Here is a 72,089-nt window from a genome sequence, read left to right on the forward strand (position 1 = left end):
AGCCTGGGGGCCAAGAGGGGCCCAGCTCTCCAGTGCAGAGGGCAAGTGGGTGCCAACCGAATGGGTTTCAGGCCCACTAAAGAGTAACTGAGAGGAAAGTGGGTTACAGGGGGAGATATGGTGAATAGAACTGTCTCAGCAATAAATGACTTCAACAACAACAAAAACTTCCAAAAAATGACATGTTTCAAGGTAAACTTGAGATTTACCTCTTGCTGTGGTCTGACAATTTAGAGGGCATTTTTTTTTTCAATATTATGTTTTCTGTTTCCTTTAGATCTAACAAAAACCAGAATTTCCATGAGCATTGACAAACGAAAACCACTGAGGGCTAAGGTAGGCTTGGCTGTACCTGATCTGAAGGCCCACCGGGCCCCACCCCAGGGAGAAATTATCCTGGCAAGAAGACGTCTGCTGGGTCTGGTGGGCCACACACCAAAACCAAGTAGGACTCGCTGATATATGTAAAAGAACCTCAGATTAGGGAAAATGAGTAGTCCTGAACTCAGAGTAGGAGGATAATGATTTTGATGCCCAAAAGCATCTGGGAATGTCAGGAAACCTGGAAAGGGGGAGGGTATTACTGCACTGATGGGTAGCGTTCAGGAAACTGAAACGCCCATCAGCAGATGTGTATAAAGAGAAGGCGTGGTGCATCTACAGAATGGAGTATCAGTCAGCCATACAAAAGAATAAATCAATGCCATTTGCAGCAACCAGGCGGGACACAGACATGAGAAAAGTCAGTGCGGTAAGTCAGGCAGAGAAAGACAGAGGTCACATGATACCATTTAGAGCTGGAGTCTCAAATGGTACAAACACACCCACTGACAAAAGAGAAGGGGACTGAAGCCTTAGAACACGAACTTAAGGGGATCAAAGAGGATGGTGTGAGGGGAAAGAGGGAAAACAAGGATGTCTTTATGCAGGTACACCCACAACAATATTGAAAATAGAGAATCATAAAAAGCCTACTCTTGAGGTGAGGCTACTCCATTTCACAGTCTGTAATAACTGATCTAGAAACAGAACTCAAAGGAGTACACATGTGTACATGTATATCTGCATCAAATTGCTGTACTGTTAAAATAAACACATCATATTCAACCCACTAGATGCCAACAAAGTATTGAAATGCAAGTAATGAGACCCTAGCCCTTGGATATTTGCCGGGGCGCAATAAACTGGAATCCATGACCCAGAAATACGATTTCCCTAACCTCTCTGTGTGTGCTCGCTTGCATCCGACTCTTTCGGACCCCATGGACTGCAGCCCTCCAGGCTCCTCTGTCCACCGGCATTCTCCAGGCAGGAATACTGGAGTGGGTTGCAGCTGCCCTACTTCCAGGGGATCTTCCCAACCCAGGGATCGAACCCAGGTCTCTAGAATTGCAGGCAGATTAATTACCGTCTGAGGCACCATGGAAACCCAGCCTAACCTCCGGTTTCCCATATAGACAAAGTGGGGCAGTAGGAAATGCTGCCACCTTGTGGAAATTTCCTATAACTACATCGTTAAAACACGACCTTAACGACACTTCTTATTCAAAAGGTCTGCGGGGCTGTAAAAATCACCTGTCCTCACGAAATGGGGCTTCCCTGGTGGCTGAGACGGTGAAGAATCTGACTGTAATGCATGAGACACCAGTTCGATCTCTGGGTTGCGAAGATCACCTGGAGAAGGGAATGGCAACTCCAGAATTCTTGCTTGGGAATCCCATGGACAGAGGAGTCTGGCGGGCTAACAAGGTCCCAAGCAATAGGACACAACTGAGCAACTTACACACACATACACACACACAAAAGAAATGTACTAGGGAAAGGGGTCAAGACAGAATTCAAATTAGGTCCGATTATCCAGGAGCTAATTAAAGAGGTAAATTGTATGGGTGAGCTTTCTTTCTTTTTTGAAACAAAAGCCCAGTAGAAGATGATCCATATCGTTATTAGAGAAATGCATGAAAATCCACAGAGTGTCAACTGGCCCCAGCCATTTTCACGAATAGCCATCGTGAAAAAAGTATAATATAAATAAATGCCATATATGGCTTGGGGAAAAGGCAACCCTCCCACTTCGTCAGTGGCACTGCAAAATGGCAACAGGCACTACGGAACACAGCATGGAAGTTCCTTGAAATATTACACAGAGTTACCCTTATGATCTTGCCATCCCACTCCTGATCATATATCCCCAGAAAATCATAACTGGTAAAGACATACACACCCCAACCTTCATTGCAGCGCTATTTACAAGAACAATGATATGAAAGCCACGACCATGTTCATTCACAGATGAATGGCAAAAGAAGATGTGGGGCATATATACAGTGGGACGTCAGTCAGTCATAGAAAAGATGGAAATAATGCCATTTGCAGCCACACAGAGAGAGCTAATCCCAGTAAAGTTCAGTGCAAAAGGTGAGACAGAGAAAAACAGATATCCTCTGATACCACTTATAGCTGGAGTCCAAAACAATACACATATACTCACTTACGAAAGAGAACAGGAATCATAGCCTTAGAAAACAAACTTAAGGTGACCTAAAGGGATGGTTGTGTGGGGGAAGAGGGATAAATAAGGATGTCCTTATGAAGGTATACCCACTACTATTCTGAAAATAGACAATAAGTAAAAAACCTACTCTTTAGCTGAGGCTACTCCGCTTCACACTCTGCAATAACTGATCTAGAAACAGAACCAGACCGAGTACACATGTGTACATATATACCTGAGTCAAGCTGCTGTACCGCTAAAATAAACACATCATATTAAAACCACTAGATGCCAATAAAATATTGAAATGCAAGTAATGAGACCCTGGCCCTTGGGTGTTTATTGGGGCATAATACACTAGAACTCACATCCAGGGAAAAAGACGTTCCCTGACCTCTGGCTTCCCAACTAGACAGAGGGGGCAGTAGGAAATGCTGCTGCCTTGTGGACACTTCCTATAACTATATCTTTAAAAAGGGACCTTCTGGGCACATAGTATTCCAAAGGCCTATGGGGCTCTAATGATCACCTGCCCTCATGAAATATACTGTGAAAGGTTGCTGAGAAAGAATTCAGAGTTGGACCTATTTTTCAGAAGTCAATTAAAGAGATAAATTGAATGGGCATTCCTTCTATCTTGCTTTCTTTCTTTTGCTCTCTTTTTTAATAAAATTTGTTGAAAAGATGATTCACATTGCTCGTTATTAGACAAATGCATCTCAAAACTCCATCAAGTGTCAAATGGTCCCAGTCACAATAGACAGAATGTGAAAGTATAATATAAGAAAATGCAGGACAAGGCTTGGGGATAAGGCGACCCTTCTACTTTGTCCTGTAAATTAGTAACAGGAACTACAGAACACATAATGGGGGGGTGTCCTTGAGATACTACACATAGAGTCAGTCTACCTATCATCTCGCAATCCCACTCCTGATCATATATCCTCAGAAAACCATAACTGACAAAGACAAATGCATCCCCACATTCATTGCAGTGCTATTTACAACAGCAACTACAGGAAAGCCGTGAATGTGCCCTATCACAGATGAATGGGAAGAGAAAATGCAGTGCCCATATAGAAAGGAATATCACTCCATCATACAAAAGAATGCTTCCCTGGTGGCTCAGACGGTAAAGTGTCTGCCTGCAATGCGGGAGACCCAGGTTCGATCCCCAGGTTGGGAAGATTCCGCTGGAGAAGGAAATGGCAACTCACTCCAGTATTCTTGCCTGGAAAATCCCATGGATGGAGGAGCCTGATAGGCTACAGTCCATGGGGTTGCAAAGAGTAGGACACGACTGAGCGAGCGAGTGCAGCAAGATAGAAAGACCTGCACCCAATAAAACTCCAAGTGGTAAATCAGAGAAAAATATTTATCATCTTATACCACTTGCAGCTAGAGTCTAAAATGATACGAATATACTCACTTACCAAGGAGAAGGGAAATCAAAACCTTAGAAAAGAAATTTAAGGTGACCAAAGGGTATGGCTGTGCAGGAGAGGGAGGATAAATAAGGAGGTCCATATGAAGGTACACCCACTATTATACTGAAAATAGGGAATCAGAAAAAACATACTCTTTAGCTGAGGCCACTCCACTTCACACTTTCTAATAATTGATCTGGAAACAGAACCCAAATGAGTATGCATATATATCTGAACCAAGTTGCTGTATGGCCAAAATAAATACATCATATTAAATTCACTAGATGCCAATAAAATCTTGAAATGCAAGTAATGAGACCCTACCCCTTGGGTGTTCATCTGAGAGCAATACAGTGGAATCCACAACCCAGAAACAAATTTTCCCTGACATCTGGTTTCCCAACTGTCTTCCCTGGTGGCTCAGGCGATAAAGGATCTGCCCACAATGCAGGAGACCCAGGTTCAATCTCTGGGTTGGGAAGATCCCCCGGAGAAGGAAATGACAACCTACTCCAGTGTTCTTGCCTGGAGAATCCCAAGGACGGAGGAGCCTGGCGGGCTACAGTCCATGGGGTCACAGAGTCGACATGACTGAGCCACTAACACCCTTTCCCAACTAGACAGAGTGGGGCTGTAGGAAATGCTGCTTCCTTGTGGACACTTCCTGTAACTACATTTTAAACCAGGACCTTCTGGGTGCTTGGTATTCAAAAAGCCTGTGGGGCTTTAAAAATCACCTGCCTTCCAGAAATATACTGCAGAAGGGTGCCATGAAAGATTCCAAAGTAGGGCGGATCTTCCAGAAGTCAATCAAAGATATAAATCGTGTGGGAGGTCTTTTTTTGTTCCTGCTTTATTTATTTATTTTTTAAACAAATGCTCAGGAGATGATCCTCATTGCTCATTATTAGAGAGATGCATATCAAAACTCCATCAAGTGTCTACCATATGTAAAATAGATAGCCAGTGGAAATTTGCTGCGTGACTCGGGGAACTTAAAGTGGGGCTCTGTAATAACCTAGAGGGGTGGGAATGGATGGAAGGCAGAAGGGAGGTTCCAGAAGGAGGGGACATATGTACACCTATGGTTAATTCATGTTGCTTATGGCAGAAATCAAACCAATGTTGTAAGGCTCTTATCCTTCATTAAAAACAAATAAATGAAAAAACAATCAAACAAACCCAAAATACCACAACTCCATCAAGTGTCAACTGGCCCCAGTCAGAAGAGCTATTGTGTAAAAGTATAATAAGAAAAAATGTAGGGCAAGGCTGGGGATAATGGAAGACTCCCACTCTGTACTGGAAATGAGTAACAGGCGCTAAGGAACACAGAAGGGAAGTTTCTTGAAATACTACACATAGAGTTACCTTGTGATCCCGCAGTCCCACTCCTGAGCATATATCCCCAGAAAACCACAACTGATAAAGACATATGCATCCCAACCTTCATTACAGCACTATTTACAAGAGCAATGATATGAAAGTCATGAATATGCCACTGAACAGATGAACGGAAAAGAGATGTGGTGCGTATGTAGAATGGAATATCACTCCACCAAAGAAAAGAATGAAATAATGCCATTTGCAGAAACACGGAGGGACCTAGACCCGATAAACGTCATTGCGGTAAATCACAGAACAACTTTTATCATATTATACTACTTATAGCTGGAGTCTAAAATGATGCAAATAAAATACACTCATTTACAAAAGGGAAGAGAAACCACAGCGTTTGAAAAGAAACTGAAGGTGACCAAATGGTATGATTGGGGCAGGGGAATAAATAATATAGTCTGTATGAAGGTGCATCCACTGCAATATTGAAAATGGAAAATCAGAAAAAACCTACTGTTTAGCTGAGGCTACTCCACTTCATACTCTTTAATAACTGATCTGCAAACAGAACCAAACCGAGTGCACATGTGTACATATATACCTGAATCATGCTGCTGTACCGCCACTTGATGCCTTTGAACTGTGGTGTTGGAGAAGCCTCTTGAGGGTCCCTTGGACTGCAAGGAGATCCAACCACTCCATCCTAAAGATCAGTCCTGGGTGTTCGTTGGAAGGACTGATGCTGAAGCTGAAACTCCAATACTTTGGCCACCTGATGCGAAGAACTGACTCATTTGAAAAGGCCCTGATGCTGGGAAAGATTGAAGGCAGGAGGAGAAGGGGACGACAGAGGATAAGATAGTTGGATAGCATCACCAATTCAATGGACATGAGTTTGAGTAAGCTCCAGGAGTTGGTGATGGACAAGGAAGCCTAGCGTGCTGCAGTCCATGGGGTCGCAGAGTCGGACATGACTGGGCGACTGAACTGAACTGAACCGCTAAAATAAACACATTTAACCCACGAGATGCCAATAAAATATTGAAATGCAGAGTAATGAGATCCTGGCCCTTGGGTGTTTATCGGGGCACAATACACTAGAATCCACAACCCAGGAACAAACTTTCCCTTAACCTCTAGTTTCCCATCTACACAGAGTGGGGCAGTAGGAAAAACTGCCATCTTGTGGACACTTCCTGTAATTACATCTTTAAAACGAACTTCTGGGCATTCAAAAGGCCTTGCAGGGCTCTATTTTAGAGTCTGCCCTCCAGAAATATACTGCAGAAGGGTACCATGAAAGAATTCAAAATAGGGAGGATTTTTCAGAAGTCAATTAAAAAGAGAAATTGTATGGGCGTTCCTTCTTTCTTTCTTCTATTTTTTTTTTGTTTCTTTAATAAACACTGATGAGAAGATGATTTATGACAGGAAAGCCATGAATGTTCCCATTCAGAGGTGAATTAATTTTTCAACTAGATAGAGTTCGCATAAAGAATATAATATCACTTCGTCATAGAAAAGAATGAAATAATGCCATGTGCAGGAACAAGGGGGCTTATGGGGCTCTGTAAATCACCTGCCCTCAAGAAATATACTGGGCAATGGTGATAATAAAAAATCCAAAGTAGGGCTGACCCTCCAGAAGTCAATTAGAGATGTACATTGTATGGACGGTCTTTCTTTTTTCTTTTCTTTCTTTTTCTTTTACAAAAACTCATGAGAATATGATTCTCATCACTCGTTATTAGTGGAATGCATATCAAACTTCATCAAGTATCAGCTGGCCCCAGACAGAATGCCTATCATGTAAAATATAATAAGAATGAATGTGGGATAAGGCTTGGGGATAAAAGGCAACACTTCCACTCTGTACTGAAATTGGTAACAGGCACTATGGGGCACAGAACGGAGGTACCTGGAGATACTACTCAGAGAGTACCCTGTGCTGTGCTGTGCTTAGTCGCTCAGTCATGTCCAATTCTCTGCAACCCTACAGACTATAGCCCACCAGGCTCCTCTGTCCATGGGATCCTTCAGGCAAGAACACTGGAGTGGGCTGCCATGCCCTCCTCCAGGGGATCTTCCCCACCCAGGGACTGAACCCAGGTCTCCTGCGTTGTGGGCGGATTCTTTACTGTCTAAGCCACTAGGGAAGCCCATAGAGTACCCTGATGCTGCTGCTGCTAAGTCACTTCAGTCGTGTCTGACTCTGTGTGACCCTATAGATGGCAGCCCAGCAGACTCCACCATCCCTGGGATTCTCCAGGCAAGAACACTGGAGTGGGTTGCCATTTCCTTCTCCAATGCATGAAAGTGAAAAGTGAAAACGAAGTCACTCAGTCGTGTCTGACTCTTAGCGACCCCATGGACTGCAGCCTACCAGGCTCCTCCATCCATGGGATGTTCCAGGCAAGAGTACTGGAGTGGGGTGCCATTGCCTTCTCTAATAGAGTACCCTATCATCCTGCAATTCCACTCCTGAGCAGATATCCCCAGAAAATCACAACTGGTAAAGACAGATGCACCCCTACATTCATTGCGGTGCTATTTACAACAGTAAGGACATGAAAACCATGAATATGCCCATCCATAGCAGAATGGAAAAAGAAGATGTGGTGCATCTATAGAATGGAATGTCATGCAGCCGTACAAAAGAATGAGATAATGGCATTTGCAGCAACATGGAAGGACCTAGACCTCATAAAATCAGTGAGGTGAGTCAGACAGAGAAGGACAGATATCACATGATACCATTTATAGCTGGAGTCTAAAACAATAGAAAAATGCTCATTTACAAAAGAGAAGGGGACTCACAGCCTCAGAAAACAAACTGAAGGTGATCAAAGGGGATGTTTTTTGTGGGGCAGGGGGATAAATCAGGAGGTGCATCCTGAAGGTGCATTCGCTATTATACTGAAAATAGAGAATCATAAAAAACCTACTCTTTAGCTAAGGCCACCCCACTTCACACTCTGTAATAACTGATATGGAAACAGAACCCAAAGGACTATACCTATGTACATATATACCTCAATCAAGATGCTGTGTGGATAAAATTAACTCATCATATTAAAACTACTATATGCCAATAAAATATTGAAATGCAAGTAATGAGACCCTGTCGCTTGGATGTTTGTCTTGGCATCAGTTCAGTTCACTCACTCAGTCGTGTCCGACTCTTTGCCACCCCATGAATCGCAGCACGCCAGGCCTCCCTGTCCATCACCAACTCCCGGAGTTTACTCAAACTCATGCCCACCGAGTTGGTGATGCCATCCAGTCATCTCATCCTCTGTCATCCCCTTCTCCTCCTGCCCCCAATCCCTCCCAGCATCAGGGTCTTTTCCAATGAGTCAACTCTTCACATGAGGTGGCCAAAGTATTAGAGTTTCAGCTTCAGCATGAATACCCAGGACTGACATCCTTTAGGATGGACTGGTTGGATCTCCTTGCAGTCCAAGGGACTCTCAAGAGTCTTCTCCAACACCACAGTTCAAAAACATCAATTCTTTGTCGCTCAGCTTTCTTCACAGTCCAACTCTCACATCCATACATGACCACTGGAAAAACCATAGCCTTGCCTAGATGGACCTTTGTTGGCAAAGTAATGTCTCTGCTTTTTAATATGCTATCTAGGTTGGTCATAACTTTCCTTCCAAGGAGTAAGCGTCTTTTAATTTCATGGCTGCAGTCACCATCTGCAGTGATTTTGGAGCCCCCAAAAATATAGTCTGACACTGTTTCCACTGTCTCCCTCATCTATTTCCCATGAGGTGATGGGACCAGATGCCATGATTTTAGTTTTCTGAATGTTAAGCTTTAAGCCAACTTTTTTCACTCTCCTCTTTCACTTTCATCAAGAGGCTTTTTAGTTCCTCTTCACGTTCTGCCATAAGGGTGGTGTCATCTGCATATCTGAGGTTATTGATATTTCTCCCGGCAATCTTGATTCCAGCTTGGCATAGTACACTAGAATTCACAAACCAGGAACATGACTTACCCTAACCTCTGGTTTCTCATCTAGACACAGTGGGGCAGTATGAAATGCTGCTGCCTTGTGGACACTTCCTGTAACTACATACTTCAAAAAAATGGGACCTTCTGGACTTGTTCAGTCACTCAGTCGTGTCTGACTCTTTGTGACTCCATGAACTGCAGCACGCCAGGCTTCCCTGTCCTTCATTATCTTCTAGAGCTTGCTCAAACTCACATCCATTGAGTCAGTGATACCATCCAACCATCTCATGCTCTGTCACCCCCTTCGCCTCCTGCCTCCAATCTTTCCCAGCATCAGGGACTTTTCTAATGGGTCAGTTCTTCACATCAGGTGGCCAAAGTATTGGAGCTTCAGCTTCAGCATCAGTCCTTCCAATGAATATTCAGGACTGATTTCCTTTAGGATTGACTGGTTTGATCTCCTTCTGGTACAAGGGACGCTCAAGAGTCTTCTCCAACACCACAGTTCAAAAGCATCAATTCTTCAGCACTCAGCTTTCTTTATGGCCCAACTTTCACATCCTTACATGACTGGAAAAACCATAGCTTTGACTAGATGGACCTTTGTCAGTGAAGTGATGTCTCTGCTTTTTAATATGCTGTCTGGGTTTGTCATAGCTTTTCTTCCAAGGAGCAAGAATCTTTCAATTTCATGGCTGCAGTCACCATCTTCAGTCACCGTTTTCAGTCACCAAGAAAATGAAGCCTGTCACTGTTTCCATTGTTTTCCCATCTATTTGCCTTGAAGGGATGGGACCAGATGCCATGATCTTCATTTTTTGAATGTTGAGTTTTAAGCCAGCTTTTTCACTCTCCTCTTTCACCTTCATCAAGAGGCTCTTTAGTTCCTCTTCACTTTCTGCCATAAGGATGGTATAATCTGCATATCTGAGGTTACTGATCTTTCTCTGGGCAATCTTGATTCACATGCTAGCAAGGTAATGCTCAAAATCCTCCAAGCTAGGCTTCAACAGTATGTGAACTGAGAACTTCCAGATGTACAAGCTGGATTTAGAAAAGGCAGAGGAACCAGAGATCAAATTGCCAACATCTGTTGGATCATAGAAAAATCAAGAGAATTCCAGAAAAGCATCTACTTCAGCATCATTGGCTATGCTAAAACCTTTGACTGTGTGGATCACAACAAACTGTGGAAAATTCTTAAAGAGATGGAATACCAGGCCACCTTACCTGCCTCCTGAGAAATTTGTATGCAGGTCAAGAAGCAACAGGTAGAACCGGACATGGAACAACAGACTGGCTCCAAATCGGGAAAGGAGTATGTCAAGGCTGTATATTGTCACCCTGCTTAGCAGGCACACACATGGGCCTCTAAAAATCACCTGCCCTCAAGAAATGCACTGGCGAAGGGTGTGGAAAAATAATTCAAAACAGGGCTGTCTTTCAGGACCAAGTTTAAGAGGCATATATTTGCAATGTTCTTTTTTCCTCTTAAAAACCCATGAAACATTGCAAGATGTCACTAATTTTTAGAGATATGTGTATCAAAGCTATATTGAGGTGTCACTTTGCACCAGTAGATTCGACACCATCAAAAAGTCTATAAAGAATTATTGCAGGAGGAAAAGGATTCCTCCTACTTCATTGTTGGGAATGCAATTTGTAACAGATACTGTGGAGAAGTGTTAGGAGGTTACTTAAAAAAACTACATATGGAGCTACCATATATTCGGTAGTTTCACCCTATTCATATATTCTGAGGAAACCATAAGTCAGTAAGACTCATGTACCCCAACATTCATTGCAGTGGAATTCACAATAGCCAAAATGGAAGCCACCAAAATGTACACCCACAGATGAATGGAAAAGAAGATGTGGTACATATACACAGTGGAATATTACAAAAGCCATAATAAAGAATGAAATAATGCCATTTGGTGCAACATGGATGTACCTGGGATGAGCCAGTCAATGAAGTCAGAGAGAGAAGACAAATATCATATGATTTCACATTTAGGTGGAGTCTAAAAATTGATAGTTGTAAGCTAATTTGCTAAATAGAAACAGACTCAGACTGAGAAAACAAAGGTATGGTTACTGAAGAGGGATGGTGGGTGGAAGGGATAAATTAGGGTGTTGGGATTATCATGTATACAGATACACACACATATATATATACTAATGCAAATAAAATAATCAACAAAGACTTACTGATTACTGATATATTTCACATATATATATTTGCATCACTCTGATGTACACCAGAAACTAATAAAATATTTATATCAACTGTATGCTTTATGCATATTTTTACAAAATTATTGTAAATCAGATTGTTCATTATGATTTCCCAAGAACATTTCAACCCTCAAAGAAGAAACTATAGGCTTTATTTTGTCATCTGTTATGATCTAACAGTCATTATTTCTGGGCCTGGGTTGTGACTCTTGCAAAAATCACCAGTTTACACTTAGAAGAAAATAGAAATAGAAACAGTATTTCATGTGGTCACAAACTAGACTTATACTTCAGCAGGGAAACACTCCACGTGTTGAAAAATAGCCATGTCCTAACCCTTTACTGGGTTAATTCATTGTTTCATTGATTCAATCACATGTTTATTGGCTGGGGACACTGCGGCCAGCTCTGCTGGGATAGAGGCATGCACAGAGTATGCAGGACTGTTGTCCTTCAGGAGTCTAAAGTAGCGCAGAGGAGACAGACTAGAAACGAACAAGGATGACCATGTGTATACAGCACAGGGATGGTGAGGTGGACCATGCCCTAGAATCGTGGGAGGGGTGTGTCACCAGACCTGGGGAGTTCTGGCTTCTCCGGGGTCACAAAGCTTAAAATCAAACCTTAGTGCCTGCAGAACGACTTGGCCAGGAGGATGTAATCTGTGATGGTTTCAGTTTTCTCTATGAAGTTGGAGGAGAGCCAACTGCAGAGAGCCAACACCGTGGTAGCAGGTTTGAGAAGAGTGGAGAATGTTCTACTCATCTGCCGTGTTGTTTAATTCTTTTAAAAATGGTATTGTGCTGAATATTTAAACATAATCATCTGGCTCAGTAATTTACACACACACACACACACACATGCACATCCATACTGAGATGTCTAGCTTCTACCCCTGGCCCTGTCCATCTCTTTCCCTCTACTCCATGATTATAATTTTTCTATACTAAGTATTTAAGTGTGAATACAAGCAAATTTAACTAAATGTTCTCTTCTGTTTTCCCTTTCTTAATTAAATGTAAGTGTGGTAGAGACAATGTTCTGTGGTCACCAAGTTCCCCCTTTTTCACGCTCTCTGATGAACACAGGAAGACTATATTTCCCAGCCTCCTTTGCTGCTAGGTTGAGGCCCTATGACTAAGTCTGGCCAATAGGAGGTGGGCAGAGGTTGATTACACCATCTCTGCACCCCCTACCCCCACCCCCACGACTCTTGAGCAGTGTTTGCACTCTCTCTCTTTGGCTATGACTTCAAAGGCTACAGATTTAAGATGGTGGCATATAGATCTCTGAGTCACCTGACTCACACTGAGTTGTGCCATGAGTAAGAAATAAATATGGATTATGTTAAGCTGCTGAGACATCATACAGTCAGTCCCCTACACATGAACCTTCAAGTTGTGAACTTTCATAGATGCTAACGTGTATCTCGTTCCAGCAAGGAATGAGAACCTGGGCCATCAACATTAGGTGTAAGTGACATTGCAGTTTGCCCTCCATCTCCTATTGCTGATGACCCTTCAACTCAACCATCTTCTACCTTCTTTCCCTCCTCTAGTTAGTAACTTCTTGCTTTTTTACTTGATGCAAGCTATTTTACTGTACTACTGTGCTTTTCAAGGTACTGTAATGTATGACTAAAATGTTTAATTTTTTGTGTGTTTTTTTTGGTATTATTTGTGCGAAAAGTATTATAAGCCCATTATAGTCGGCATATAGTAACTATGTGTTAGCTGGGTACCTAGGATACTTTGTTAGACGTATGAACACACTCTCAGAAAGGAACTTGTTCATATGTAGGGGACTTACTGTAGTTTGTTACTACACATAATGTGCCCACGAGAAGAAAGGAACTGAACAATACTAATCTGAACCTTCACTTTATTCTACTTAAAACAACATATCCTGAAGACCTTTCCATTTTCTTCATAGGTACACAATATTCCATTTTATGGCTCAACGGGTAAAGATTCTGCCTGCAATGCAGGAGACACAGGTTCAATCCCTGGGTGGGGAAGATCCACTGGAGCAGGAAATGGCAACTCATTCCAGTATTCTTTCCTGGGAAATTCCATGGACAGAGGAGCCTGGCAAGCTATAGTCCATAGGATTGCAAAGAATCAGGCATAACTGAGCTACTAAGCTAAGCAGGATTATTCCATTTTGTAGAGGCATCATAGGTTATTTAAGTAGTTCCTTTAAAATGGACATGGCTTATTTCTACTCTCTTGCCATTATGCACATGCATCTTTATGATAATATGGTAACTGGAGAATGTCTTAAGTGGTTGATGTGGAAAATGGAAAAAAGATTTGACAAGGGAAACACAATAGGGTTGCAGGTGAAGACCCAGTTGACTGGAGACATCATAAATAAGTTGTAGTGCAAACCTGAGACATTCTCTGCTATTTATCCAAAGCTGCTCAGGTGAAGAACCTCAGGTAAAGCTGGGGAAAGGCAGATAGGTGGACCCAGTGAGGGTGGGGTTATGGGAGGCTGAGTTGAGATCTGGTCAACAGGCAGGGGAAATGAAGACCTTGGTAGTAGAGTGGTTGACATGTTGCTCCAAGTTACCTGAGCTGAATAGGGAAGGAGGTGAACAAACAAAGAGGGGGTTGGTAGGGAGAAAGTGTAGGGGCCAATGGGCTAGAGTCTTGACAAAACTCATGAACCGAGAAGTATTGGGAGTGAATGAGAGAGAGTTGGAAGAAAGGAGTCCTTAATTCAAGTGCCAGATATTTGAGTTTGAGACGTCAGAGTTGATAGATGCTCTTCCGGGCAAAAGTCAGCTCTAGGAAGTGACCATATGGCCAGTATGGAATAGAAGAGAAACTCATCCTGGTGAAGAGAACAAGAAAATTAGAGGCAGGATTTTCTATGTGACATTCACTTGAATGTTAGACTTCTGTGAATCTGATAGGATTTGGCATGAAGAATAAGATTATGAGCCAGAAACAAAAATATTTAAAAGGCTTCAGGGATTTCTTAACTTGAATTCATGAATCCCTCAACAACCTAGGAATAGGCTTTAGGAAGTCATAGACACCAACCCTGAATTTACATATAAAATAGCACGTGGATATGTGTTTTCACATTCTCTTAGGAAAGGGCCCGTGACTTTTGTTAGTTTCTCAAAGGGTTCATGATATTCTAGGCCCACCTCTCAACCTTAATAACCATAGCCCTCAAACAGTGCTAACAGAACTTCCTGCTGTGATGACAAAAGGTCTATGCCTTGCTGTTAATATGTCAATAGGATAGCTGCTAGCCACATGTGGCTACTGAACATTGGGACATGGCTAATGTGACTGAGAACCTGTACTTTAAAGTTACATTCAATTAGCCACTGAACCGTTCAACTGTATATAAACAGCATATAGAAAAGTACTATGTTTTTTGGCTGTGCCTTGGCATTAAGAATCTTAGGTCCCCGACCAGGGATCGAACCCATGTCCCCTGCATTGGGAGTGTAGAGTCTTAGCCACTGGACACCAAGGAATTCCCAAGAACCACCTGTTTTGTGTGTTTCAGCAGTAAAGGCCAATTTTGTTTACCAGTGACATCTCTGTTTTGATATCTTGTATTTGATGTACTTTTTTCAATTGTACAGGACTTAGCTTCTGTGTTTTATGGACTCTCACATTGCTGGTTAATTTTCCCTACAATGTGTTATTTGTCCATTTGATGATACCTACCTATATAAAATACATTTTCCCCACTGTCTTGCTTCCTCTATCAGTTCCTTAGAAGTATATAGGGCTTCAAGTTACTTTGTAACCTCCTGAAGCCTAGAGTGCTCATAGGTCATCACGAATTAGTAGCTAGCAAATCTATCAGGTCCCAATTCTCTGAATGGTTTCTGTATTCTCTCCACATAGCAGCACATTTACTCTGTGTTGCCCTTTTCACTGACATATCGGAAATCATCAAGAGGGACTGGGATATAAAACCACAAGCCCTGCTCTTCAAAAGTCCTCAGTGCCCCATTTCCCTAAGTTCCTTCAAATGCCTCAGCCTGACCCACAGGATCCCTCATAGAGAGGCAGTTTTTGTTATTCCTTCTTGTAACTGAACATCAGGCTACAGCATGCTGGGATCAATGTGAAAGGCATTGATGCCTGTTTTCAACGCCCAACCATTATCAGAGGTTGAAAGGGTGGTTTTAGGACAGAAGTAGAAGTCAAGATTACAAGAGTTCAGATCTAACTCAGTTTTCTTTTGAAGAGGCATTATAGCGAACTTAGCTCACAAGCTTCAAATTCAGACAGACTTGGGATTAAGATCTGACTCCATAAGAGCTGTTGTTATTGGGATGGTCCTTAAGCTCTTTATGTTTTAGTTTCCTCACCTGTGAAACAGTAAGACAACAGAATCCACTTCCTGGCTTTGGGGGAGGCACTTAACACAGGGTGGGACTTCCCAGGTGGTGCTAGTGGTAAAGAACCCACCTGCCGTTGCAGGAAATGTAAGAGACATGGGTTCAATCCCTGGCTTGGGAAGATCCCCTGGAGAAGGAATGGCTACCCACTCCAGTATTCTTGCCTGAAGAATTGCATGGACAGAGGAGCCTGACAGGCTACAGTCCATGGAGTCACAGAGTCGGACACGACTGAAGTGACTGAGCACACACATGTACTTAACACAGGGGCTGGAAGAATTTTTTTGTAAAGAACCAGATAGTAAATATTTTAGGCATCTTGGGTCCTACAGCTATTGTCCTAAGAGTTGACAACTATTCAACTCTTGGAGCACAGCACAAAAGCCATAGACAATATGTGAGTGAATGGGGTTGGTTGTATTTCAATAAAACTTTATTTATAAAAACTAGCAATATGCCAGACTCAGTCCTTGGACTATAGGTTGCCAGACTCTGATGTAGCAGTTTGCTTGACTCACTGCCAACATCTAATAAAGGGGTTCCTCTGCCAGACACTGTTGTTTGTGTTTGTTGTTCTAGTTAATCCTCTGTGCAGTAGCTAGTAGCCCCATCTTACAGAGAAGAAAACTGAGGCTCAGGGAAGATAAACAATTTGCTAAGTTTCCAAGGTTGTGTAACCAAAGTCAAGTCAAACTCTGGCCTTCTGACTTTAAGTTGATTTTTTCTACCAACACATTGTGTTATCATTAAATATCTCCATTACTAGCAGTTTTAGAGGCAAAAACCTCAGATTTGCTGGAGCAAAAATTCTTGTTTGTACATGGATTTGCATGTAGAAAGTAAGGTTTGGATTATGCAAAGCAAGGATCACCAAAACCCCTAATGAGATTTGAGCTCTGGATTCTCAGTATTTTGAATAGTTTTATCCATGCCACCAAATGTAATATATCACAAAATATTTCCACTAAGAAGAGTGTGAAAAAATATTATCTGCAAAAGCAGTGATGAACAGGAAAGGCAGCCTTCCCTATTCATTACTTCTTGGGTAGGTGGCTTATCACCTGGAGGAGTCCAAAGCAACATAAAATTCCGAGCTGACAATGCACATTGTCATGGTTGTTCAGTTGCTCAGTTATGTCCGCCTCTTTGAGACCCAGTGGACTGTAGCTCACCACACTCCTCCGTCCATGGGATTTCCCAGCCAAGAATACTGGAGTGGGTTGCCATTTCCTCCTCCAGGGGATCTTCCTGACCCAGGGATCGAAACTGTGTTTCTTGAGACTCCTGCATTGGCAGGCATTTTCTTACAGATTCAAATGAGACAAGGGCCTGGCCATGGAAAAATTCAGGGAGATGATATTTGCCTAAAATGTTAGTAAATGTCAAACAGCTTATAAGGTGACTATCAGTTAACGACCATTGGAATAAATGATGCCATTAAAGCAAAAAAAGATCAGGAAAAACCCACCATCATCTCAAGAGTGATTATCCCTGGAATGTGGAATTACAGATTATATAAATGTTTTTCAATTTTTCTGTATTTCCCAATTTTTTGACAGTGAGCATGGGTTGGCTTTATGATTAGACGAAACCAGGAGTGTCACAAAAAATAATCACATAGAGTTTGCAAAAGCAAGGGAAATCATTTTATCCTAATGTTAGGATACAAAGCTACAGAGAGAAAAATATTTTCTCTGAAGAGGAATAGAATCTTCACAATGAAAAAACAGACTAGAAGAATATTAATAGAAGCATTAATAGAGTTATCAGTAGATGTATCATGAAAATGCAGATATTTTCCTTGTCTTTTCATTCTTTTGTAGGTTCCAGATCTTCTATAAGGAATATGTTATGTTTAAAATGTTATGCGTGCTCAGTCGCTCAGTTGTGTCTGACTCTTTGTGACCCCATGGATTGTAGCCCACCAGGCTCCACTGTCCATGGGAATTCTCCAGGCAAGAATACTGGAATGAGGTGCGATGCCCTCCTCCAGGTTGAATCTGGGATTCAACCCAGGTCTGTTGGTCTCCTGCATTGGCAGGCAGATTCTTTACAAAGAAATGTAATTTTGAAATGAAGTCAATGCTATTTACCACAGAAAAATAGAAACAAATAATTAATTACATGGTTGGTTTCAACTGGTTTACTTGTGCTCTATTCACTAAGCAACTTTTGTTTCAGCATGAAGCAGACCACTCCTCTGTGCAGGCAAGAACTGTCTCAGCAGCCCCTACCATGGTGTTGGAGATGGGCAGTGCTGTGCACATGTGTGTATGTGGATGTGAGTGTGTCCAGGCATGCCTGCACACGCGTGAGTGGCACTGGGGAAAGGAGACTTGCTCTTTGTTATGGAGTCAGTACTCCTATTTTCCAGGCCTCGGCTACAGTGTCCCGCTGCTCACCCGTGGGCCTGGCAGCGCTTTCCACATCCCCACCTGCCCTCCCTCATGGCGTTCCCACTCTGGTAATGAACACCCATCATTCTTTCTCTGAACCGAGACCAAACCTGCCACCTGCCCTGCATCGTAGTTGTGCTGTAGTCTCGGTCTCAAATCCTCCCTCAGCTGGCTTGCACAGTACCCGGGTTCACTCCTCTCCCTGGGGTTCTGGCTCAATCTGGCAAGGTGCCTCACCCCAGGATCTTGCCCAGTCCCCAGCTTGCTAGCTGGAGCCATCTTCCCTATTGCCTGACTTTACGGAAACGGCCTGATTTTACAGTAAAAGTCTCTACTGCCCCAGATTCCCAGTCACTCTGTTCCCACGGCTGGCAGGACAAAATGTCTTTTGCAGGGTCATTTGTGCCGACTGTCAGCTTGAATTGTGACTGTGGCTTGTCTCCCCCAAGCCTGGCTGAATCTTTGATGTTAACTGGCCTGTTCCCCAGTGTTGATCTATTCTAGGGGCTGGGTTCTGGGCCAAGGTTCCTTCCTCACAGCCGCCCTATTGCTATGCCAAAGCTGTATCAGGTCTAGACAGTCCAAACTGGGTTGGCCATACAAGGGCAGACACGAAGGGGAAGAGCAAAAGCACAAAGCCAAGTGATGGTGGCAAAACCAGCGGCTTCAACAGCCACAGCAGAAGTGATCTTAGGGCAGGTCTTCTCCCCGCTTGGCACCATAACATTGGGAGCTGGATCACTCTTTGTTGAGAGGGGGCTGTCTGGTGCATTGTAGGAGGTTTAGCAGCGTGCCTGGCCTATACCCATTAGATGCCAGGAGCAGCCCCCATCCCATTGTGACATTGTAACAAACAAAAATGATGTTTCCAGATAACACCAAATATCCCTGGAAGGCAAAACCATGCCCAGTGATAGACAGCAATTGATCTATATAGTTAAACATCCCCCAAATGGTTCTTCCCTTTGGCCTTTGTGGACATGGTTGCTTTTAATTGAGGCTTTTCAACCTCAACTGCTGCTGCTGCTGCTAAGTCGCTTCAGCACTATTGATATTTTGGAGCAACCCTGTTTATATGAATGCTGTTTGATTGGACTTGACAAAGTCCTAGGACAACCCGCCACACTTGTGGAACAACCTTCACAAACAATGGCATTTGGAATAGTCATCCTGGGAACTCCCTGGTGTTCTTGTGTTTAGGACTCTGCACTTCCACTGACAAGGGCGTGGGTTCAATCTCTGGTCGGGGAACTAAGATCCCACATGCCGGGCATTGCAGTCAAACAGGGAAAAAAAAAAAAAAAAAAGGAATAGTCATACCAATGCCAGTGACCACCTGTTCTGCTTGCGCTTGCAAAGAACCAGCTAAATTTTCACTGATGAGGTCAGGAGGTACCCAAGTTGCCTACTTGATCAGATACCCAAGTCACTAAAACTGGTGATAAGCTCCATGCCATCTTTGTACAAAGTTGTTCAAGGACATAACTGAGGAAAGAAGATAATTTAGAAATATCTTGGCCTTTAGAACCTCCCATGAGAAGAGATCAGCTGAACTTCAGGGCAGGAACTTTGTGATCACTATTTTTGGCTACCCAGAGGTTATTTTTAGCACAGGTTGTATCTCTAACCATGCCCTGGGTAGGTGTATTTTTCTTTACATATTTTAAATGTATGGATTTTCAATTTCATCTGAGTCATTTCCATCAGAGGTATGGTCAAGTATCCAAATTAGCCAAACAAAAGGCAATGCACAGAGGAAATCAGTAGTTCTCAATTCTGCTGTTCAGGAGAATCACTAGGGAAGCTTTTGAACAATTTCCAATCCTAAGACTCCAGCCCCCAGAGCAATTAAGTCAGGATCTCTGATTTAAGACTTTCCAGCAGGGTCAGGAACCTGCTGAGTAAATGAATGTAATTTGAAAAAGACCAGAGTGGAAGCTCAAAGAGAGAAAATGGGCAATGGCAAAAGCACGTGACCACATGCTGTTTCTATCATGCCCGCCCTGACTACAGTTCTGTTATTCTTATTTTTCTTTTTATTTTGTTAAACAGCTATGTTTTCCAATCTGAGCATCCCTTCTTACTTTGCTCACTTTTGAGCCTCCATATAAGTTAAATATACAAATTCCATTATAGAGAGAAAAGGGTAAAAAAAATGACAAAAGCTGAAATCTGGGTCTTTATGGAAAAGTGTTGTAATGGGAACAGCTGGTGTGCAGTTGTTATCAGCTACCACTTGAGAAACGCTTCAGCAACACTTAATTTTATTCCTCACTATAGGCACCAGCTTTCTTTTTGGAGTCTCTCCATTGCCATCACCAGGCAAAACTTCTGAGAAACGACTTGATATGGCTTGAGTGCAATGTTACTTAAGATTTGGCATCCTTAGTGTCCTTAATGGATTTTCTACACTGTCAGGAGTTTCGTGTAGGTCATCCATTTAATAAATTAAAAATAAACCAACTCATTGTAATTTGCAAAGTATACATAATATTTGATAATTGTAGATTCATATTAGTGAATCAGTATGTGGAGGGAAGACATTATCTGTAATCTATTATCATATTATATAGACATATATACAGACATTATCTGCAATCTAATATCACCAAGGAGGCAGAGACTGGCTAGTTGTTCACCAAACCACTTCCCTTCTCCTCCGGGCACACAACTAGACTACATTTCCCAGCCTCCCTTGCAGTTGGGTGGGGCCATGTAACTGATTGCTGCCAATGGAAAGTGAGGGCAAGTGTGGACTCTATCACTGTGCTACCTGCTCTTTGAAATTCTCTGCCTCACCCAATGAGCTTCTGGCGCTATAGATATCACTGAGAAATAAATGAGGGATTTCCTTAAACTAATACTCAATTTATTATGATATCATGATCTTTTTAAGGGGTATCAGCTATACTGTATTGAAAGTGCCAATATTTGGTTTGAAGTAGGTGTTATCTGCCTATCGTCAGATCTTTGTCCTCTTTCCCCTAAACCTGAGGTCTGAGCAGAGGGTCTCCAAGTCAAATGTTGATGCAAAAAGATTAACTCCAATTTCAGGTTTTCCTTATGGTTTATCAAGAAGTGGGTATTGAAACTTGAGGCATAAAATCTTTGGATCTGAACAACTGGAAGCTTGGAATTGCCTTTTCTTGAGATGGGGGAAGACTGCAGAAGAAGTAAGTTCTGTTTCACATATGAATGCAAACAAGACACCCCTCTCTAAGCCCTCCAGGAACTGCTTTTGGATCCACAGGGAAGGGAGGGTCTCATACTCATTTGTATGCAAATCTGAAAATGTTAAAGCATTTTTAGGTCAGAATATTAAATAGGTGATACTGTGTTGTTCTTCTTAGGGTAACCCATCTGGAGGCAGACAATGTACATCTGTCCTTTACTGGTGATGTAAGTTTATCTGCATAGCATTCCTTTGTGTGGATGCCCATAGTTTATTTGACATGTCTCCTATTCTTGGACAAATGCTGAATAACCTTGTGCACATGTATTTTCATATTGTTAGAAGTGTATTTCAGGGTAAATTCTGATAAGTGGCATTGGTGCATGAAAGGGTAAGCACGTATGCAGTTTTGTTAGATGTTGCCAAATCCCCCTCCATAGAGACCAAACAATTTTGCATTCCCTCCAGCAATCGGAGCGCCCACAAGTGACTAACAGATTGTGGTGTCAGCGTTTTGAATTGTTGCCACTCTGATGGGTAGGAGTGGGGTTTCAGGGAGTTTTCATTGTATTTCTTTTATTATGAGTGAAGCTGAGCATCTTGTCCTAAGTTTTAAGAGTCATTTTTACATCTCTTTCTGTAAGTTGGCTGTCCATGTCTTCTGCACATTTCCCTCCCCCCCATAGGATTATTGGTCTTTCTAAGTTCAATTATAAAAGTTCTTTGCATATTATACATTTTAGCTCCTTATCTGAAATATGGTACAAATACTTTTTCTCAGCTTGCCATTTGTCCTTTGACTTTACCTACATTGTTTTCTGCTGTGCAAAAAATTTTTTATTTTTATGTCAAATTTATCCATCTTTTATTGCATCAGCATTTTGAGGTGTAGTTAGAAAGCTATACCCTATGTCCTATACACTATACCCTATGTCCGAGGCAGTAGATGATATGTTAACAAGAAAATAACACTGAACAAAATCCAGTCCTTATACTGAAGAATATATCAGCTTTTTTGTCCTTGGTTCAAAGAGAATTTTTATATTCATAATATGAATATTAATAGATTGCATGTACTCTTGACCAAAACTCCAGAGATTATTTTTTTCTGAAGCATAAGCCAACACATCTTGTCAGCTGAATGGGAGGAAATATAGGATGGTAGTCACTATGATGGGCTCCGGAATTAAAATGCTCTTGGTTTCATTCCTCAACTTACTAGCTGTGCAAATGTGGACAAATCACTAAACCTCTCTGAATCTCAACTCCAGAATCTAAAATTAACACCTGCCTCATAGAGTTATTGTGGCAATTAAAGGAAATTATGTATGAAAAATGAAAAATGCTTAGCACTGTGCCTGATACATAAGAAAAGCCCAATTAAAGAAAGCTCCATTCCCCTTCAGTGATCCAACAATGGAATATTAATAGAATGCTACAGTGGACATCTATTATTTTGTCTACTCAGCTTCACTTCCTTCCTACTGTACATCTTGTCCCCCTTTCTTTGCTATTCCTCAATCTTGAGGAGAACCAGGTTTGAACAAGAAAAGGAGTAAAGGTTCAGAGAAGGAGGTTAATCATAAACCTGGCAGAGGTCCCCACAGGGTCCTGTTCGCTTTTACCAGCAGACAACAGCCACTCCATTTGTACTTCAAAATGCATTTCTCTCCTCAATGGTCAAAACAGATGTTGCAACGAATGATTTTAGTGCTTATCTAGATAGGAGAAAATGTAAGGATTTGGACTCATAAAATCTAAAAGTATCCATCTGAAGGCCTGTTCTGCCAGTTTTTTCCCAGAGCACAGATGCCTCATTCCTAATCTCCACTCTGAACTCCTTTCAGTGGGTACTGAAGCTTAGCAGCACCAGTGGCTCAAGATTTAATCCTCACAGAGGTAGATAGCAAGTGCCGATTTTTAGTTGGCAGGGCCTCTTTATGGTCATAAATTTGACCATGGTTTTGGGGGCATTTCATGACCATTTCATACCATAATGCTAGGAATGCTCATTCCCAGGTTGGCAAAGATTGCACTTTAAAGCCCACTCAATGTGCTATTACTGGACAAGTCCTTATTAACATTAGTCAAAAGTCTCAGGACCACCTATCTTGCTAGTTTCCTTTGGTCCAGGAAAATATTCCCTCTGTTGCTTCTTCCCATATCTAGAATTACACTCTTAAAATCATTGATCTCAAATGGAACTGCATATCACCATTTTATCAGAGGCTCAGTTACATATTTGTTAATGCAAGAAACAACAATTTTGTAAAACAGGTCATTAGTTGTTGCAAATATCTGCTAGTTTCAACCAGACTCAGGAGGGGAAATTTTAATTTCTTATTTCCTGCAGCCATTCACGGGTGGGCTGGGTCAGGATCTTCCCTGTGAGCTGAACAAAGGTATTTTCATTTAACATTCAAGAATGGGGGCAAGATTCCCTGAGATGGGCCATTATGTATACTTTAAGCTATAGGCAACATCCCTTTAGTGATCAATTTGTAGCAAATGCAACAGAATACAAAGGTTAAAGTAAAAGAAACAGATCTAATATGGAATCAGATTTGTTATTCCCTATTACAATACCCCACTGTCAATGTCCATCCAGTCTTGTGGGAAAGGGGTGACAATAGTTTTACTGAACAGGGGTGGTGAGGGGTGACTGTGGAAAGGAATTGATTAGTTGTGGGCAGGGACTATTCCTTAGAATCTTTTGTAAATAGCACAATTCTCCTTCCTTCTTTATTTACAGTTATTTTAACCTGATGAACCCCTTAGCCCTGGTGTTATGTCATTTGTAACTGGACTGAGGCTTTTGGCTCCAGTTTCCATGCTACTCTGTTGTGCTCAGTTGCTTAGTCGTGTCTGATTCTTTGCGACCAGTTCCTATATGTATCTATTAATTTCAACTTTCTGACTGTGTCATAACTATATTTAAGGGGAAAGGTTTCTTTACATCTGTGAAAACACGGATTAAAAGCTAGTGATATTTCAGGCAAAACCAAAAAATTTTTACTCAGTCCTATCCATTAATCCTTTTTACTAACAGTTTTATGAAATCTGAGTTTCCATTAGACTTCTAAAATATCTTACTTAGTTTAGCAGTATGATTTAAAAGTCATCAGACACTTGTTCTCAAAATGTCCTTTCTATGACTCTTCTTGAAGATGTGGCATTTCTGCAAAGCCTCAGCTTAACTGTCTATGAATGATAAAGTTCTTAGAAAGGCAAAGTTAAAAATCTGATCACAATGCTTCCTGACAAAGAAGCTTATCACCGCTGTTGTGATATTTGACATTTTAAGATAACAACAAAGATTATAACATTATAGTAGGACATATCCAAATTTCAGAAACTTCACATAATTTCTAGAATGCCTATATTAATATCATTTATGCATGATGTATAATCTGAAGAGGCTTATCACTCATTTGACAATGCTTTCCATGTAGTTTAACATACCAGCCAATCCTAGTTTTACCTATAGATATAGATGTATAGACATGTAGCATCCTCTCTTGCCAGTTACACTGTTTCTGGAGAGAGGAGCTAAGGAGTGAGATGGCTGCCCAGCCTGAGAGCTTCTCTGCAGCCCCATGGGCTGCTGGCAATGAACAGGACTGCCCAGGGGACGTGAGGGCCTTGATACCTCACTCTTTTCCAATCAGCATCTCAGTCATGTGTGATCTCCCTGTAATGCTGGGCTCTGCTCTGGCGCCCCGCAGGCCCCAGTGTTCACCGTTTCTTGGAAACCTGTTGGCAGGCAAGGAGATGTGGTCAGACACGCCAGGCGCCGGCAGCCTGAGGCTCCTGCGCCTTGGCCAATGTCTAGGAGAAGCCGGACACTGGGCATGAAGCTCCAGGAGCATTTGAGGGCAGGTTTGAGCTGCCTGCTGGCCCTGTCTGAGGCCAGGTGGCTGGCCACTGCCACTGCCATGCTGAGGTCCTGGGCCACGGTCTTTGGCTCTTGGGCCAGCTGCAGCGTCAAGGCCAAGCGTTCCCTCTCTGAACCTTCCAGAAGTGGGATGAGCACCACAGGGACACAGTCCACAACCACCACCTTCAGAGTCCCTGAAGAAATGCTCGCCTGCTGAATCACAGCACCTGGAAGGTCCTATAGCACCTTCGGCATTTGGAAGCTATCAAATGCAGGCACCACCTGGATCCTCCGGAGAGCTCCTGCCTGCTCTTCCTGATTCGGGTTTCCGGCCGGAAGTAGCTAGAGGAGGCGGGAGGCTGTGGGGCTGCCATTGGAATCGATGTATAGGATATTCTGTTGCAGGCCGTGGGCCACGTTTGCAGCCACCCAAAGACATACCTGGGTTTTACTGCTAGCCAGGCCTCCTGTGACTCCAGTCACTTCTCCATCATGGAGATAAGCATCAAGCAGTTTGTCCAGGCTTCCAATGCCAATGGACAGGATGGCAGTGGAGGCCTTCAGTTCCTTGTACAGATCAGCACCGTTGAAGGGGAAAGCGGAGAACTGAGCCGGCAGCACCCACCTCAGGGTGACGGAGACCTGTAAGATAAGCCACATTTCTGGGTACCTCCTCCAGGTCTGCAGAAACCACATTGACCACTGTCTTGATCCCACCACTCTGCAGGAGCTGGACCATGTCCTGGATGAGGCCCAGGCACAGTCTGGCCTGGAGTACACCCATGTTCCCTGGGGGTCCAGGGCTACTCCACTAAGGCACATCTGCCAGGCCCTCTCTAGATACTTCCCCACTCCCACCCCCACCCCTTGGTCCCTTTCTGGACCTGGTGTGGGAGGCAGGAGGCAGTGGTGGCATGCCTGGTGTGGACCCCATGGCGGCTCCTTAGTCAACTTCTTTTTGTTGTTGTTGTTGCACCATGTTCCTTGTGGAATTTTAGTTCCCGGACCAGGGATGGAATACGGGCCCTGGCAGTGAAGGTGCCTAACACTCAACTGCCAGGGAATTCCAAACTTTTAATAAGAAAATCCATTAGCTTGATTAAGTTTAATCTAATCTCAGCCCAACCATGCATAAAACTCCTTTTCTTTAACTCAAAACATTTATCCCACTTTCCCACTGTAGTAAAATGTTTCCTTTATTATTTTTAGTAGTTTTAATTACATATTTAAATTTGAATCCTCAAATCTTAAAAATCTTAATTTCTAGTGAAAATCAGGAGGCAAGTAATTGTTACCAAAATCTGGAGCAACTATTTTACATAATTTTCAGAGCATAAGTATTCCTATAGAGTTTACCTAAAAGCTCTTAACTCAGTTACATTTAATTCACTCAAAAATTTCATCATACCAAGTTATTTTTCTTGCTGACAGATATTCGCAGCAGATATAATAAGACTTTATTTAAATTCTATTAAACCTAGGTGTAGTAAAAGTATTATACTTATCTTGATGATTCTAAAGACATGCCGTTATTAATTAGATCAACAAACAAACTAACCTTAATGTCAGGTATTAATATAATATTTCCCTGTTCATGGGAACTTGAAATTCATTTTGTCTGGCTTCTTTTATATTTAATTTGTAAGCACCTACTATTAAGTCAATTAAATAGAGCTCTTTATAAATTTAATTTTGACAATACTTTCCAGAGGTACAGCTATCTCATATGTATATACATACGCAAGCATGTAAACAAGCAATAATAGAGCTCTCATAGCTTCTCTTTAAAAAACTCAGTTATGAATTGGGTATTACAGTATAAACTTGTGCTGTGTTAAGCCACTGTAGTCGTGTCTGACTCTTTGTGACCCTATGGACTGTGGCCCGCCAGGCTCCTCTGTCCATGGGATTTTCCAGGCAAGAATACTGGAATGGGTTGCCATTTCCTCCTCCAGGGGATTTTACCAACTCAGGGATTTAACCAAGGTCTCTTAGTTCTCCTGCATTGGCAGGTGGAAGCCCCACCAATATAAACTTACTAGCTTACAAAGAACAGTAGGAATTCATTAAAGTTGCTTGCTCAGATGACTAAGGTTTATTATTTATTCTTGATGAACCCTTAGGAAGCTTATGAACTAAAGTTTGGCAGAGGGAGCATTCCCAGTAGTTATGAGGTTTTTGTTGTTGTTGTTGTTGTTTTAAATGTTATTCCTGCATCCTTTTTTTCCCCTTTAGTTCCATGTAACACTGATTAGATAAAACTAATTAGATAAGCTCCAGAGAGCCCAGGTAGATCATTTGCATCTCAAAGGCACAAGAGGAGAAATGCAAATTCATCCTCTAACTGCTTATACAAAACCCAGCCATCTTGGGCTATTTTCAGGGAACTTTTTTTCCAGTTACCAAATATCCGCTTCTGTTTAAACAAACAAATAGCAGTAATCATCTGCTCACATTTGCATGTCCCACTTTCATCAAAACCAGGAAGAGAGAAAGGGATTTGGACTTAAGTATGAGATACTCATTCATGTACATAGACACTCCCCTAAGATAAAAGTAATTGCAAAAGGTCCTATAATATGAGCTTCTCTGATAGCTCAGTTGGTAAAGAATCTGCCTGCAATGCTGGAGACCCTGGTTTGATTCCTGGTTCAGGAAGATCCACTGGAGAAGGGATAGGCTACCCACTCCAATATTCTTGGGCTTTCCTTGTGGCTCAGCTGGTAAAGAATCTGCCTGCAATGCATGAGACCTGAGTTTAATCCCTGGCTTGGGAAGATCCCCTGGAGAAGGGAAAGGCTACCCACTCCAGTATTTTGGCCTGGAGAATTCCACAAACTGTAGAGTCCATGGGGTCTCAAAGAGTCAGACAAGACTGAACAACTTTCACTTTCACTATGATATAATAGCTGAGCCATTAGCTCTTAAGATCTTAGGGAATCCTGAGGCATTTTCTTTCATTAATGAGAGCATCTCTTAGTTTTGCCAAAATACCTCAAGGGACTATAAGATGGAACAGAGCTCTGATCATCCATACTTAATTATTCATGGCTGGTGTTATCAAATATCAAGTAAACAATTCAAATCAGTCTCTCAGGGTCACAGTTCCCTAGTCTCAAAAAGGAAGATTCCCAACCAATGCCCCATCGGTCCAAAAGGGGAGAATCCCAACCAATGACCCACAAAGAGGAAGCTGAATGAATATGTCTGTGTACGCATTATACCTGTGATGTGATGTGTACCTGTGTATACATGATACCTCTTAAAAGTATTATCAAAATTGAATCTATAAAGAGCACAATTTAAAAGCAAGGGCTTACAAATTAAAAATTAAAAAAACTGACCAAAATGACTTTCAGGTTCACATGAAGTAGGAAATATTTAATATTAAGTTGTTATCTAGTATTAAAGTTTGTTAATCTAACTAATTAGACATATGTTTAGTCATCAACATTAAGCTTAATACTTTACTGTACTTAGATCTAATAAAAGTCAAATAAGGCCTTATTGTATCTGTTGCAAGGAAAAACATTTGATATGATGAAACTTTAAAGTAAATGGAAATAAGATAAGTGCTTTTTGGGTTGGGACTTTCCTGGTGGTCCAGCAGTTGATACTTGGCCTTCTAATGCAGGGGGTGCAGGTTCAATTCCTGGTCAGTAAGCTAAGATCCCCCATGCCTTTGGTCAAAAAAAATCAAAACATAAGACAGTAGAAATATGTAACAAATGCAATGAAGACTTTAAAAAAATTGTCCAAAACCAAAGGAAAAAAAAAAGAGCTTTTGTGTAAACTCTTTAAAATTAACTATGTTTTAGAAATGTCTACCCAAAATGATCTCTCTAGGTAATTCAGTAACTCGGACTTCTAGAGTTGTACTACTTTAAGTTATGGAAATTTGCTGAATATCTAGATCATTAAAAAAAAAAAGATACTGAGATAGAAATTAATAAACAGAAACTAAAGGTAATTTAATTGGGCTGGAAGAAGCACAGGCTGAATCAAGATTGCTGGGAGAAATATCAATAACCTCAGATATGCAGATGACACCACCCTTATGGAAGAAAGTGAAGAGGAACTAAGAAGTCTCTTGATGAAAGTGAAAGCAGAGAGAGAAAAATGTGGCTTAAAGCTCAACATTCAACAAACTAAGATCATGGCATCTGGTCCCATCACTTCATGGGAAATAGATGGGGAAAGAGTGGAAGCAGTGTCAGACTTTATTTTCTGGGCTCCAAAATCACTGCAGATGGTGATTGCAGCCGTGAAATTAAAAGACGCTTGGAAGGAGATTTATGACCAACCTAGACAGCATATTAAAAAGCAGAGACCTTACTTTGCCAACAAAGGTCGGTCTAGTCAAGGCTATGGTTGTTCCAGTGGTCATGTATGGATGTGAGAGTTGGACTGTGAAGAAAGCTGAGCATCGGAGAATTGATGCTTTTGAACTGTGGTGTTGGAGAAGACCCATGAGAGTCCCTTGGACTGCAAGGAGATCCAACCAGTCCATCCTAAAGGAGATCAGTCCTGGGTGTTCATTGGAAGGAGTGATGCTAAAGCTGAAACTCCAGTACTTTGGCCACCTCATGCAAAGAGTTGACTCATTGGAAAAGACCCTGATGCTGGGAGGGATTGGGGGCAGGAGGAGAAGGGGACGACAGAGGATGAGATGGCTGGATGGCATCACCGACTCAATGGGCATGGGTTTGAGTAAACTCCGGGAGTTTGTGATGGACAGGGAGGCCTGGCGTGCTGTGATTCATGGGGTCGCAAAGAGTCAGACATGACTGAGCGACTGAACTGAACTGAACTGAAAGGTATTTAGGACTATTAATGAATATGTCTAGAGGTGCCACTGAGACGTTCTCTATAAGAAAACAAATGTTTTTAGAAATTATCACTGATGTTTATGTTCACCAGTCTACAAAATGCTAATGTAAAAGACAGTTCCTAATTGCTTACTTCTTAGCTTTCACTAGAAATTAATGTTTTTAAGAATTGAGTATTCTAATTTAAACATGCAATTAAAGCTAAAAGGAGCAAATGGAAACATCTCAGTATACAGTAGGAAAGTAGAATGTGTGTTTTCAGTAAAGAAGGTATGAGGAATGAAATTACATTTTACTGAGAAAAAAATGTATTCGTGGTCATTATTTATTAAATTTAAAGTTAATTAAGTAAATTCATTGTTACGTGAGTGAGTACAAGACTGGAATTTGAACGAAATTTCTTTTTTCTTAGAATATCAGAAACTTAATCTTTTTATTTAGTTATTTATCTATTTCTTTTTGGCTGCGCTGGGTCCTTGTTGCTGCGTGCAGACTTGCTCTAGTTGTGGTTAGTGGGGACTACTCTCTAGTTGTAGTTTGTGGGCTCCTCATTGAGGTGATTTTTCTTGTTGTAGAGCACGGGCTCTAGGGTAGGTGGGCTTCAGTAATTGCAATGCATGGGTTCAGGAGTTGTGGCATGCGGGCCCAGCTGCATGTGAGATCTCCCGGGACCAGGAATGCAACCTGTGTCCCCTGAATTGGCAGGCAAATTTTTAGCCACTGGCCCATTGGCAAAGTCCCTGAACGAAGTTTCTTAGAATGCTTCTTTTTGATAACAGATTGTGTGTTTGTGTCCTTAAGTAAACTGTATTTTTTACAAAAAAATCTTTTTCTGATTTTAGTTAAATGACTATGTATTGTTTCACAGTGACCTATGATCCTGCTGTGATTTGAAACCTTTTTAATATTTTTAACCAACTTACCAAATATTAAAATCTAACTAAAACTCTTTTAGCCTCCAGCTGACTCTGGGATGCTTCAAAGGAGCATCTCTGAGACATCTCAGAGAGGAATGTTAAACGAAGTTTATATGGTATGTTAAATTACTTCAAAAATATTGTCAAGTGATTGGAGATGAATCTTAGGTTATAGTGTATGGATAATATCATTAATACAGATATTCCAAAATTTATATGGATTCCTAAAATCTGATATGCCCTGATATAATGTTATCACTTATAATTCTAGTTAGTATCTTAAAATGTTATATTACAGAAATACCCAAGTTTCTTGCTAATTGCATTGTACTCAGATTTGCAACCATGCTATTTTAAGTTTTGTCTTTTATAGAAAATAACCATTTTTTGCACTGATGTTTTTTCAAGAAGACTCATAAAATGGGCTTTTAAAAAAAAACAAACAAATATGTTTTTAAATCCAGATCAACAGGAATTACATAAGACCAAATTAACTGATGAATATGATTTATGTTATGACTTTTGGGGAAATTATAGTAGCTTTTTGTTTTCCAGAAAAACTTTCCTCTTATACTATGACCTATGACAAGTTGATAAAATATACCTTTGTAAACAAAGATGAAACATTTATCTTTTTGTCAATCTGATCTGTCCAGAATTTGGCTTCTCCAGTTGGTCTCCTGTGGACTTGATGGTTTATTATAACTGGATTATAACTGGTTATACTAATCATTGTTTTAATTTGTTCTTTGTTTCCAAATTGTTTGATTTGTATCTGCCTGCTACACTATGACTCTGTCAATATTATTAGCTACATTATTTTATAAGATTATTTGTCTCTTACAGTACCCAGTGTATAACCAGGCCTCCAAGAATATTGATGATGACTAAACATCTTGATCATCGAAAAAGCAAGAGAGTTCCAGAAAAACATCTATTTCTGCTTTATTGACTATGCCAAAGCCTTCGACCGTGTGGATCACAATAAACTGTGGAAAATTCTGAAAGAGGTGGGAATACCAGACCACCTGACCTGCCTCTTGAGAAACCTATATGCAGATCAGGAAGCAACAGTTAGAACTGGACATGGAACAACACACTGGTTCCAAATAGGAAAAGGAGTATGTCAAGGCTGTATATTGTCACCCTGCTTATTTAACTTCTGTGCAGAGTACATCATGAGAAACGCTGGGCTGGAAGAAGCACAAGCTGGAATCAAGATTGCCGGGAGAAATATCAATAACCTCAGATATGCAGATGACACCACCCTTATGGCAGAAAATGAAGAGGAACTAAAAAGTCTCTTGATGAAAGTGAAAGAGGAGAGTGACAAAGTTGGCTTAAAGCTCAACATTCAGAAAACTAAGATCATGGCATCTGGTCCCATCACTTCATGGGAAATAGATGGGGAAACAGTGGCTTACTTTACTTTTCTGGGCTCCAAAATCACTGCAGATGGTGACAGCAGCCATGAAATTAAAAGACGCTTATGCCTTGGAAGGAAAGTTATGACCAACCTAGATAGCATATTAAAAGGAGAGACATTACTTTGCCAACAAAGGTCCATCTAGTCAAGGCTATGTTTTTTCCAGTAGTCACGTATGAGAGTTGAACTATAAAGAAAGCTGAGCATAGCAGGAGGAGAAGGGGACGACAGAGGATGAGATGGCTGGATGGCATCACCGACTAGACGGACATAAGTTTGAGTAAAGTCTAGGAGTTTGTGATGGACAGGGAGGCCTGGTGTGCTGCGATTCATGGGGTTGCAAAGAGTCGGACACGACTGAGCGACTGAACTGAACTGAAACATCTTGAGGAAATAAATCACATGTATGACTTTTATAGAATAATTGTAGTAGTATGATTTGAGGTATGGGAAGAAGCAACAAGGGAAAACATTGCCTGGATCATAATAGACTAGTAAGACATAGGATCCAGAGAATCTTAATTATCAACAGGGCCTAATCCAGAAATTAGCAACTGGAGTGGCCTATCAATAAGAATTTTCACCTGATTTGGAATGAGCCTCCCAGTGTTGTGAGACCAAAATTGGTCATGAAATATCTCCCAAATATTGGTTGAATTTGGGACCAAGAGGAGGAACAGAAATGGAATACTACCTGCCATATCAGTAAACAAAGGATGTCACAGTCATCAGGGAATGCAGCCACCAGCCACCCTCAGCTAGCGAGCCCTGAGGGAACTCAGCAAGGAAAAGAGCACCTGCTATCTAGCAGCCATTAGATTGTAGTCACTCCTCATGGTGAGCCCCAAGGGAACTCACGCTATGAAAACACAGGATGGTGGCTCCATATACGTGAGGTGCATATCAAAGGGAGGATTTCAGCAAAGCCAGGCTCTTACATATTCCCATATAGAGAAAAGAACTATATTCCTTAACACGAGATATCTAGTTTTCCTTTATTAACAATAATCTTTTGTTCCTAACTATCTGCTATTCTTTGCAAAACTCATATAAATCCTGGCTCCACCCCTGCCCCCCACCTTTGTGGAGCAGTTCTCTCAAGGCTACATGAGATTCTGCCTCCTGGGCTTAAAGTCCTAAAAATTTCCACTGAATAAAACATAAACTGTCAACCTTTATGTTGTGAACATATTTTTAGTCAACAATCTTAATACCCCATCCACCCTGGCCTCACAGTTCACCTCAACTAAGGAAAGGGCCATTAGAAAATTTCCTTGGGACTTTCCAAATAGGGCTTAAGAGAAGGCAATCTCTCTCCCTTGGAAGGTGGAACTGCGGAAGTGTGAACCCAAGACTGGCCAGCAACCATGGCTTCTGTCTCATGGAAAAAGTCAATCTAAAGAAAAAAGAGAATGAAATCAACATCAACAAAAGATGGAGAAAATTTTTATGAAATTTGGATCCTTGGTTCCTGTCCTTTCTTAGATCTAGCCATGCCTCAGACCTTAACACTGATTAACAAGAGTCAATAAATTCTCCTTTTGCCAAGTTGGATTCTATTTCTTAGGTTCAAAAGATACATATGTTTCAATCAGAAATATTTAGAAAAATCTAAGGTAGACACTCCAACTATGACACTTTGAAAGGTGGATTAATTCAGCTAAAAAAGAGGCTAAGTAGTAAGGTAACTTATCAAGGAAAGGTGTGACATTTGTGGAAGATGGTGATGAAAGACTGATCTCCACCCACTCCCCACTTTTCTCTCCCTTTGTCCCTCCCATTAGAAGACCATTTGTGGAACTGCATTTCTCCAAGAAGTAAAAGAAACTTGTATAGTGATATACAGTTTCTTGCAGCTGTCAACTAAAAAATATTCACAACCTAAAGATGGAGAGTTACATTTTATTCAGTGGGAATTTTTAGGACTTCAAGCTTGGGAGGCAGCATCTCAAGTTACCCTGAGAGAACTACTCCAAAGAGATGAAGGAGGGAGTCAGGATATACAGGAATTTTGCCACAAAGGGCAGATAGTCTGAATGTTAAGAGGTTATTGCTAATTAAAGAAAACCAGATAGCTCAAGGAATTTAGTGCTTGTCTGTGTATAGGAAGTGCAGGAGTCTGGGCTTACTGAAATCCTTCCTTTGATATGCATCTCAGCTATCTGGGGCCAGCATCCTGTGTTTTCATATCCTGCATTCCCTCAGGGCTCACAATAGGGAGTGGCTGCAGTCTGAAGGATGCTGGATGGCAGGTATTCTTTTCTTCCTGAGTTCCCTCAGTGCTCCGCGGCTCACCAGGGAGGTGGCGGCTACAAACACTGAGGACTGTGACATCCTTTGTTTATTCATGTGGCAGGAAATATTCCATTTCCCAAAGCCTTCTAAAATATAGGAGGAAAAAAACAACTTTGAATGTAAAAACTAGGAAGAGAGCAAATACTGAAGCATTAACATCAATGTTGTTTATGGCCATTCATGTGCAGACATTTCCATCTGTAAAACATTGTAACCATGATTAAGCTCCCCTTGTAAACTGCATATAGATTAATTCAAAGGTGAATATCTGGGTCAATAATTTTATATATCAGTTAATATTCATAGGAAATACATTGAGTTATATAACTAATTTTTCATCTAAGTTGGGCGATTTTATTTAGTATTTTAAATTCTTGTCTTTATACAATGTTTGTGAGGCAAGCCATTGGCTTCCCTGTTGGCTCAGATGGTAAAGAATCCACCTGCAATGCAGGAGACACAGAAGACCTGGGTTCAATCCCTGCGTTGGGAAGATCCCCTGGAGAAGGAAATGGCAACCTACTCCAGTATTCTTGCCTAGAGAATCTCATGGACAGAGTCTGGTAGGCCACAGTCCATGGGGTCACAAAAGAGTTAGACACGACCAAGTGAGTAACTTTTCAAGCTATTGAGTTTCATCTCCCTATGTGAAAACTGTGTGTGTGTGTGTTTTTCCCCCCTTCCTAGAGAGACAAACAGAGGGATCTAACAACAAGTCGAAATTGGTTTACTGGGAAAGGATGGGAAAATACAGATGCTGGCCAGTGTGTTGCCACCCAAGAAGAGCCCTGCTCCAAGAAGTACCTTTATTTCCAAGCAAACTGTATGATCTTTTTTATATATTGCTGGATTTCATTTGCTAATATTTTGTCAAGATTTTTTCATCTATTTTCATCAAAGATATTGGCCTATAATTTTCTTTTTTGGTGGTTGTCTTTGTTTGGTTTGGGTATCAGGGGGAGGACGGATTCTTTCTATATGACTGGTTCCAAATCCTGAAAGGTGAAATTTCAGTGGCTCAGTGCATCTGTTCCCAGCAGTCCTATTCTAAGGTTCTGGCCAGCCTCTGAATTGACTCATTCCTAGGCCCATCTGTGAGCAGAAAATAGCCTAATTCAGCTTCCTGGATTGAAGAAGAGACATGAAAGGGGATGCTTTCCAGGAGAAGAGAGCAGTGGGCATTAGCAGGTAACACGTCTGGGGCAGATTTGTGACAGTGTTCAGTTCAGTTCAGTTGCTCAGTTGTGTCTGACTCTTTGCGACCCCATGAACCGCAGCACACCAGGCCTCCCTGTCCATCACCAACTCCCAGAGTCCACTCAAACCCATGTCCATTGAGTCAGTGATGCCATCCAACCATCTCATCCTCTGTTGTCCCCTTCTCCTCCTGCCCTCAATCTTTCCCAGCATCAGGGTCTTTTCCAATGAGTCAGCTCTTTGCATCAGGTGGCCAAAGTATTGGAGTTTCAGCTTCAGCATCAGTCCTTCCAATGAACACCCAGGACTGATCTCCTTTAGGATGGACTGGTTGGATCTCCTTGCAGTCCAAGGGACTGCCTCCTCCCAAGGCATGATCTCCTCTCAGCGCCTGGCAACATGGGATTTTCATGGCTGCCTGTGCTATCCCTCGTCTGTCTCACCCAACACAGGACACAGCCTGGTTAAAACAGCTGAAACCCCAAGATGGCTTCCTTTTTTAATACGCAGACTGTTTCTTCAATCTGTTTCACAGGGAGCTTGAAAAAAAAAAAATCACAGGTGACAGCAGAGGGCACTCTTTCCTATGTTATGTCACTCACCACCTCTGAGAAGGAATTGTGAACTTGTGTTTGTTTTTCTCGGTTCCTGAGGTTGACAATGGGCACACATTCCAGCCTGAGCTAACACACCCATTACTGTTTTGTTGGCTCCTTCCCTTTCTCTACTGCCCCTTTTGTTCTCAGCTGGATGATCTCATATTTGGAAAAACACAGAGCAGAAAGTCATGGTGGCTGGCAGCAGCCTTGCTGGAGGAATACCTGAACAGAGGAAGATATATGTTTTCTGTAGAGTTTCCTGTGCTCAGAAGGAGCGAGAAGTCCTACTTCTCTACAGAGGCCAAACTGTGTGGTTGAGATCTGTGTTGGGTGTGCCCCCCATCACCCTAAGGGAACGCAGACAGGAAGCTGTGAAATCCGGAACATTCCTGCCCTTAGCCTCCACTCCCCATCTGTTCCTGCTGTCTCTATGCCACAATAAATGTCACACAGCACATGTTGGGGTCAGCATGAGGGACACTTGAGAAGAAGCAACTTGAGAATGGTGGGTGCATGTAACTCACAAACTCTCCCCCAATAGAAAAGCTGTCCCTGCAGCAGCTGGGAAATGCAGAGAGCATTATGGCCAGAAGGAAAATGGGAGAAATCACTGCAGAAAATGGAAGATTTGACATATTTTCCTAGGAGGCCTTCACAGGACAAAGACATGGGTAGGAAAATATTTGTTCCTTGGGTCAGGCAGTTTTCTATATTTATTCTAGATAAAATGCCCACTTCCTTTATTGGATTCTTTTTATTTTTGTGCTATTGTCATTTGATCTGGACTTCTCAGTCTGCCCTCTTCCCCCTACAAAGAGGACTATAGGATTCCCAAATAAGGCAACAGGTTCCTGCCTGTCACTGCATGTGATCATGGCTGGGCTATGTGTCAGGGAACCAGGGAAACAGCAAAACCACAACCTTTTTTGGAAGGCCTCCTGCCTTTCTGCATGCAGAAATGTGAGAACTGCTTCAGTGACTCATCCCCTCAAAGTTGAGAGGAGGGTGAATTTTACCTTACATGTCTTTCAACTTACAGGTTTAGCGGCGAAAGTTGCCAATCAGAGCAGGGTGTGTATTTACCACCATTCATTTAGCATGCTTCCTGTAATCTGGGGAGACAACACATGAGAAATGTCCCCCGTCAGCATTCTCTCCCACTGGACTGCCTGGTACTCTCTTTCTTATCATGACATCATCTGCTAACCAAAGATGATGTGCCTGGGCAGTGGAAACGTCCTAACTGAGAGTCATCATCTATGCGATCTCCTATTACAAATTGTTTTCCTAAAAACGCTAGTAGCCCTTTCTAAAAACACTAGGGCTTCTTAAAACTCTTGCCCTAAACTTGTTCAGATGCTGATGGCAGTGGAAGGAATTGTGGGCCAGCGCAGTTGACCTGGGCTTCCCTTGTGGCTCAGCTGGTAAAGAAGCCGCCTGCAATGCGGGAGGCCTGGTTTTGATCCCTGGGTTGGGAAGATCCCCTGGAGAAGGGAAAGGCTTCCCATTCCAGTATTCTGGCCTGGAGAATTCCATGAACTGTATAGTCCATGGGGTTGCAAAGAGTTGGACACAACTGAACGACTTCCACTCACAATTGACCGAGGGTGCACGTATGTACTATAGACCTTATAAGGTACAAGCAGACTGATGCAACATATAAAGGAAAATCCTGTAACATGTTTGGTGGTTTTTGGAGACAACAGTTAAGATGAATTCTAGGCATGCCCCAAATTTCTTCAACTCTTTCTAAAACCTTATTTTAAACTTTGCTCCAAGGACCAGTTACTCATAGGGCACTACTCCTTTTCGCCTTCTTTCTCTCCAGCAATTTTTTCTTCTGATTATAATTGGTTTAAAGAGAAGATCAGATTTATATTTCTTTGGTTCCATTCAGTGTCCAGCAGCTACAGATTATGAGTCCCCAATTAACAAGTGTTGAAAGAACACAATTAAACTGATAAGAACAGATACTACACTTGATCTTAGCCAAAAGGCCGAGAAGCGATGAAAGAACATAATTAGAAGAACTACTCCTCACTCTTTGCTCTGGGCAAAGGGAAAAATGAATCTCTATATTTTTTCCTTTGCTTTACAGAAACTAGAAGGGGGCGGGAGCCTTGCCTAAGAATTTGTTCCAGTCCCAGGTAAAGAGAAGTATGTGATTCAAGTCCTGAGCCAAGCCTTTGTATAGCCAAAGGTAAAAATGAAGGATAAATGGCATTGCTGTTTGGAGTGGTGTGATCACAGGCTTTGTTTCCTAGGTACTGAGATGTTCCTGGGCTTCCCAGGTGGTGCAAGTGGTAAAGAACCCACCTGCCAATGCAGGAGACATAAGAGACGTGGGTTCAATCCCTGGGTCAGGAAGATCCCCTGAAGGAGGGCATGGCAACCCACTCCGATCTTCTTGCCTGAAGAATCCAATGGACAGAGGAGCCTGGTGGGTTACAGTCCATAGAGCTAGACACAACTGAGCAACTTAGCAAGCAAGTGGTAAGTGACATATATATAAATGCTTCACCTCCTGCATTTTCCTCAGCCCTGTGACCGGGACCCGGCACATTCCCCCACCTTCTCAGCCCAAGCCTAAGGCTGTGGCCAGAAGAAGTAGGAGCTGTCTGTGTTCTGCGCTCCCACCTTGCCACCCTCCGGTGTCCCGTTGAAACAACAGTGCACATAGTCATGGGCTTCCCAGGCTAGCCAAGAGAGGCTGTTTCCTAAAGTTTCCCAGACACTGAGAAACGAATTCTTCTCTTTTAGCTTAAGCATCTGAGCTTGGCACTAGGATGACTAGACACTGGAGAGGTAGGCTCAGAGCCTATCACCCATGAATCACTGTTCCAATGAAACTGTGCTTTTAGAATTCTTAAAATATTAACACAATGTTTTGGAACACAATCTCTTTGTGAGCTGGCTGTGGCCTTGGTTCGGCCTGTGCTCTGGGGTATGTGTGTCCAGAATGTCGTCTTTATTATTACAGTAGCCCTTTGGTTGTCTGTATCTGCATAAATGGGGCACAGTGAAGAATAGGGTGCTTTCGAATTTGAAGCATCGGTTCCAAGATTTTCTGGCAGAGGAGAACACCTGTTCCCTGTCACTGATTCAGGGGAGCGATCTTGTCATCCCAACCTGCTTAATGTTCTTGGCGTATTCTGGACAGAAGGCCAAGCTTCTCATTAATCTGGGTCATGCTGTTGCTGGGCAGCGGTGATGTACTGTGGATGTGTGTGTTCTTGCCTAGGCAAAAGGACAGGTGCGACTGAACTGCTGGGTTGATTTATTTGGCTCTTTCTTAGTGTTGTCAAGAGGGCAGAGCCTATAGAGAACTGACATAACTTCAAGTGGCAGACTGAAGGTGAACAAAGTACAAAAAGCACACAAATTACATGACGGATGCTGTAAAGTCAAATGAATAGGACGATTATATAAGAAATGGGGCCAAAGTAAACTCATGAATTCTTAGCCTACTTCTCACTTGCAGTGTCCTGGAAGTTCAAATATGTCAACAAAGGAAAGCACAAACCACGCCGCAATCGGATTCAGTCGCAGAGCTACAGACCAAATGAGGGAGTCCAACTGCCCAGGAAATCTGTTTCCCTCCCTGCTCCTGTTCATTTCAATAAAATTCTTAGTCACTCTTGTGAGATAATTTTAAAAATAGGAGATCTGCAAGGCACTGGCAGGCTACTTGTTGACAAGCTAAAACTGTTAGACACTGATTGTTCCAATGAGGGGGAGAAAACCAACAGAAGTTTCTAGCCTGCGTGGCAAGAGCAACCTTTTGGGCATATATTCCTCTTCCTATCATCATTTTCTTGCTCACCAATTCCAAGATTTGATGGGTAAGATTCATTTTTAGGCCACGAAGGAGTCTTCTGGTGTGTTCCAAAAGTTCTGGAACAGGGGTTGACAAACTTTTTCAGTAAGTATTTGAGGTTTTGTGGGCATGCAGTCTTCCTCCCAACTACTCAGCTGTATATAACATAGACACAGACAATACATAAACAAATCGGCATGTCTAGGTTCCATCAAACTTTACTTACATAAACAAGTAGTGGGCTGGATTTAGTCTGCTTAAAGTTTGCCCACTCCTTCTATACATCTTGAACTGAATGATGGTTTCATAATTGCAGTCAGTCCTTCCTATCTGCAGGGTCCACATCCATGAATCCAATCTACTGCCTAATGAAAATACTTTTTAAAAATTCCAGAAAGTTCCAAAAAGCAAAGCTTGAATTTGCTGAGTGATGGCAACAATTTACATGACATTTGCCTTGTATTTATAACCATTTACACTGTATTACGTATAAGTATTCTAGAGATGATTTAAAGTATATGGGACTGTACAGAAGTTATGTGCAAATATTTTATTTAAAGGACTGGGACTTGAGCAACAATAGGTTTTTGTATTGGCATGGGGTCCTGGAACCAGCCCCTCATGGATACCATGGGGCCATTGCATATACTTATGAAAAATTCCACCAAGCCATGGTACATTTAAGATTTTGTGCATTTATGTAAATGTTATGACTCCATTTTTTTTAAAGAAATGAGATAAAACTTTTCTTTTTTAATAGGCACAGTGTCAAAGATCATCTGGTGAATTCTTCTTAGACTGGTGTCTGGGAATTCCCTGGTGATCCAGTGGTTAGGACTCCATGGAGCACTGATGAAGGCCCGGGCTCAATCCCTGGTATGGGAATTAAAATCCCATGAGAGCTGCAGTGTGGTCAACCACCCCCCCCAAAAAAAAAACAACAACTGGTACCTGCCACAGATAGGACATTGATTCAGCAACTTGTAACAGGAAGCCACACTGCAGCGGCTGTTGTTCTGCAGTTGCTCAGTTGTGTTGGACTCTTTGCGACCCCACAGACTGCAGCATGCCAGGCTTCCCTATCCTTCACTATCTCCTAGAGTTTGCTCAAACTCATATCCATTGAGTCAGTGATGCCATCCAACCATCTCATCCTCTGTTGTCCCCTTCTCCTCCTACCTTCAATCTTTCCCAGCATCAGGGTCTTTTCAAATGAGTTGGCTCTTCGCATCAGGTGGTCAAAGGATTGGAGCTTCAGCATCAGTCCTTCCAATGAATATTAAGGGTTGATTTCCTTTAGGATTGACTGGTTTGATCTCCTTACCGTACAAGGGACTCTCAAGAGTCTTCAATACCATGGGTCAAAAGCATTAATTCTTCAGTGTTCAGCCTTCTTTATGGTCCAACTCACATCTGTACATGACTACTGGAAATGTAGTACCCAACAGATGGACCTCTGTTGGCAAAGTGATGTCTCTGCTTTTTAATATGCTGTCTAGGTTTGTCTAACAGTGGTTGAGAAGCTTGATTTCTCTCTCTCCCAGCAGCTCTGCACCTTAGGGATCCAGCCTCCTTCTCCCATGGCCCTGTGACTTTAGTTTGTCACCTGTGCCTACATGGAAAAGGGAGGGTGGGGTGTGGCCTTTCTCTTTTAAGGTACATCATTTCTTCTCTCATCCCACTAGCCAGAATTTAGCCACTTGGCCATATCTAGCTGTGAAGAAATCTGGATTTTTAGTCTTTATTCTGGGTAGCCATGAAACAAAGACTGGGCATTTTGTTGTTCTAGAAGAAGGGCAGAACAGGGATGTCAACCAGCAATCTGACCTTCGTCTGCCAGGGAATATGGTGCCTATCTCCCCCATGACTTTCACAAGGCAGTTATCTGGGTGTCCATCACATGTACCAATGACAAATTAGGGCTTATATGAAAATGGCCATTTTGCAGATTCTAAGTCAGAGGCACTAGAGAAGATAAACAGTGCTATGCTTATATTTATCCCACCACTTGTAATTATATTTTCATGTAATTACAATATCATTAAACTTTGACATCCTTCATAATGAAACAGAGCCTGTTCTCTTGGGGGGTGGCAAGATTTTTAAACAGGTTGGATAACTATCAGTGTGTGGGTGGTCACTCACTATAATGAATCTTGAAGTCACGTTAGCGATGATAGCATCTTACTCCAATCCGCAGCCTAGCACTGGCTTCTTCATGATCCCGAGAAACTCACTGCTCTGCAGAGAGGCGGTCAGGAACCTGAGAGGTGCAGGTGGTGAGGACTTTGAACAGAACACATCTGCTCTGCAGCCTGGAGGCCGGGCTTGACGGGAGCCTGTAGGGGAGGGCATGATCCCTGGGCTGCTGGGCGGGGACCTGGGCTCCAGGCCTCATGTGTTGATAATTACAGCGAGTCTCAGGTCCTCATCTATTATATGCTGAGTATTCCCACATTCTTACAGTTAAGAGCTGAAGTTATTTTTGGATCTCTCGCCATGAAGTCTTGCAAGCCACTCTAACTCCACTTGTCAAAACAGAATTTACTATGCACCTTCCAAATCAGCTCTGGTCTAGTGCCCATTCCATCTCATTATTCTGAAATGCATGCAGTTAGTGTTTGAAATGTCTCTGGGTCTGGCTTTAGCTGTTGCCTCTGGCTGGAAATTCTTTTCTTCCTTATTTTCGGGGTCAACAGGTCTTTCTTCCAAACAGGGATCCCCTCCACTATGAAGTCTTCCCTGATACCCTTTCTTCCTCTCAATTGGCTAAGGGCCCCTTCTCTCTGCTGCCACGCTCTCTTGGACACACTGTGTTGGCCTCATGGTTCCACTCTGTCTCCTCCTCTTGGGGAGTAACTTGAATGATCTCTTTCTGAATTTCTACTGTACCTCCAGTGCCGGGCACCGTGCCTGCCACGTGGAAGGTGACGAGGCACGTTGGTGGCTCTTGAGTAATCTTTCGACATGAGGAGACTTGGTGACTTTCCAGTGAAGCTTCCAATCATAAAATGTTAGGACTCATATTGCCCAGTGTTGGGCATTGTGTGTGAAATATTATTCTGTCAGCTAAAAAAACAATGCACAACCTAAAAGTGGAGAGTTACGCTTCATCTGGCGAACAAAACTGAGGATTCAAGCCCAGAAGACAGTGTCTCAGCCAGCTCTGAGGGACTGCTCTGAAGAGGTAAGGGAGGAGTCAGGATACATAGGAGTTTTGCAACAAAGACCAGGTAGTCGGAACACCAAAAGATTACTGTTAATTAAAGAAAACCAGATATCTCAGGTTAATGAATTCAACGCTTTTCTATGTCTGAGAAGATGCAAGAGTCTGGGCTCACTGAAATCATTCCTTTGATGTGCACCTCAGGCCCAGTATCCTGTTTTTCTCCATTCTGCATCCGCTCTCGGTGGACACCTGGGGGTGGCTATGGTGGCTGAGGGCTTGATGGCTGCAACTTCCTTTGTTTACTGATATATTTCAGGTGACATAGTTCAGCCACGGTTGTAAGCGCAGTGTTGAGAGAAGTTGGGATCATTATGTCTCCGGCCTCTTGTTTGTGGAAAAGCTGAGGTCTCCCTGGACTCCCTGATTCACAGAGGAGCAGGCTCCAGCAGGTAATTAGGACAACAGGTTTACAGATCCTGTGTCGGATGCACATTGCCAAGCTGTCTTACAGATACTGTAACAGACACCAGAGAGAGAAAGCTGACTGCATGATGAGCAGACTGCAGCCACACCATAAACTCTTCCATCCGGAGCAGCACTGAGTCCATGGCAGTTTCCAAGAACTGGCCTTAAAAGAGAATGGGATTAACGTGACTGCTTATGACAATTACATCTTTGTGGGCATCAAGATCACTGTAGTTTGTTCTGCCCATCTCTGTAAACAGGCAAGTACAACTGTCCGCAAAGAGATGCTATAGACCCACGCCAACAGCTTCCACTCTGTGAAGACAGCGCCCTGTCAGCACGAAGTTACAGATCTTCATCCACGATCACACAGAAATGGAGCGATGTTCTGACAAGTGGGGATTTATAAGCAGCTTTCAGCAGGAAAAAGCTCTTTGTAGGAAAGTGCTCTCTGCAGGAGGCCCCTTTGTCTTGTCACTAATGTTAAACCCGGCACCTCCACGCTCTAGCACATCCTTCAAATCTCTTGATCACACAACACCTGGCCTAACTAGTTGGTTCTTTTCTCTAGATCAAAGAAGCAGAAATGAAGGATGTCATTAACAAATGACCAGATCTCTTCCTTGGCTTCCGTTCCTTCAGTCACCTGGAAGAACAACAACCTGCATAAACAAGAGAGCCTCTAGGGAAAAATCACAAGAAGTCAATGAGCCTTCATGAAGTGGGGGGAGGTGATGATTCTGACCCCCCCATCTCAATCATTAACTGGGATGACGTCTCTTTTTCCTTTTAAAAACTTTCATGGCTAAGCAGAATCTTCGGGGGTGGTTTTGGGGGGACACTGAGTCTACCATCTCTGCAGATTGCCAGCATTCTGCTTAAAAGCAACTTTCCTTCCTACCAACATTTGTCTCTCTGTCTGTAGTATCGATTTCCAAGTAGCGAGTGCCTGGACCTGATTCAGTAACAATCTGCTCTTTGACTTGTGTGACAGACTGAAATGAAGTGAGAGGGACGGTTTCTGCTAGTGGGCTTTGGGCAAAGTACTTGACCTCTTTGAGCTGTGGCATCTTTACATGCAAAATGTAAGTAATTATATCCATGACAGAGTCTGTGGGAAGTAAATGACACTGTTTAAAAGCATGGAGAGGGAGCATAGTATAGTGGTTAAAGCAAACACTTGGGAGTCAGATGGAGTTCAAATCCCAGCCTTGATACTTGAAAGCTGTGTGACTTAAGGTAAGTTGCTAAACCTCTCTGTGCATCACATTCCTTCTCTGTGAAGTGACCATAGTAATAGCATTATCCTTATAGGCGTGTTGAGATGCTGAGGTGAGTTCTTGTATGTCAAGCACTGTCCTACACTGCCTGGCACAGAATATGTGCTTTATGAGAGTTGCTCTTATTATTTGTTCTCACAATACTTAATGCAGAGCTTGTTCGTAGCTGGAATTTAGTAAATGTTGGTTTTTTTTTCTCCTGCCCAGGTGCCCTAAGGAGCTGACAGTGCCCCCTTTCCCTTCTTCTAGCACTCTTACCCTTCCTCCCAATCCTATCACAGTCTGTTCGTTATACTCAGTAAAAATCCCAAAGGAAAGACTTCTTTTGGAAAAATAAGGTGAGTTAGAAATGACCTCTGATTTCTGGGCTCTATACTGTTACATCACTTCATGGCAAATAGATGGGGAAACAGTGGAAACAGTGGCTGACTTTATCTTTCTGGGCTCCAAAATCACTGCAGATGGTGATTGCAGCCATGAAATTAAAAGATGCTTACTCCTTGGAAGGAAAGTTATGACCAACCTAGACAGCATATTAAAGAGCAGAGACATCACTTTGTCAGCAAAGGTCCATCTAGTCAAGGCTATGGTTTTTCCAGTGGTCATGTATGGATGTGAGAGTTGGACTATAAAGAAAGCTGAGTGCCAAAGAATTGATGCTTTTAAACTGTGGTGTTGGAGAAGACTCTTGAGAGTCCCTTGGACTGCAAGGAGATCCAACCAGTCCATCCTAAAGGAGATCAGTCCTGGGTGTTCATTGGAATGACTGATGCTGAAGCTGAAACTCCAATACTTTGGCCACCTGATGCAAAGAGCTGACTCATTGGAAAAGACCCTGATGCTGGGAAAGATTGAGGGCAGGAGGAGAAGGGGACAACAGAGGATGAGATGGTTGGATGGCATCACTGACTCAATGGACATGGGTTTGAGTGGACTCTGGGAGTTGGTGATGGACAGGGAGGCCTGGTGTGCTGCGGTTCATGGGGTCGCAAAGAGTCAGACACAACTGAGCAACTGAACTGAACTGAACACTGTCACAAATCTGCCCCAGACGTGTTACCTGCTAATGCCCACTGCTCTCTTCTCCTGGAAAGCATCCCCTTTCATGTCTCTTCTTCAATCTAGGAAGCTGAATTAGGCTATTTTCTGCTCACAGATGGGCCTAGGAATGAGTCAATTCAGAGGCTGGCCAGAATCCTAGAATAGGACTGCTGGGAACAGATGCACTGAGCCACTGAAATTTCACCTTTCAGGATTTGGAACCAGTCATATAGAAAGAATCTGTCCTCCCCCTGATACCCAAACCAAACAAAGACAGCCACCAAAAAAGAAAATTATAGGCCAATATCTTTGATGAAAATAGATGAAAAAATCTTGACAAAATATTAGCAAATGAAATCCAGCAATATATAAAAAAGATCATACACCATGACCAAGTACGATTCATCCCAAGTTCACAAGAATGGTTCAATACACAAATCAATGTAATATATCACACAAAGAAAAGAGATAAAAAAAGAAAAAAACAAGAATCTGCTAGTTTGAAGTGTAGAAAGACAGCTGAGGCAATCTGTGGAGACTAGCTGGGTTGTGTTAGTGGTGGAGGACTTGAATGAAGACCCCAGGGCTGCGACAGCAACCTGCAGGCTCTGAGACACAGAAGTATTGGCACCTGTGACCCTCTATCTTCCTTACCTGTGCCAGGTATGTTCCAATATACAACCTCTCTTATTTTAGTAGACTGAAGGAGCAAAACACTTCTTGTAGCCAAAAGACTTGACATAAAAGAATATGAGGAGTCATGTAAAAGACTCTATGTAAAAGTTTCTTGCAGCCAAAAGACTCCATGTAAAATAAATTTGAGGGTTTCAAAGCAAACCTGCTGAGACATGACCTGAGGGGATTTAGTCCTGGGGGAAAGAGATGAAGGCTCTGCGCAGTACTCTGATTCCTTCTAAGCAGCCTTTAAGATACCAACTTGTAAAGTCAGGTTTTTCCAAAAGAGATAATCAGCAATCTCCCAGGCCATAACATTGAGATGGTGACTGTGAAGGAACAATCCTGTAGTTGGCTCAGGCTGTATCTGTGCCCAGATGCTGCTAATGAATAACAGGAATATTGAAGACAGTATCTTTCCTTTATTCAACGTTGTGGGGACTAATGACCTCTTTTCCTGGGTGATGGAGTCCCTTTGATTTATGGTCCTGATTCATGGAAGAGTAGTAAGGAGACTCCCCCTCCATTAAAATGGAAGGGTCTTATGGTTTCTTGGGCTTCCCTGGTGGCTCAGCTGGTAAAGAATCCTCCTGCAATGCAGGAGACCTGGGTTTGATCCCTGGGTTGGGAAGATCCCCTGGAGAAGGGAAAGGCTACCCACTCCAGTATTCTGGCCTGGAGAATTCCATGGACTGTATAGTCCATGGGGTCATAAAGAGTTAGACACGACTGAGTGACTTTCACTTTATGGTTTCTTGGAAGCGTTAGGGTCTAGTTGGGTTTGGGATCTCAGCTCTATTACTCATGGCTGGGCATGTTACTTATTTGTGTAAACCTTGGTATCCTCATCTGTCAACTGGTGATAGAAAGATCTTCCATTCAAGGTTCTTGTGAAAATTAAATGAGAATTATTTTAAAGTAAAGTGCTTAGTAAATCACGGGTAGTGTAATAAGGTTGTCTAAGGTCCAGGAGGCCATATAAGGGAGAAGACAGTTTCATAGTGGAATAATTAAACAGCCCTGGGTTGGACTAGTACAGATCTTGCCGTTATAAGCATAAAAGTGTTAATATAAGATGTGTTTACAAGGTTAACCTGACATTGCTCCTTTGGAATAAACAGATGTTATGATTATACAGTTGGTGAAGAAATAAAAGCACAGAAATAATCATCGCAGATCTGGCACCAGAATTTTAAGAACTGGGTGTGTTTCCCTGTCTCTGTTCTACTGCATCCCTGCTAATGTGACAGTGACATTTCACCTATTTTTGTTTCACAGCACTAGCCCTTGTGTCTTCAGAGTTGACTGAGCATCTCTGAACCTTTGGGTTGGTTAGGCACCAGAGCTGACTCTACCTAAGTTGGCCCACAACCTGTTGAAGGCCCGACCCTGACTTTCAGAATCATCCTATCAATGGCAGATGGCATCATGGACAGATGGGCAGAGGACACATGCACATCCATTTAGGCATTGACCCTCCTCATGTGTCCAGCCAAGAAGAAACTGAGAAGCCTGCCTGGGTGATCTGAACAGTTGTCTGTAACAAATTGGATGGAGATGGGGTTTCTGACAACTGGGAATAAATCCAGCAGCTGACTCAGATGGAAAGGCTGCCAAGTGTGTAATGGTCAGTCATCATTCTTGTCTTCCTGTACAGCCTTAAAAAGATGAATTGCTCCAGGCTGTCTGACTGTCCTGCGAGGTGTCCACTTGGGTGATGTCCCGGTGTCCCATTCTGTTCTGCACTCTCAGATTCCCTCACTGACTCTGCAACAAATGTGAGCTCTTTCTCTGGGCCCAATTGCATCAGAAGGAAGAAGAAGAGAGGGAGGAAGAAAAGCCTGCATCTTAGCGTATTCCGTGTTCTTTTTCAAAGAACAGGAGAATATGGGTGTATTTCTGGCTTTAGATCTGTCTTATCAATTACCAATGAAACTTTACATAAGTAAATTCTTTGATTCTTTTCCAAGCTCACTCAAGGGACCCTGGTGGGATTCAGTTCCTCATAGGTTGCTGGACTGAGGGCCTCAGTTCCTCACTGGCTATTGGCTGGAGTCCTCCTTTAGTTCTTGGCCATGTCATACTCTCTACAGAGCAGCTGACAATATGGCGACAAGCTTCCAACAGTGAGCCAGTGAAAGAGGAAGAGCGGGAAGTAAAAAGGAAGCCACAGTCTCATTTGCAACCTAATCTTGAAAGTGCCATCTCCTCACTTCTGCTGTATCCTCTCCATTAGAAGATACGTAGTTAGAAGTCCTTAGGTCCAACTCACGAGAGGGGATTACACAAGGGAGGTCATCCTGCAGGCTGTGGACCACTGACGGGAGTGATTGTTTTTTTAATACTTAATTTTTTTTAGACCAGTTTTACTTTCATGGCAAAATTAAAAGGAAGGTAGAGGGATTTTCCATATGCTCCCTGCTCCATATTGGTTTTTAAAAAAATTTTTTTTTAAAATTGCTTTCTTTCTTTCTTTCCTTCATCACAAATTGTTTTCAATGAGGGCTCTGTAGCCCATGTAACCCTGTCCCTGACTTCCTTTAGGGCCTCTAACAATTCTGACATTTAAATTTAGGAAGGCCAATTGTTCACTGTGTTAAACTGTTCAGTTATTGCCCAGTTGGTTTTGAACCATCTAATCTTAAGGTTAAGCCCTTATACTATCTGACTCAAATATTCACTAAAATAATTTAATAATAAGGCATCTGCCTTTATACTACATGACTCAAATATTCACCAAAATAACTTAGTATTACAGCCCAGGAGATAACATATTTCCCAAGTGTTGAAGAGAGCAAAAATACCCCCAAATTACTAAATTCAGAAAAGTTAAGGACAGTAAGGGGTGATCATTATGCTATTATTTAAAGAAACAATCTGAGAAAGCTTAAATAGAGGGTGAAAACTCTATTTTGTAATCCCCAAAGTTGTGATTCTCCTGTTAAATTGTTATATCATATAGAATTTCAGGTCAATTTCAGCCTGAAGTCCAAGTGGCAGCTTCCCAATCTGATCCATTTAAGGTTGATGTTCTCTACTTGAAGTGGAGGACCTTAGTCCAAGGTTACGTGTCATCTGGGTAATGGTACCTGAATCCTGCATGTCAAGGTTTATTTTGATCAAAGTTCTTTCAGCCCTTCCCCCAACCAATACTCAGCTTTGTGCTACGTGCGAATTTTGTAAACAAGTATGACACGGTGATCCTGGTTAGGAGTGGATTTTATTTAAAGCTTTGGGAGAAACTTGAAGAACAGATTCTGGAAAAATAGATGGCCTAACACTGGGGATTGGAATTTTGGTTCCTAAAAGGTAGACATATGGACTTACACTTGAGACAATTTGTCCCTTTGCTTTTAGAAAAATATTACCATGGGCCTTCTAAGCAAGTGGTATCTACTGTTATCGGGGAAGGCTAGAACATGATCCAGAAACTAGATTTTCCCGGGAATCCCAGGACTCCTGTTTGATTGTGTATACTGCATTCATTTTGGTTATATAAACTGTGTGCATCTTTCAGCTGGGCTAGTTCTCTGACGACGTCACAGTTTCTGGGGAATAAGCTGTGAGTTTTCTCAGTAAATTTAACCGTAAGTTAGTGTTTGTTTGGGAGGAGTCTTGCGTGTTCTCCATCTAGTAGCTGTTTATAGGAGACCCAAGGTTGAGAACTTGAGAACCGAGGGAAGAGCCTGCAGGCACGAGTTCCAGCTCAGCTTGGACCACTGCCTTGCAGACCTGCTCTAGTGGAGGACACGAAAGCACCCCACACACTCACTTGATACCACTATCCTGTCACAATCATTCCTGGCCCACCTGACTGAACTGCTGTCTTAAACGCCCCTCAACTTGGGATATGTATAATTAGACTATTTTCTTCTGACGATATTGAGGGCCCACATTTCTATGGAGTGGATGGTCTCAGAGTATTTCATCATAGATAGAGTTTAATTTTAGAACAGAAAATAAGGATTGGGGAAGGAGACCTTGAACTTGGGTGATGGAAAATATTCCCACTGACTGTCTCAGTCCCTATCTGGGTAAGCAGTTCTCTATATTCCTCTTTGTCACCTGCTCCCTGAGGCAGGGATCGTGTCTGCTTTGCTTATCACTGTATCTCCATACTATAAGCAATTTATTGCTATAAGCAATAAATACATACTTGCTGAATGAATGAGTGAAAGAATGAGTAAAAGCTAAAGCTGTTGACCAGAGTATGGCTAAAGATACCATCCTAAAGTAATTATATTTTAAGTTATAAGATTTCTTCCTCATTCTCATTATTCTCATTCTCAAGGTTTTAAAGGAAAAACAAAAACAAATGGATCTACTTGTTCCCCAGCTTTTAAGGAACAACCATTTGGGGGTCCTATTTATAGTGTGTTCTCTGTAGCTGGGTGGAAATGAGTCGGTTTTACTTCTCAGTACATGGGGACAAGCTTTGAAAAGAGGATATCACAATTCAGTAAAACAAAAAAAGAAAGCAAGTTTAGTCTTCAAATAATCTTCTATCCTTCATCATAACAAAGAGTTTATATTTAATGCTGGATCCCGAAACAAAAGTTTGTGCAGGGGTCAACTGTCCCCCACCCAAGTTGGTTTCCTTCCAGAAGCGGGCAGACTGTCAGACCCCTGGAGGGGAGATGGACCCCTGCAGGAGGGGCTTTGAGGACAGCTATTCTTCCGGAAAGTACACCATGTCTGTTTCTGGTTTGGCTTTTCAGTTTCCTGGACTCATTCTTTTGAGCAGAGGGAGCAAAGCCTAGTTAAATAGTACAGCTCAATCAAACCCCAGTGCTGAATCCCCATTTCAAATGGTTTCAATGCACTGAACTCTCCCAGCTCTCAGAACTTTCCCTTGGTTCCCTGTGGAGGGTGGGTCTTTGAGTCCTGAGAGACTTCTCACATTCTGCTGTTCAACAGCTGTTTCCAGAGGCCTGTTATCCTCACACCCACACAAGACTGGAAATAGCAGCGTGTCCCTCCCCGAACAGTCTGTGCTTTCAAAGGCACTGTTTGCTCAGTCCTGCCTTTCCGTTTCTTTCATTTTCCTTTTTGGTAAACAAGGAATCAGGCTATTCTGCTTACGTGGTTATAAGTTATTTTCAAAACGCTTTGACCAGGGTAAGGAATGGAATATATAAATGCAATGGATGTAAATTAGGGAACCAACCAACTTGTGATGCTTGCTTTTATAGAAAGTGTTGGCTCTTTGGGCATAAAGGATACTGTTGTGTTGATCGAGCCTGTATTGGAGACACTGGGGCTTATTTCTGAAGATTTATGGAAAAATATCTTCCTACAATGGCATGGTCTGCCCCTAACATTTGCTTTTCAAGGCTTTTTCTGTTGCCAATCCTTTCTGATTTTTAATTTTTTTTTTTAAAATGAGATAAATTCACAGAACATGAAATCAACCATTTTAAAGGGAACAATTTGGTATAAAGGGCACAATTTAGTATAAAGGGAACAATTTATTACAATAGTATGTTTGCAATGTCGGGCAACCACCACCTCTGTCTAGTTCCAAAATGTTTTCACCACCCACAAAGAAACTCCTGGCCATTAAGCTCTAATTCCCCTATTCCTTTCTCTCCTCCCAGCCCTAAGCAACCACCATTCTGCTTTTGTCTTCTTTGTATTTACTTATTCTGGATACTGCATAGAAATAGAATCATATATTATATAGTCTTTTGTGTCTGTCTTCACTCAGTGAAATGGTTCACTCATGATGTGGTACATATCAGTATTTCATTCCTTTTTATGACTAATATTTATCATATGTATACACAACATTTTATTTCTCCATTCATCTGTTGAGGGACATCTGGGTTGTTTCTACCTTTTGGATATTGTGACTAATCCCACTGTAAGCACTGGTGTACAAGTATCTGTTTAAGTCCCCATTTCCATTTTCCTGAATATTTACTTAGGAGTAGAATTGCTGGGTCTTATGGTAATTCTTTGCTTCACTTTTTCAGGAGCTGCCAAGCTGTTTTCCATAGTGGCTGTACCATTTTACACTCCTGCCAGTAACGCACTATGGTTCCAATTTCTTCATATCCTCACCACCACCTGTTCTCTGCCACTCTTTTGATTACAGTCATCCTTGCATGTTTGAAGTGGTATCTCATTGTGGTTTTGATTTGCATTTCCCTAATGACTAATGATGTTGAATATCTTTTTAGGTGTTTGTTGGCTATTCAAGTCCTTTGTCCATTTAAAAACTGAGTTGTCTTTTTTGTTGTATCTTAAGAGTTCTTTATATATTCTGGACATTAGCCCCCTTATCAGACGTGTGATCTGCAAATATTTTATCCCTCTCTGTAGGTTGTCTTTTCATTTTTTGAAAATTGAAATATAGTTGACTTATAATGTTGTACTGGTTTCAGGTGAACAACAAAGGGATTCAGTTATTATGTCTCTTTCCTTTTATAGATGCTTTTCCCTTATATTACAAAATATTGAGTATAATTCCCTGTACTAAACAGTAGGTCCTTGTTGGCCACCTATTTCATCCATAGTATATGTAACTATTTCATCCACAGTATATGTATGTGTTAATCCCAAACTCCTAATTTATCACTGTTTTTTTAAATTTCTTGATTATGTTCTTTGATGCAAAAAAGTTTTTAATTTTCATGAAGTCTAATTTCACCAGTCTTTTCTTACACAAAGGCATAGAGATATAGAGGAAAAGGGCTACTTACTTCTGGGTCTAGCTGACTAGCTGTTGTATTTGACCCTCAGAATACTGTTGGAATATGCTTGTCCTGTCTGTAAAACTGCACCTATGGGTTTTGTTTGAAGATGAATTTTTTAAAACCATCATGGTTTTATGTTTTACCTGTCTTATGTTAGAAAACTCTATTTTAAATCTAGAGTTTCTTGACTGGAATATGTCATTTACCACTGGGGCTTAGAATACAACGACGCCTCCCAGTACTGTCTTCAGCTCAGACCTCCCTTATGGACTGCAACTGCCCACATGACATGTCTCCATGGGTATCTAACAGGCAAGTTTAGAACATTCCAGATCAAACCCTTGTTTTCTCCCCCACCCTTTCCGTACTCAGCCCCCTCAGTTTTCTTCATGTTGGCAAATGGCGGCTTCATTCTTCCAGCGGCTCATGCTACAAATATTGGATTTATCCTTGATTCTCTTGCTCTCACAGCCTCTGTCAAATGATTAGCAAATTTTGCTCACTCATAGCATCGATAAATCTTGAATTGGACACCTCACCTCCAGGCATAACAACCAGCTAAGCCACGCCTTACTAGCCTAGATTCTCCACAGTCTCCTCACTGGTCTCCGTGTTCCCTCCTCAATGTGGTCTCCAAATAGAGCCCTTCAAAAAGACCTCTTGTCAGCTTGCTTCGTTCCTGTGCCCCGGGTCTTCTTTTCCATCTTGGCCTGTTCTAGCCCCCCAGACCTCGGGTTGTTTCCTGAGCCCTCCACTGGCTCTGTACTGCTCCGTTCTGCCTGGAGCACTGTCCATCCACATGGCCTGAGGGTTCACCCTTCGCTGCCTTTGAGGCTCTGCTCAAAGTTTCCTGGATCTGAAAGTCTGCTTGACACCCCTATATGAGAGAGTAACTCTTCCTTCCCCACAAGTCTGCCTGCTCCCCTGCCTGCCCATCACAACCTACCTTCGGTAGGACTCTGCTTTCTTTGGCCTCGCCTCACTTCACAAACAGCTCTTTCTACATAGCACGTAATAGATATTTATTGTTTGTCATTATTTGTTTCCTCTAACACACACACACATGCAGATCGAGCTCCAACTGAGCAGCTGAATGGAGAAAAATTTTGCACTCCATGTACTTGTGTGACTTGTCGGCATCAATATAAAAACTAAAGGGACTGAAGGTATAGCTGTTTCTGCTTCACAGGGACCTTGAAGGCCAGCACTGCAGTGGTGCTTCCTCCGAGTTACCGAGTTTATTAATTTTTAAGCAGGAGTGTCTCCATTCACGGGATGGAGTCCATTGTGCTCCTAATCCGCTCACTGGGGATCCCCAAGTATGAACTCATACAATAGGCCGCACCACTCAGAAGATTCCATTGTGGATTTCCATGTAGAGTCCCAGAGGATTAAAGCAAAGCCTTTGAGCTTATGGGAAGTGACCCAGCCTTGTGATCTGTCAGGCCCCCGAGTCATCTTGGACATTAACAATCACAATTCACAAGACTCCAGGAGCTGCGATGTTATCAAATGTTAGAGAGCGGCCCAACAAGACAGCAAGTCCTTTTGCTTCCTCTTTCTGTAACACAGAGCAAACTCAGATGAGTACTTTCAGGTCTTGCACCTTTTCTCTGACCTTTTTCCATTGGGGAAAAAGAGTCTGGCAGTAGTGTTTGGGGTCATCAACATGTTCCAGGTAGAATGCTCAAAGGAGACTAGCTGGAAGAGCTGCGGAGAACTGGGTACACTATACCCATTTCACAGACTGAGAAACTAAGACCTGCAGCCCAAGTAGCTGGCTTTCCTAAACCTAGTTTTCCAAAGGTAAATGATTGCTTTTTCTAAACTGTTAGCTATGCATAGTGGTTTTCAAGCATGGTCTCTGAACCAGAGGCAGCAGGAGCACCTGGAAAATGTGCTTACTGAATCCCAGACTTACTGAATCTGAAACTGAGATATAGCAACCTGTGTTTAAGCAGTGCTCCAGAGGATTCTGGTGCATGCTTAAGGTGGAAAAGTGCTAGTTTAGCGGCTGCTATTGGCGTCTTGCTTCATACCTTGGGATCCCTTTCACTAAGTGCTGCAGCTAAGGGCTCACATCTGACATCTTCTCCTAAGGGTGCTCCTGGGCAACTGCTGCTACCTCCATTGGAGAGGCATACCACACACAGAGACACACACACAGGGTGGCCAACGACTGATTGCTCTAGGTTACCAAAGCCCCCTTGCCCTAAGACGGGACAGACTCCGCTATGTTGTTTATGTCCCAGAACTCCTCATGGGATTCAGCAGAGAGAGGGGAATTCAGTTCCGTCCAGTCACTCAGTCCCATCCGACTCTTTGTGACCCCATGGACTGCAGCACGCTAGGCTTCCCTGTCCATCACCAACTCTTGGAGCTTGTTTAAACCAATGTCCATCAAGTCAGTGACGCCATCCAACTATCTCATCCTCTGTTGTCCCCTTCTCCTCCTGCCTTCAATCTTTCCCAGCACCAGGTTCTTTTCCAATGAGTCAGTTCTTCGCATCAGGTGACCAAAGAATTGGAGTTTCAGCTTCAGCATCAGTCCTTCCAATGAATATTTGGGACTGATTTCCTTTAGGATGGACTAGTTGGATCTCCTTGCAGTCCAAGGGACTCTCAAGTCTTCTCCAACACCACAGTTCAATAGCATCAATTCTTCAGCACTCAGCTTTCTTTATAGTCCAAATCTTACATCCATACACAATGACTGGGAAAACCATAGCTTTGACTAGATGAAACTTTCTCAGCAAATCATGTCTCTGCTTTTTAATATTCTGTCTAGTGTGGTCATAGCTTTCCTTCCAAGGAGCAAGCATCTTTTAATTTCACGGGTGCAGTCACCACCTGCAGTGATTTTGGAACCCCCCAAAATAAAGTCTCTTACGGTTTCCACTGTTTCCCCATCTATTTGCCTTGAAGGGATGGGACCAAATGCCATGATCTTAGTTTTCTGAATGTTGAGTTTTAAGCCATTTTTTTCACTCTCCTCTTTCACTTTCATAAACAGGCTCTTTGGTTCTTCTTCACTTTCTGCCATAAGGGTGGTCTTATCTGCATATCTGAGCTTATTGATACTTCTCATAGCAATCTTGATTCCAGCTTGTGCTTAATTCAACTTGGCATTTCGCATGATGTACTCTGCATATAAGTTAAATAAGCAGGGTGACAATATACAGCCTTGACGTGCTCCTTTCCCTATTTGGAACCAGTCTGTTGTTTCATATCCAGTTCTAACTGTTGCTTCTTGACCTGCATACACATTTCTCAGGAGACAGGTAAGGTGGTCTGGTATTCCCATCTCTTGAAGAATTTTCCACAGTTTGTTGTGATCCACACAGTCTGAGGCTTTGGTATAGTCAATAAAGCAGAAATAGATGTTTTTCTGGAACTCTCTTGCTTTTTTGATGATCCAGAAGATGTTGGCAATTTGATCTCTGGTTCCTCTGGCTTTCCTAAATCCAGCTTGAACATCTGGAAGTTCACGGTTCACGTACTGCTGAAGCCTGGCTTGGAGAATTTTGAGCACTACTTTGCTAGCGTGTGAGATGAGTGCAATTGTGTGGTAGTTTGAGCATTCTTTGGCATTGCCTTTCTTTGGGATTGGAATGAAAACTGACCTTTTCCAGTCCTGTGGCTGAGTTTTCCAAATTTACTGGCATATTGAGTGCAACACTTTCACAGCATCATCTTTTAGGATTTGAAATAGCTCAACTGGAATTTCATCACCTCCACTAGCTTTGTTTGTAGTCATGCTTCCTAAGGTCCACTTGACTTCACATTCCAGGATGTCTGGCTCTAGGTGAGTGATCACACCATTGTGGTTATTTGGGTCATGAAGATCTTTTTTGTATAGCTCTTCTGTGTATTGTTGCTACCTCTTCTTAATATCTTCTGCTTCTGTTAGGTCCATACCATTTCTGTCCTTTATTGTGCCCATTTTAAATGAAATGTTCCCTTGCTATCTCTTATTTTCTTGAAGTGATCTCTAGTCTTTCCCATTCTATTGTTTTCCTCTATTTCTTCACATTGATCACTGAGGAAGTCTTTCTTATCTCTCCTTGCTGTTCTTTGGAACTCTGCATCTCTGCAGGAGATGGCAAGAGTGAACGACATTTTAGGAATCTGAGCTAAAATGGACTGGAATGGGTGAATTTAACTCAAATGACCATTATATCTACTACTGTGGGAAGGAATCCCTTAGAAGAAATGGAGTAGCCATCATAGTCAACAAAAGAGTCCAAAATGCAGTACTTGGATGCAATCTCAAAAATGACAGAATAATCTGTTTGTTGCCAAGGCAAACCATTCAATATCACAATAATCCAAGTCTATGACTCAACCAGTAATTCTGAAGAAGCTGAAGTTGAATGGTTCTATGAAGACCTACAAGACCGTCTAGAACTAACACCCAAAAAAGATGTCCTTTTAATTATAGGGGACTAGAACGCAAAAGTAGGAAGTCAAGAGATACCTGGAGTAACAGGAAAATTTGGCCTTGGAGTACATAATGAAGCAGGGCAAAGGCTAACAGAGTTTTGCCAAGAGAATGCACTGGCCATAGCAAACAGCCTCTTCCAACAACACAAGAGAAGACTCTACACATGGACATCACCAGATGGTCAATACCGAAATCAGATTGATTATATTCTTTGCAGCCAAAGATGGAGAAGCTCTATACAGCCAGAAAACACAAGACCAGGAGCTGATGGTGGCTCAGATCATGAAATCCTTATTGCCAAATTCAGACTGAGATTGAAGAAAGTAGGGAAAACCACTAGACCATTCAAGTATGACCTAAATCAAATCCCTTACGATTATACAGCAGAAGTGAGAAATAGATTCAAGGGACTAGATCTGAGAGACAGAGTGCCTGAAGAACTATGGATGGAGGTTCATGACATTGTACAGGAGGCAGGGATCAAGACCATCCCCAAGAAAAAGAAATGCAAAAAGGCAAAATAGCTGTCTGTGGAGGCCTTACAAATAGCTGAGAAAGGAAGAAAAGCTAAAGGCAAAGGAGAAAAGGAAAGACACACCCATTTGAATGCAGAGTTCCAAAGAATAGCAAAGAGAGAGGGGAGGCTACTTCTTAAATTACATCTTGCTTTCTTCCCAGTTCTGTTTTTCTCACCCCCTTACAGATTTCTCCTGCGAGCAGCCCCTGATAAATCCCATGCCCAAGGACCCCCATCCAAGGCTCTGCTTCTGGGGAACATGACCCAAGAGAGCAAGTTCATCTCAAAGATAGTCCTCTTATGGATGAACATGTGGACCTGGGTGAATAAGAATATTTCAACAAGTTACTCTACTGAGATTTGGGCAACTCATGTACATTGCTTTGAGATTTGTATCCACAGTTGTCACATTTCACCTTTAATGTTGAAGCTTTCCTTGACTACATGGCAATTCAATCTCATTTGGGTTGATTCCAGGTGAGACAAACTGGCTGATGGATGATCTCCTTTTAACGAGTCAGAGTTGCTGGTAGAAGTGTACTATGCAGTCTGGTTTTCTTGAGGTTGGAAATAGACGGTGAATTCAATGTAGTCATTAGGGAGATTCACTGCATCTGTTTTGGGTCATTTCGTCTCAGGAGGCGCATATGGAATGTTTGAAGATCTGGTTCCAAGGGTCAGTTTTGCTGTGGGAAAGGGCCACGAGAAGTCCAAGTCTGAGCTCCAAAGGTGCCTATTAAGCTCCTCTCCCAGCGTTAACATCATGGAGGAAGGAAGCCCCAGGGAGCTCTCCATCATGGACTGGAACAAAGATTCAGTGAAGAGTCTTTTCCTGGGATGATCTCTCATCTCCCTGGAATTCTGGGTTCCCACAAAACCTCACACAGATGGTGCAAGTTTGATTCTGTGCTTCTGAAACTTGAGCCACATCCCAAGTGAAATTTACCTCAAGGTTGGCCAGGAGTCACTTTTTCTAATGTTTCCTTTTCCTTGCCCTTCTTGATCAGCTCTGGAGTCAAGAATCGGTGTGGAACAGTCTTATGTTTCCAAAATGATGGCAACGAATTGTCACCATCACCAGCTCATAGGGTCGGGAAAAGCCTCATGTAAATTTTTCAGCTTTTAAGATGAACAAAACTATATTTAAAAGACTCTATCCTCCTAGGAATATGCTGTAAAAGCTAGTTCTCGCTGTTAGGACAATCTTTTTAACAAACCTGAATGTCTCACCTTGCAAATTAAGTTAATTTCATTTTATTTAGTCTTTGCAGATCTGTCTACTGAGATTTCCTGCTTCAAAGCACTAGGAGGAAGAGCCAAAACTCTGTTGAGAGAAATGGGAATTTATTTGAATGATTAGCCTGCTCTTCATTTCTAGAGACTCTTCGTTTGATTCTTGGTGGGCCACTGGAGAGCTGAACACTTCAATCATACTGTGGAACAGTTGCTTTTGCCGAAAAATGCAGGGATGTTCACCCTTTCTAGCTTCACACGGAGGGATCTTATAATAAACACCTCTAGCTCACCAGAAATCTCATTTATTACAGAGATGATGTACCCCATGTGAAGACCTGCATGGGAATGTTCTTTGAGTTCTATGTACTAGGAGAATCTTGGCTTCCTCAGAATTACTGACAGGCTTTATTTCTTAGACAACATGAATCACACATTGGACTATATTTTCCTTTTATGAGTGGGCCATCAGAAAGCTTAGAGCCAAATTTTTGGCTCATCTTTGGAAAGGAGCTTGCATAATTTTTTTTTCCCTATTTCTCCCATGGTTTTGTCTATCTGCATTTTTACAGGCCCTGAGTTTCAAGTTTTATCTCTACTTCGTCTTAGGAAGTCTAGGGAGCCATCTGGCATCATTTAGATATCAAGACAGAGATAAAATATAGCATAAGCATTATAATCATCCCTAATCCTGAAAACCTTTATCAAACTACCCCTCACTCATCTTTAATAAAAGTACTAAATATACAACTCAACAGCAAAAACACTATTAAAAATGGGCAGAAGATCTGAATAGAGGTGACCTTTGAACAACATGGGTTTGAACTACATGGGTCCACTTATCTGTGGGATTTTTTTTTCAATAAATAGATTGGACATTTTTTTGGATTTTCAAATTGTCAAGATTTGTGACAATTTGAAAAGACTCACAGATGAATTGTGTAGACTAGAAATATGGAAAAAATTCAGCAAAAGTTAGGTATGTCATGAATCCTAAGGTATATATAGCTACTAGTCTATCCTTCTACAGGCATAAGGTGAGAGATATTTAATATAAAATTAATAATGTATTACTTTTCTTACTGTTTTATAACTTTGCTTTCAAAGGCTTAACTACTATACAGTATGTGTCTCTCTTGCCATTGGAGAAATTTTATCAGCCTATTATCACATTGTTTTTTAAAAAGTAACAATGTTGCCAATATTGTGTTATGAATATGATTATTATACCGTATCCCATAAAAATTTTATGATTCACTTATTAATATATAAGTTAGGCTACCAGTAAGCAAATATATCTATTAATAAGGCAACCATAAAGCAAGCATACTGCTGTTTCTTTGTTATCAATGCATGAATTATTATACTGTAAATACATATAAATTTCTTTTTCCTATTACCTTTTCATTTTTGATGTCTTGTGTTAGTAATATGTATAATATCAACAGTCTTTTGTATCATATAAGATAATAATGATGTAGGTACTGACAGACAAGTCATCTTGTAAACAGATGATAAACTTATTGTATTGATAAACACAGTACAGTACTGAAAATATATTTTATCTTCCTTATGATTTTCTTAGTAACATTCTCTTTAGCTTACTTCATTCTAAGAATATAGTACATAATATACAAAGTAGGTGATTGACTGTTTATGGTATCAGTAAGGCGTCCAGTAAACAGTAGGCTATTAGTGGTTAAGTTTGAGAAATCAAAAGTATGCCTGTGCACTCAGTGCCCTTAATTCCCATGTTGTCCAAGAGTCAATAGTAGACATTTTTCCAAAGAAGGCATACAGATGACATGTACATGAAAAGATGCTCAACATTACTAATCATCAAGGAAATGCAAATTCAAACCATAATTAGATATCACCTCACACCTATTTGAATGGCTGTTATCAAACAGACAAATGTTGGTGAGAACGTGGAGAAAAGAGAACACTTGTGCACTGTTGATGGGAATGTAAATTGGTGCAGCCACTGTGGAAAATGGTATGGATATGGAGGTTCCTAAAAAAGTAAAAACAGAACTACCATACGATCCAGTAATCCCAGGTCTGGGTATCTATCCAAAGGAAAAAACAACAGTAACTCGAAATCATGTATGCACTCCCATGTTCACTGCAGTGTTACTTACAGTAACCAAGATATGGAAACAAACTAAGTGTCCATTATCGGACGAATGGATAAGAAAATGTGGTGTGTACACACACACACACACACACACGCACACACACACACACAGAGGATGGAATATTACTCAGTCATAAAAAGAATGAAATCTTGCCATTTTTTACATGTAAGGACCTTGAGGGCATTATACTAAGTGAAAGAAGTCAGAGAAGACAAATCCAGTGGGGAAAGAAGTCTGGGGGAAGAATGAGAAGGGAAAGGGAGTTATCAGAATTGTGCAGTGACCATGAACAATTTTCTCTTTATTTTTTGCTTCTTTGGTTGTTTTGGGGGACACCACCCAGGAAACAGTTTTGAAGAAAAGCACAAGCAAGAATAATACTTAATAAAAATACTGAGCATGTACTATTTCCCCTACAAAATCTAACCATGACCAATGATAGAAAACTTGACTTTTGGAAAAACTCAGGACCAAAAATACACAAGGATAGTGTTAGGGCATAAGTGAACTTTAGGCCACTGGGATCGAATTGTGAAGATAAGAGTTGTTAATGGTTGAAAGAGTTCATCAAAGCAAGTCCTTGTTTATAATTTTCAATTCAGCATTTTTCCCCTACTAGTTACTGAAAATGCTGCGGAAGCTAAATGTAAAAACTGGAAACCTTTCTTCCACAGCTATTTCCCCTTACATTGCTTTAATCAATCCTCTTTTGCCCCATGGATCATTCTTACCAGTGACCTTGAGAAACCCCAGAGCCCAGGCTCTCCCTGTCTCATGCACATGCCCAGTCCTTTCCAGGGAGGAAGCCTGAGTGTCTGCTCTGTCCTCAAGCTTTTATCTCCTCTAAGCAGAGACCTCCAAGCCGGCAATAGGGAAAGTGGAAAACCAACTCAAGTCAAAACCAGAACCCTACCAAATGCTCAGGAATGGTGGAAGCATGTATGTCTGGAACTGGGAGATGGAACTAAGTATGTCACATAATACAATGAACAAAATAACAACTGTCCTACGTGTACCTACTGCCACAAATAATACTGAATAACAAAACACTCCAAAATTCAGACTTAAAAACCAACCATTTATTATGGATCATGAGGCTATAGGATGACTATTTTTTGGTGCAGCATAAAGTAGGTGGACTTGTGAAAAATATCTCAACAAGATGTAACAGACCCCCATCACAGGGTAGAAGGCTTTTATTCCAGAAATGGAGAATCAGTGGGATTAGACTGTGGGTATTATGCTAGAAACACAGTCTGCACTCAGATGGGAAACACCAAAGGCCTTGCCTCTTACTGGGATCTCAGACTGTCAATCAGACTTATAGGTGCCAGACAGGACATGGAAAGTCCTCTCTCTGAAAACCTCTTATAGTATGGCTCCTGTCTGGGGTCTAAGTATGCCACATAATACAATGAACAAACAAACAACTGTCCTACGTGTATCTATTGCCACAAATAATACTTCATAACAAAACATCCCAAAACACAAACTTAAAAACCAACCATTTATTATGGCTCATGAGGCTATAGGATGACTATTTTTTGCTGTGTTTCAGCACACATTTATGGTCAAATGTAGGTCAAGCTGGCACCTCTGCTGATCTTGGCTGGGCTTTCTATGTCTAGGGATTGGCTGGCTGTTAGTCAATCATTTGTTAGCCTGGGCATGCTCACATGATAGATGTAAGGTTCTGAGAGACAGAACAGAAGCTCCAAGATCTCGAGGCCAAGGCTAGGAACTGCCACACAGTCAGTCTGCCGCATTCTATTGGCCAAAGCAAGTCACTGCAATAAATTTAGCACACTAGCTTTCTGTATCTTTCTACATTTCTGGATGTGCTTTTTCACATTTTAACCTTAAAAGGAAGAATGCAGTAAAATTAAGCAGGGGCAGATATTCTACCTACAATGCCCATGGATATCTATTGGATTTTTCTACCAGTACCAAAGCTAGAAATGAATAGTTATATTGAAATAAAAAAGCCAGCCTCTGAATTTTCCCCTATGATGAGTTACATGACTAATGTCTCCATCTGTACTTAACACACATAAGCATATGGCTGAGGGAGATATGAGAGGCAGACGGGGGCTTCAGACAGGAAATGCATCTTGTATGTAAACTGCAGCTGGTGAGAGAAGACACTCAGCATTAGAGCAGGGAATGGAGTCATTCATCCAGTGACATCAGCAGGATGACAGCTGCAGCTTCGCTGTCTGATGCAACCTCATAGGCTAGGCCAGAGCCAACACCGAGATAAAGCCTTTGAGAGAGTAGACAGTTTCCTAAGAACATGCCCTTCAACACCAAGGAAAGGAAAGGCACTAAAGGCGTTTATTTATTTTTTTTTTTCCAGTGGGTTTTGTCATACATTGATATGAATCAGCCATGGATTTACATGTATTCCCAATCCCGATCCCCCCTCCCACCTCCCTCTCCACCCGATTCCTCTGGGTCTTCCCAGTGCCCCAGGCCTGAGCACTTGTCTCATGCATCCCACCTGGGCTGGTGATCTGTTTCACCATAGATAGTATACATGCTGTTCTTTCGAAACATCCCACCCTCACCTTCTCCCACAAAGTTCAAAAGTCTGTTCTGTACTTCTGTGTCTCTTTTTCTGTTTTGCATATAGGGTTATCGTTACCATCTTTCTAAATTCCATATATATGTGTTAGTATGCTGTAATGTTCTTTATCTTTCTGGCTTACTTCACTCTGTATAATGGGCTCCAGTTTCATCCATCTCATTAGAACTGATTCAAATGAATTCTTTTTAATGGCTGAGTAATATTCCATGGTGTATATGTACCACAGCTTCCTTATCCATTCATCTGCTGATGGGCATCTAGGTTGCTTCCATGTCCTGGCTATTATAAACAGTGCTGCGATGAACATTGGGGTGCACGTGTCTCTTTCAGATCTGGTTTCCTCAGTGTGTATGCCCAGAAGTGGGATTGCTGGGTCATATGGCAGTTCTATTTCCAGTTTTTTAAGAAATCTCCACACTGTTTTCCATAGCGGCTGTACTAGTTTGCATTCCCACCAACAGTGTAAGAGGGTTCCCCTTTCTCCATACCCTCTCCAGCATTTATTGCTTGTAGACTTTTGGATAGCAGCCATCCTGACTGGCGTGTAATGGTACCTCATTGTGGTTTTGATTTGCATTTCTCTAATAATGAGTGATGTTGAGCATCTTTTCATGTGTTTCTTAGCCATCAGTATGTCTTCTTTGGAGAAATGTCTGTTTAGTTCTTTGGCCCATTTTTTGATTGGGTCATTTATTTTTCTGGAATTGAGCTGCAGGAGTTGCTTGTATATTTTTGAGATTAATCCTTTGTCTGTTTCTTCATTTGCTATTATTTTCTCCCAATCTGAGGACTGTCTTTTCACCTTACTTATAGTCTCCTTTGTAGTGCAAAAGCTTTTAAGTTTCATTAGGTCCCATTTGTTTATTTTTGCTTTTATTTCCAATATTCTGGGAGGTGGGTCATAGAGGATCTTGCTGTGATTTATGTCGGAGAGTGTTTTGCCTATGTTCTCCTCTAGGAGTTTTATAGTTTCTGGTCTTACATTTAGATCTTTAATCCATTTTGAGTTTATTTTTGTGTATGGTGTTATCAATTTTCCGTGACTTAACAACTGCAGTCTAGAAAGTTCCAACCTTACGGGGGGGGGGGGGAATCATCTCCTGAAAAACAAACCCACAAAAGAAAGTTATTTTGAGAAATTTAGCAAGTGGGTAGACTCTCTCTAGAACCAGGACATCTGTGCCAAACTTTTCTTTTGACAGCTAAGTTACTGGCCAGATTTTCCAGGGGCTTCTAGTTTAAGATTTTAGGAAATGGCACCCAAGATCATAAAAAAAAAAAAAAATTAAAGACAATCCTGCTCATTCTACATAAGCAGAATGAGCTGGTCTGGCCCTTGGAGGCAAAGAACTGGACGGGTCCTGGAGCATCTCCTCATGTCTCCACACTCAATCTCCTTACCTGGGAAATGGAGGAATGTATTCATTATGCATTGTTGTGGGACGGAGTGCTGTCAGAATTTAGTGACTTAAAACAAGGAACATTTATTATCTGACATTTTCTGTGGATTAGGAATTGGGGGGCAGCTGAGCTGAGCGGTTCTGGCTTAGGGTTTCTCATTAGTGTCCAGTCAAGACATCAGCCAAGGCTTCTGTCATCTGAAGGCTAGCCTGGGGCTGGAAGATATGCTTCCAAAATGGCACCTTCACATAGCTGTTGCCAGGAGAACTCATGACATGAGTTCCTCATGTCATGGTGACTAGGCTCCTCCTAGAGCAGAGATGAGGGAGAAAGGAAAGGTAGAGGAAGGGGGCAAAGCCATAGCATCTTTTATAACCTAACCTCTGAGGTGACATTTCAGTGATTTTTCCTGTACTGATACAGTGCTGAAGGGGACTAACTAGTGTTAATCCCAGAAGGTAGGGACCACTGGAGGCTGCCATCACAGGGAATGAGACTAGATGAACTTGAAGGTTCCCCCTCGTTGAGTGGTTCTATTGTCTTTTGCAGAGAGGACACAGCCACACACACCATTAGTCACAGTCACACACACCACTAGTACCAAAAGGTAACAATACAAATATAAAACAGGTTTCACTGGGAGACACTTCAAAAAGATAAGAAGCAGACTGCACACAGTCCATCCACCTCAAGCTCTTGTGACCTTACAGAGGGCAGCACCTTCTGAATTGCACACGCCGCCAGAGAAGGGGCCCCAGGGTGTGGAAATCCAGTGTGCTATATATCAGTATTCACAGGGAAAGAGAGAACTTCCTGAAGCCAGTGACTGAGATTCCTCAGAATTCTCCTTTGAAATGGTAAAGAAGTAGGCAATATATAGGTCTACACATTTCTTATGCACAATGCCATGATCTAAACACTTAGAGAATTCAGAGTTTTTAAAATCAGTGATTTAGTAGCAAAACTTGACTTCAATTATCTGAGAACTAATTATAGTCTTTTTTCCCTTTGAGGGTGAATATTCATACGTTTCACTATAGAAATGTTAATGTGTTTGATTATAGGGTACAACCCCCAACCCTGCTGAAGGGACTTAATAATAGACAGGATATACACTGTACTACCTTTCTAAGAGAAAAAAAGAAAATTCAGGTCTCCATGGGCAAAGCCTGCCTTTGTGCAGTTAACCCCAACAAGGCAGGTTCTGCAAAACGCCACAGTCATCTGACCCCATAGCAGAAAACTGACCCTATTACCTCCCGGTTGGATTTTTCATGTCACTAAAATTTAATTCCTGAGATACTAGAGATATTAATCAGAATTGTAATAAAATACAGGCCCCAAATTATTAGGGCTAGATGTTTTTGAAAAGCATATTTACATGTTTAAAACTGAGGTACAGAATGATGAGTTACATATGACAGAATGGTTTCGAGTCTGACCTGCCTTTTATTCTCAGTATGGCCTGAGATAAATTATGTTACCTTTTCGAGATGGAGTTCCTCATCTGTAAAATGAGAATGATGGCGTTTAACCTGGAGGGTTGTTGTGGGAGCTGATGAAATGATGTGGCTTGGAGCTCAGTGTTAGATAAATAACAGTTCTTCCACTGCCCTCTGCCACCCTCTCTCTTCCAAGTTCTACAAATTGGACCTTGGCTCCAAACAAATGCTGGTGTATTTGGCCCCTCATTACTTGGGTAAGTTGATAAAATCATTCTTTCTTGCTTCAAGTGTATTATGTGACCACACAAGCCTAGACACAATGTAAGTGATCATACAGAAAGTACGATTCCCAGATCAACAAATTCCCAGTGGGTCTAGATAATTGCCTTTCCCTTAGCAACAGACCTAAAATTTTTCTGAATTTTGCTGCATTTCTTGACCCACAAAATAGCTCATATCAAAGAAAGCATGATGAAAGGAAGACTGAGTATGTTTTAAATCAGCTCTGCTATTTCGTATTGGATTTAGAAAACAAGGCAACTGGAGTCCAAACCCTGCTCCCTTAGATGACCAGAAGTGTTTTTTGGTTGTTAGCCCCAAGTTAGAGATTAGGATTTCAAAGAGCTACCCAGGAAGCAAAGTTGAAATTTGTGAGTTGTAATTATTTTTGTATATACCTCATCTGGTTAAACTAATTCCCTCTTTTCTTGGTGGTGGCCTATGTAGTAATAAGCACTGTACTGAGCTTCAACCTACCACTGAATAAAATCTCTTTTTCCTTTTTGGCGTTTTCTGATGGTGAACAAAAAAAAAAAAAAAAAGAGGGGGGCAGTCATCATGAGTAAGAAGTGGCTGAAACAGCTTTACAATTGAAAGACGACATTTTTTTTCAACTTGTAGGTGGTCTGTCTCCAGAATGTGCCTAATTTCCATCATGTATATGAAAACCAAACCCCTCACTTTCTTTCCACCTTTTTCATTTCATTTTCCGTACTCAATTCTCAGCCTTTGCAAAGGACTGATTACATACACAGTGGGATGGTTTACTAAGGAGAGCAGTTTCCTTGACCTAAAAGGCAGAGGATTCTGGGAGCAGCCACAGAAGGGCAGTGCACCCCTGCTCAGAGTTACAACCAAAGAGCTACTGAGTGTGTGGCTCCTGTGAACTTTCTAATCCCTTCAGTTTTGTGATCAGAAAAGGGATGATCACTGAATGCACAGAAAGCTAGCTCTGTGCTGAGTAATGCAGTGGAGGGTGAGCCTGTGGACTCAGGACCCAGAGACTAGGCATTTTTCGGTCTCTTCCTTACATCTTCTCACTAAACCTAACCCACACCATGCTAAATACATAAGGTGCTAGGTTTAATCTTGTCGTAACTACAGCATGAAATAGTATAGGTGAAACGTGTGATGGAGGATCGGAGGGCCTGGGTTTGAATTTTGTCCCTGTGTTCCCATCACAAGCCCTTCTCACTATGTGACCTTGGGCAGGTTTCTTAACCACTCTGTGTATCTGTTTATTTGTAAAATGGGCAAACACAATATTTTATTGAACTGAAGACATTCTATCAATACACATAGTGGGGGAAAGCACCAGGATTTGCAGCAAATGTATGGGCTGGGCTGGAAGGTGCTAGTAGGTCTTATTACCTTTGAAAGCCTTGCAGGGCTCCCATTCAGATTCAGGGAAAGAGCCAAAGTCCTTCTGTGTCCTGGTGAAGCTCCCTTCCTCTCCCCAACCTCACCTCCTACCACACTGACTCTCTCCCCCAACCCCAGCCACAGTGATTCTAGGACAGATTTTGAGACACTTCAAAGATGGCCTCCATACCCCCTCTTCCCTCTACCTGGAGCCCTCTTCCCCAGATGTCCTTGTGCCTGACTCCCTGACCTCCCTCAGGCTACTCAGGGGCCACAGTCTCAACAAAGCCTTCTAGAACCATCCTCTTACAATCACAAACTTCTCCACCTCAGACTTTTCCTGTCACCCCTCTCTACGGCACTATCCACTGTCTCTCCTGCTACGACCCTATAAAACTACTTACTCTGTCCATGACCACAATATCATTGCAGGATGGGAAGGGAAATTTGTCAGCTTTGTTCACTGCTGGTAGCCTAGAACAGCTCCTGACACGTGGCAGGTGCTCCAAAGTTTGTTTTGTTTGAGTGAATAAGTACTAACATTTTTAAACTGGGCCCCTGAGACACTTAAAGAGAAGTCCACATCTGCACTGTCCAATATGGTAGCTGTCTTAGCTCAGGCTACTGTAACAAAACACCACAGACTGAGAGTTTTAAATAACAAATATGCATGTCTTACAGTTCTGGAGGCTGGACGTTCAAGATCAAAATGCTGGCAGATTTGGTGTCTGGTGAGGGCCCACTTCTTGGTTCACAGACGGCAGTCTTCTTGTATCCTTACATGGCAGAGAACAGAAAGCAGTGAGCTCTTTTGTGACTCTTATAAGGACACTAATCCCATTCATGAAGCTCTGCCCTCATGACCCTCATTCATCCTAATGACCTCCCAAATGACCTACCTCTTAGGAATACCATGGGAAAGGATTTCAACATATGAATTCAGGGGGCCCACAAACATCCAATCCAGAACAGAGGCTCCATTAGCTCCACATGGCGACTGAGCACTTGAATAGGTCCAAACTGTGATGTGAGGTAAGTATCAAATACACACTGAATTTTGAAAATTTAGTATAAAAAAAGAATGCCAAATATCTCATGAATCTTTTTAATACTGATTACTTTCTAAACCAATAATATTTCAGATATTCTGGGTGAAATAAAACATATTAAAATTACATAATTTTCACTTGTTCAATTAAGATGTTAGAAGATTCTAAATGTAGCTCACATCATGTTTCTCCTAGATAGTGCTGGTGTACGTGCTTATCTTCAACATCCACACAAGGAGTCATACACAGAACTCAGAGACCTGCCATTAGTGAGTTTGGCTGGCATAAGGAAACGAGAAAGAAAAATCAAGGGATCACTTGATACTGGGTCCTCCTTCCAACAGGTTGGCAAAATATTGGAGAGGATGCAAAGGATGAACTGACTGGTGGCAAGACTTGATTTGGCAAATATAAGGATGTATCTGCAGTTAGCTGCACATCTGTAATACATCTGGCTACATTTTTATGCATGCTGCATATACTAACCTATTATCAAAAATATTTTGTAATGAGCCAGTTAATCAAAGAACCCTCACTTGATATTTTTAATTTGAAATTGGATATAAAGAAATATGGATGGATCCTTATCTGCTCAGCATTTCTCATGATTCTGTCTACCTGTATTCCTTTCAGGGCTTCCCAGGTGGCGTTAGTGGTAAAGAACCCGCCTGTAAATGCAGGAGATGTAAGAGACCAGAGTTCGATTCCTGGGTTGGGAAGAGCCCCTGGAGCAGGAAATGGCAACCCACTCCAGTATTCTTGTCTAGAGAATCCCATGGACAGAGGAGCCTGGCAGGCTATAGTCAGTCCATAGGGTTGCACAGAATTGAATATGACTGAAGTGACTTAGCACACATGTATTCCTTTCATTGGGGCAGAGAAGTAGAAGCATTTATTGAAGAGGTATGGGTTTTATTTTTCATTCATTAAACAATTATTTGTTCCAGGCATAGTTTTTGCCATGGGGGATACAGCCATGCATAAAACAGACAAAAACTCTTGTCCACATGGAATTTTCATTCGAGTGGGGCAGACTGATCATAATAAACAATAATAAAACAGATAATAAAAAATTAAGTGGACTGAGTGAGTTATAAGTGATGTGGAGAGACCATTTTCGAGAAAGGAGCATAGGGGCAGTGGCCATCTGGTTGGTGAAATCCTCTTTGATGAAGTCATGTTGGAGCTGAAAGTTGAGCCTTGACCATCTACAGAGGGAAGGCCTTGCAGGTGGAGGGGATGGCATGTGCAAAGGCCCTGGGGAAGGGGGAGCTGAAGATGAAACATTGGTGTTGAGTGAAACAGGGAGCCACTGGGGGCTTTTGAGCAGAGGTGTAACATGGTCTTTCTTCTTTCTTGAGAAAATCACTCCACTTGCTCTATGAAGAGGAGGGTACAGGGGGATCCCCTGGCAGAAGCAGGAAGAGGGATGAGAAGAATCTGGATTAATCAGGAAAGGACTGTACATGGGAGCAGGGAGGTGCAGTAAGAGTGGTGGGAAATGGTCAGATTTTGGATGTTTTTGTTTCCCCTGTGATTTCCTTAGAAGTTGAGTGGAGGAAGCAAAGAGCTGGGAGAAAGGTATTGTGTGCATGATATTATCTTGGGGTAAGATTTGAATGTTTTGGTCACAGAAAATTGCAACAACAATCTAGTGCAATCTAATGGTGGGATTTGGAATTCAAGCTCATTTGCCTGACTCAAAGCTCTGTAGTTTTTTTTTTTCTTTAATGACACACCTGTTTCAATGACAAAGACTTAAATTAAACGTGGGCTAAAGAACATTTAGATTTCATGCAGAGTGACAAATCATGGTATTTGATAAAGGTCACAGGAAGGATTTTCACATTTACTAGGCTGGAATAAATATGCATCGTGTCTGGCAAAATGTTAGGCTCACATTAAGTGCTTAATAAATATCTACTGGTGACAAAAATGCTAATTAA

The 72,089-nt window shown here is 41.9% G+C and overlaps 2 pseudogenes; both read right to left on the reverse strand.

Annotated features, from left to right (window-relative positions):
* Positions 1-25,079: 25,079 nt before the first annotated feature.
* Positions 25,080-26,064, reverse strand: LOC122434425 (annotated as a pseudogene).
* A 12,327-nt stretch (positions 26,065-38,391) lies between these two features.
* LOC122436234 lies at positions 38,392-38,552 on the reverse strand (annotated as a pseudogene).
* Between the last annotated feature and the right edge of the window lie 33,537 nt (positions 38,553-72,089).

This window comes from Cervus canadensis, chromosome X (assembly GCF_019320065.1).
Source record: "Cervus canadensis isolate Bull #8, Minnesota chromosome X, ASM1932006v1, whole genome shotgun sequence".
Taxonomy (NCBI): Eukaryota; Metazoa; Chordata; class Mammalia; order Artiodactyla; family Cervidae; genus Cervus; species Cervus canadensis.